This window comes from Lactuca sativa, chromosome 1 (assembly GCF_002870075.4).
Source record: "Lactuca sativa cultivar Salinas chromosome 1, Lsat_Salinas_v11, whole genome shotgun sequence".
In the NCBI taxonomy this organism is placed as follows: domain Eukaryota; kingdom Viridiplantae; phylum Streptophyta; class Magnoliopsida; order Asterales; family Asteraceae; genus Lactuca; species Lactuca sativa.
In genome coordinates, this window is record NC_056623.2 from 175,805,990 (window position 1) to 175,878,078 (window position 72,089).

Genomic DNA, 72,089 nt, shown 5'->3' on the forward strand with positions numbered 1-72,089 from the left:
TCCTGTACCACCCGGGCAAAGCTAATGTGGTGGCCGATGCGTTGAGCCGTAGGGCGGAAAGCGCCCCGATCCGGGATATTTGTATGAGGTTAACGGTGATGACCCCGATTTTGGATACCATTCGAGGAGCTCAGGCTGAGGCTGCGAAGCCAGAAAATCAGAAAAGGGAGCGAGCTGTAGGTCAGGTATCAAGATTCGTTACGGATGGTCGAAGGCTTATGACTTTTCAGGGTCGGATTTGGGTACCGTTTGTGGGCGGTACGCGTACTATTTTGATGGAGGAAGCGCATCGATCGAAATTCTCGATTCATCCCGGGGCTACAAAAATGTATTTGGATCTAAGGAAGGAGTATTGGTGGCCCTGTATGAAAAGGGATGTTGCATGGTTTGTTGAGAAATGCCTGACTTGTCGGCAGGTGAAGGCCGAGCACCAGCGTCCGCACGGTAAATTGCAGCCGCTAGAGATTCCCGAATGGAAGTGGGAACAGATTGCCATGGATTTTATCACCAAATTGCCGCGGACTGCGAGGGGAGTCGATGCGATTTGGGTGATCGTGGATAGATTGACGAAGAGCGCTCATTTTCTAGCCATCAGCGAGAGCTCTTCTGCGGAGAAGTTGGCGGAATTATACGTGAGGGAGGTGGCATCGCGGCATGGGGTTCTGATGTCGATTGTTTCAGATCGTGATGTGTGTTTTACTTCCAGATTTTGGAAGAAGTTTCATGAGGAGTTGGGTACGAGACTGCATTTCAGTACCGCATACCACCCGCAGACGGACGGACAGAGCGAGCGAACGATTCAGACGCTTGAGGATATGCTCCGAGCATGTGTTTTGGATTTCGGAGGGAGCTGGGACACCTATCTACCTTTAGCAGAGTTTTCGTATAACAACAGCCATCATTCGAGCATTGGTATGCCACCCTTTGAGCTGTTGTATGGGCGGAGATGTCGCACCCCCATCTGCTGGGGAGAGGTGGGGCAGCGGGTGATGGGTAGCATGGAGATCGTACTCCAGACGACCAAGCAGATTCAGCAGGTCAAGCAGAGGTTGTTGACCGCGCAGAGTCGCCAGAAGAGTTATGCGGATAGGCGGCGGTCCAAGCTCGAGTTTCAGGTTGGTGACCTTATGCTCCTCAAGGTCTCTCCTTGGAAAGGAGTGATACGATTCAGGAAGAGGGGCAAGTTGGTACCCCGGTACATTGGACCCTTCAGGGTAATTGCTAGGGTAGGCCGGGTAGCCTACCGGTTGGATCTACTTGCTGATTTAGGGCAGATCCATGATACCTTTCATGTCTCGCAGTTGAGGAAATGTATTGCCGACAAGTCGGCAGTGGTGCCATTGGATGATATTCAGGTGGATGCAGGTCTGAACTATGTGGAGAGACCGGTAGCGATCAGGGATCGGAAAGTTAAGGTTCTGAGGAAAAAGGAAGTACCCCTGGTACAAGTGCAGTGGCAACATCAGAAGGGGTCCGAGCTGACATGGGAGTCCGAGTCTGAGATGCGGGATCAGTATCCGGATTTGTTTACAGTATGAGACTTCAGTCTCAAATGGGTATTTAGAAACAAGATGGATAAGGAGGGAAATGTCATTCGCAACAAAGATCGGCTGGTTGTCAAAGGCTACTGTCAGGAAGAAGGCATCGATTATGAAGAGACCTTCGCTCTTGTTACAAGATTAGAGTATGTTCGTATCTTTCTTGCCTATGTCACACAAGAACTTTGAAGTCTATCAGATGGACGTCAAATGTGCCTTTCTCAACGGAGAACTTGAAGAAATTGTGTATGTTGAGCAACCGCCAAGCTTCGTGAACGAGAAGTATCCAGATCATTGTTATGTCCTTGACAAAGCGGTATATGGCCTAAAACAGGCTCCCAGAGTGTAACAGCCTGAAATCCAGGTATTCTTCTTTTGGCCCTGCATCTTGGTTAAGTTGATAATTTAGGGTTTTCATGGTAGGCGAGTATGCTGGGCGTACAAGGTGTACGATGCGCATACTCGCACACCTCATTTGGACGCGTTCTCCCTCAGGTACGCGGGGCGTACCCAAGGTTACGCTCTGCGTAACTCATTCAGATCCAAACCCTAATTTCCTTTGGAGGGGCTATAAAAGGAATGTGTGGCTGGACTTCTCAGCCACCATCCCTCAGAGTGAAACCCTAAAAAGAATGTACCTTCGTTCTTTGGCCATTGTGTGTGTATTCTAAGCTTGGTGGTGCCATTCCAAGGTTGCAAAGGAGAAGAAGAGCTTGTTGGAGAGGCAAGAATTGGTGCTCAAGTGTAGATCTGAGCTTTGCAAGGGTTAAAGCTTCATTTTCAGGTAAAACTTTCGGATCTTGTCACTTGGTTCATGTTATATGCTTAAGATGTCATTTTCTAGGGTTTAAGCCCCAAAGGTGGAGACTTTTTGTGCAAACGGCCTCCATGAGCTTAGATACTTCATATTTCTGATCTATTGGAGTTGTAGACTCATAAAAATGGCATCTTGGACGTGGGTACCATGCATGAGATCTAGGTCCTTGAGTTTGAATAAAAGGTTGTTATGTGATGTTGGAGCCTTTACAGCCATGCCAAGGCTTAAAGGTCTCGACTTTATGGGTTTAGACACACTAAAAAGGTCGGATCTAGAAGTTGTAGTAATGGCTTAACCGATTAAGACCAGATATGGAGGGTGGCTGATTCTGGTGGTTACGCTGGGCGTAACTTCCAATACGCGCAGCGTACTGGGTGGAGACCCCGATCCAAGGGGGGTTCGCAATGTACGCCCCGCGTACATCTAGCAGTACACCCAGCGTACTCTCAGGGTTGACTTTTGTTGACGTTTAGGGTTTTGGTCAACATAAGGACTTTAGGTCAAGGAAGGGTAAAATGGTCTTTTACCCCCTGAGGAATGATGATAAGGGTAAAGTTTTAGTGGTGGAAGTCTTTGTGTAATAAATGATATTTTTATGTTTAGGCGAGGCTGAGCCGTCGTTTGGATTCAGTGATAGCGAGGACACGAGATCTTAGACTTTCCACAAGGTGAGTTTTCTCACTATACTGTACCCGGAAGGGTTTGTCTGTGTGACCGGAAGGTCGGATATACTATGAGATATATGTGTTATGTGTGATAAGTTATTCGTTATATGTGCCATGTATGATATGCTTGATATGGGCCGGAAGGCATTATATTATGGGCCGGAAGGCGAATATGTTATGGGCCTAAAGGCGTTGCGATGTGGACCGTAAGGTTGACGTGGGTAGGACCGGAAGGTTTACCTAGTCGGGACGGAAGTCCCCTGAGACACATGGACCGGAAGGTCAGGGCCTGGAAAGGAGTATGTGCGTAGGTTGTATTTTAGGGAACTCACTAAGCAATTATGCTTACAGTTGTTGTGTTATGTGTTTCAGGTACTAGCGAGGACCGTGGAAAGGCGTCGGCGTGATTGTACACACTCACGGAGAAACTGTTTTTATGATCATGGGATGTATTATGTTATGATAATATTGTTCACGTTTGAATTTGGAATTAAACGATGGGTTTTGATGTTTACAAAAATGAAAAAAATTGGTTTTAAATTTTACGTTGTTACACAGAGCATGGTATGAAACTCTAACTCGATTCTTAAAAATGTCTAAATTCAAACAAGGTTCGGTTGACCCAACCTTCTTTCGCAAGAGAGAAGGTAACCGCCTCATGATAGTCCAAATTTATGTTGATGACATCATCTTTGGCTCCACGAATCCTAGCTTAACAACTAAATTCAGGAAGTTGATGGAAACTAAATTTGAGATGAGCTCAATGGGTCCAATTAACTTTTTCCTTGGATTAAACATTAGACAGGGACCCGAAGGCATTTTTATTAATCAAGAGGCATACACCAAGACACAATTGGCCAAGTTTGGGATGACAGGTGACTCCAAAGTGAAAGTGCCTATGGCCTTTGGGACAAAGCTTTCACCCTCATTGGAGAAACCAGCTGCTGGTATGACGCTCTATCGCCAAATGATTGGGTCTCTGATGTATCTCACAGCTAGTAGACCTGACATCATGTTTTCAGTCTGTTATTGTGCAAGGTTTCAAGCTAACCCATGCGAACCTCATCTGCAAGCAGTGAAAAACATCTTTCGCTATCTGAAGCGAACCTCCTATCTCGGTCTGTGGTATCCAGCCAACTCAAGATTCTTTGTTCAAGCATTTTCAGATGCTAACTTAGGTGGATGTGGATTCGATCGTAAAAGCACCACTGGAGGATGCCAATTTTTAGTTGGTAAATTGGTTAGCTGGCAATCGAAGAAACAAACTTGTGTCTCTCTCTCCACTGCAGAAGTTGAATACATTGTTGCAGCATCATGCACATCTCAATTCGTATGGATACAAAGTCAGCTCCGGGATTACGGGCTAAACATGAAGAAAATCCCACTATATTGTGACTCTGAAAGCGCAATTAGGATTTGTCACAACCCAGTGCAACACTCAAAGACTAAACATATAGCACTGAGTTACCACTTTACCAAGGATCACGTCGAAGATGGTAACGTAGAAATTCACTTCGTCAGGACAACCGATCAACTGGCAGATATATTCACTAAGGCTTTACCTGAAGCGAGCTTCAGTAAGATTCTACAAGGCCTAGGAATGATGGAAGCCGAATCTGTACCAAAATCGTCTTCGCTTCAATAAAGGTAAGAAGTGAAATAGAGCGAACCGAAATGAACCGAACGTTTGGTCTATTTCGGGTTCGGTCTATTTCGGGTGAAGTTTGACCATGAACCGAACGTTCGGTCTATTTTGGGTTCGGTCCTTCTGAACTCGTTCGCTTCTTTTTATTATCAAGGCATTTTGACTGTATCCCTTTGTACACTTTTTAAATACTTCTTTTATATTCATAAAATCCAAAAATATTTTTCTCTTTCGTTTAATTGGTCAATTCTCACAAAATACAAAAATATTTTTTATTTTTATTTTTTTTATCTAATTTTTTTTTTTTTTTGTATAAGTGTGACTCTCGATGGCGAAGCTAAGGCAGGTAAATGTTTTATTTTTTTCTTTTATTTATTTTATTTTTTTGTTAGGCGTCCCTAGCAGCATGCTGCTATATGTTGACTAAAGTCTCGAAAGATTTTGAGTGAAGCCTTAATAACATGATATATACAAATCATGTTTTCCCAATCCAGGCTGCAATATTCACTCTAATCATGAGCTACCTTACTCTACTTACATTGAGTTTAGAGTTTTCTGCTTGGTCATTCTTTTTCTTTAGAGTAGAGGTACATTCGCTTCTTTTACCATCTCCATCATTTTTCTTCATTGTACTTCGTTTCACCAATATAACCCTTGAGACTCTCAGTATTTACCACTGAGGTTTATGGTTATACAAAATCTGCGTTAATGATCTTAGTTTCATGCCACTATGAACTAAGTGAAACCCACAATCCAACACCAATAATGAATTGACGGTGAATTCTTATATTCAAGATCTTACTTGTTACCAAATGAAATCTCTTTTTATTTTTAAGTGATCTTTTATGAATTTGTCTAAAACCAAGGCTTTTCTTACCCTAAAGATCCAGTTTATTTTTTTTTTTTTTTTGAGATTTCTTTACTTTCTTTTGTCACTATAAATTATATCCCACCTACTTGTTCAACAGATCACATTGATCTCACAAGTACTTCATTCAGTTTCGGTCTTATATCAAGTATCGAAATTATGAATTGAAGCGAAAGCCACCCCTTATAACCTTCAAAAAGATGACTTTCAATACTTCTTAACAAGTTATTGATCGTTATTTAATGGGAAACCAAGCAAGCATTTTAGTGTCTCTCTTAACTTTGAAGGAAGTGATTCGTTCCCAGAATCAATTGTTTTATGTCTCTTTAAGACATACAAATTATCACGAAAAGTTTGCTTTATTTCTTTATCTTTTGCACTCTATGCACGAAAATTTTTAATTTTCCAAACTCTGGTTTTTTTAAGGCTGTTTAATAAAGCAGAACAGGAAATGGCGATTCAAATGAATTTTGGGGTGATGATTGGGATAATGTGAAAGCTGACTCAGTGGTTATCCAATCGGTTTGGCGATTTGAAAAAGAAAATTTTATGGGATGGTGTGCAAAAAGGAAACGTCCTTTCTCTTTCCTGCGTCATCATCGGTATGCCAATTGTTCATCCCTCAAGTCAGGCACTATTTTTGAAATAATCCAAGATCTCAGCCGGATTTTTCTCTCTCCTCCTTGTACGTATAAAAGGAATTGGAACGGGACTCTTTAACCTTTTATCACTTACCAAACTCTCTCAAACCACAAAGGCAATTCCTCTTACTGTTCATCATCTTCTCCAAGCTTCTACAATGGCAGACTCTTCATTCGTTCATGATATTTCTGTTCATCAACCACTTCTTACAATCAAACCTCAACAGAACCTAATCATTGATCTCACCCCTTTTGTCTATGAGCCCTACATGCTATATGTCGTTGAGTGTCTCAAATACTCACCTCACGTCGAAGCTCTGACCAAAGTTGAAGTCGTACCAATGTCCTGTCTTTCTCTTGTCTACTCTACTGCTTACTACGACAAGGTTAATGAAAGGATTCATTTTGAAATCCAAAATGAGAAGACCTCCATCTCCAAGCACCGCTTATGTGCCCTAATTGGTCTTTCTCAAGAACAATCTATGGTAAACCTTGAATCCATCACCACTGGTCAACTCTTTTCTATGTTTTATCAGATGGGGTATACTGAAATCCTCACCATAATAACCAAGTTCAAGAAGTCCTGCCTTCCGCCTCAATGGAATGGCCTTTTCACTTTGTTGTTCAAAGGACTCTCTAAGCGAAGCGCTGGCTCAGATGGTGTGAGCAAGTCTTTTATGACTGTGCTATACGGACTGTACCATGGGATCGATTTGGATTTTGGAACTATTATTTGGCAGCAACTGGTACAAAGCTTGGTCTCTTCATCCAGGCATTCAGAGATTTCTTGTGGGCGATTTTGGTCAATAATCACTAACTGGGCAATGGATCATCTTCATGTTCCCATCATGGCGGATTCTCTTCTCTCCTCCATCGCTACTTTTCACACAACCAAAATCATAGTCACAAATCCCACCAAGTACTCCTTTATTGGATCTGTTCCTGAACCCATGCTCGCTCGTGTCTCTGCAGCAAGTAATGTTCTACAACAATACCTCAAGATTCCATCTTCATGCCCAAGGGAGCTTACGCCAGCCATGGTTCGCTCCTTCAGAATCTGATAGTGAAAGCTCTGATGATGAGGCTTCGGGTCAATGTGATACTCCGCCTCGCTCCCATACACCAGAAATTTCAGTTCGCTCCCATCCTCCTTCACCTCCACCTGTAACCATCCCAGTATCCATCCCTCCAATATTTCCTATTTTAACCACTCAACCATCCACTACAATTTCCATCCCTACTCCTATATTCACATACACTACTACCACCACTACAACCACAGGAGCTCATTCTACCGCTCCCAATCCACCCGTTACAACCACTCCACCTGTAATAACTGAACCACCTGTCACAACCGAACCTCCAGCCACTACCAAACCCTTATCTCCTACACCATCCATAGAAACCACCCTTGTTCTAGGCGGTGAGGACTTGGAATTTGATTCCACGTATTTTAGTCCTTACCGTGTACAGAGTGATGATGATGATGATGAGCCTGTTACAAAGCATCATCTCAAAGCAGTAAACGAAAAACTTGATCAACTGCTCTCATCCTCTTCCTCTGGAGCTTACTCTGAAGTTGCTTTAAAGGCCTTGTTCTCCTCTGTTGTTCAAGAACACAGCGCCTCGCTCACTGCTGCAGCTAAGGCTATTGACACCTCCACTTCACAATGTCAAGAAGCCTCTCTTGCTGTTGAGGCTTCTACCAAGGAGTGCAAGGAAGCGGCCGCAAAAGTCGATAAACTAGTTTCTGAAGCTCACCTGTTTCTAGATTCTTTGCAGGCGACCACTAAGAAGAATGCTCAAACCGTCAATGCTTCGGTGGATAACCTTCAACGGTCCCTTCAGTCTGAAAGGTCCAACCTCGAAGCTGCACGCCAAGTGATTGAAGCTGCCAACGAGTCTCTACATGCTAATGACAATGATCGCCTGACTCAACTTGAAGCAAAATTAGCTGTAGAGAATCGCATCATGGATGAGCTTGACAGACGCACCTCACAGCTGAAAATGCAAAATTACAAGCTGCATACTGCTACTGCTGAGCTCAATGACCTGAAGTCAGAAAGGGAGGTCATTCAGAGTTCTGTTGTTGATGTTCACTCCATCCTCCTTCATCTCCTTGAAGCGCACGATCCAATCATCACCATTACGATCAGACAGCACTTGGCTGACAAGCTCAGGCCAGCATTGTACATCCTTAGTCATATTGAGGGTGTTCTGTTGACTGGTGTCCAGCCGAAACAAGGGGGAGAGAAGGCAACTCAACCTCCTCCTCGACCGAAACCATCTACTGAACCGAAGGGTAATGAAGCTTCGGTCAGTAACAAGGAGAAAAAGAAGAAGAAGATTGGGGAGGATGACACAGACAATGAAGATGATGTATATGCTGAGAATCCTGGAAAGTCTTTTCAAAAGGCAAAGCCCTCTGAGAAAGAGTTGGAAGAAAAGTACAAGAAACAACAGGCTGAGCTCGAGCAAAAGCGAAAGGAGACGGAGCTCCTAGAAAAGAAGAAGTCCATGTTTCCTGTCTGGACTATAGATTCGCTTTAAAGGTGTGCTATTGATGAGACCAGCATACTTTGGCTTGAGCCTGTGATGTCATTTGGGCTCGAAAACTCCAAGGACGCACAGTTTGACATGTCGATCACGCAAAAGGCATTCATCTTTCACTGCTTTAACTCAACTGCTGCAATTCCTTCCCCAGACCCGAAGGTAGATAGGGATCTATTGGAGTTCTACTTGGAGTTTGCTCAACCCTAGTATTTGACCTGGAGTTCGAAGAAGATTACTATTGTCAAGGTTTTGAAGCCCTACTCAGCGGGGAAGTTCATTAATGTTAAATTCAAAGTGACTCGAGGCACCGAAGGCTCAGTTCACAACTTCACCCTTGCTGATCTACCGAACCTTAATCCCCACGACTGGATACTACTCAACAATATTCTTCTGTCAAATCCACAGGAGTACCAGCCAATAGTTGACCATGTCAAGCGAATGCTTGTGTGCTACATTCACGAGTTAGCGAAGGTGGACCAAGAGATTGCTTCTACCATTCACAAGAGAACCACGATCAAGACTATGGGCAAAGCAGGCAATGTCAACACAATGGTCAAGGGGAATATAGATTCGAAATACCACACTGTCATGTTCGTCAGGGGCGAAGGTCAGAAATGTATGTTCGCTCTCGTTGACAAACACCTCTTCTCAACTTCTTGCCTAGAGCATATCTTGGAGATCATTCAGAGGTGTGATCAGAACAGTGCAGCTGACAAGAAGTTGTTCACTGATATGTTGAGGTGGTATATATAGTTTCGGCAGACACTTCTTGCAATAATTCCTCGGTTGTTCAAAGTAATAAAGACAGTGAAGCCAACACAGAAGAAATAATCTCTCGCCTCATTTGACGCAAAGGGGGAGATTGTTGGGATTATTATGTTGCGTCATGGGCTCGGTCCTTAGCCCAGTTTTGATTGTCGGTTTGGGTTTGTCCAACCATTCATGTTTTTGTTCTAGGGTTTAGTATATAAGCTGCATGCATGCAGTCTTAGGGGTTAACGCTTTAATTATTTTCCTTACTGAGTTTTGTAAACCCTAGCTCGCCTCTACAGTGGAAGTTCTTTGTCGAGCTCTGCTGAGGCGTGACTTTGTTGAATCATAAGCACATATTTGATTCCATTCTGTGTCCATACTCTTACTGTGTTTTTCTTGTTTGATTTTCATATTCTTACCTGTGAAAGATCTAATCGATCTAGAGTTTTATTCTCATCACATAGTAACATGCAGTTAGAGTTCCAAGATGTGTCTACAGATTTGAAATTTGCTTTGACTTCTAAGCAACATCTGCTTCAAGCTCAGCGATTTGAATGTCATGTTGTCCAATCAGAAGGTCTTTCTCTATGTTTTTCTGGTTGAGAACACATATTTCTTCTCTAAGCTTGGACACTAAAGGATCATCATCCCTTGAATGACCTTCCTCAATAGATATTCCTTTTGCACGAGAGGAAGGCACTAAACTTTGTTCCTGTGCCAAGTGCATTGCAAGACTCTCAGAGGCAGCATCATGTGAATGCCTTGGTGGAGACGATCCTTGAGCAGCTGATGGGCCACCAGTTTCATACACTGTACTTGGACCTTCTTGGGTTGGCATGGGCGATGCAGAAGCAGTTGTTGTTGTTGTTGTTTATTGTGTTGGAGGGGCTTGTTCCAGAATAAATACTCACGGCCTTGGATCATGTATTCTCCTTTTTAACGGAGGTTGGGAGATTTGAGTTGTCATAGGATCACTCACAGATGTAAGGTCCCTCAAACTGAGGATCCAAACCAGTGATCAAACAAATAGCAATCAAACACAATGAGAATGGATTAGAAGAAGAATTAAGCCAAGCATGCACACGTTTATATTATAAAAACGTCAAATACACCTTGGTTACACACACTCTAACCGTAAACTATAAGACACGTCACTCTGGTTCGTCAACCAACCTGACAGACTCTAACAAGCCCTATATATAGGAGATAGATGACCGTAAATGGATTTACGGCCGTAAACCCGTTTATGGCCATAAACACCAACCTAATCGTAAACACTGTAAACATCAACAAAACATGACCATAAACCCATTAAGGCCTATACATATGATTGCCTAGCCCAAACCACAAAAATAAGACCTTTCAACAAGTTGTACTTCTAATAGACTTCTATTACCAGTTCTTTACAAGATTCATATTGAACTAAGTATTTTAGGTCAGAGATATCAAATTCATGTTTATTCTTGATATCTAATTGTCTTTTTCATCTTTTAACTTTTATAGTAAAATATGCCTCCTCGGAGAAACCCAAGGCGTAACCCTGTTAATGAAGCTCTAACACCACCTCCGCCACCACCTCCTCAATTCGACGTTTCCATGTTTCAGGCGGCGTTCACGGCAGCTGTTGTAGTTGATATGTCTCATATAAACACTCCTGGTGCAAGTGGAGCAGGAGTTGGTGCACATCCCTCTAACCACGACGAGAATCATGGGCACTCACGAGAGTGTACCTACAAGGAATCATCAAACGCCAAATCCAGGACCTTCAACGGGACTGGAGGAGTAATGGCGTTAAACAATGGATTGATAAAACAGAGGCAGTCTTCGAGATCTGCTCCTACTCGGAGGGTAGCAAAGTCAAATTTGTTGTTTGTACCTTTGCTGACAGAGCCCTAACATGGTGGAACAGCCATGTTAAGTCACTAACCTTGGTAGTGGCTAACTCTGTAAGTTGGGAGAACTTAAAGACCATGTTGATGTGGGAGTACTGCCCGCGAGGGGAAATTCAGAAACTTGAGCAAGAGCTCTAGGGTCTTACTATGGTTGGTTCAGACATAACAACCTATACAAATCGATTATGTGACTTAGCAATCCTATGTCCAGAACTGGTTGCTCTGGAGAGCAAAAAGATAGAGAGGTATATTTGGGGGCTGTCACCCCAAATTCAGGCAAGTGTCATAGCTTCTAGACCTGTTACCTTTAACAGTGCCAAGGAACTAGCACAGTCGCTCATTGACCATGGAGCTCGTCAAAACTCTGTGGTTCCTACACCAGAACAACCCAAGGGAAATAACAACAACAACAGTAACAAGAAGAAGAAGAAGAAGAAGAAGAAAGCCTGGAATAAAAGAAAGGGAAATTCTTCTCAGGAACCCTCAAAGAAGCAACAATTAGTGGCGGTCCATGCTGCTATTGTACCTGTTGTTGTTCCTGTTAATCCTGCACCAGCTAAGCCTTATGCTGGTAATCTCCCCAAATGCAACAAGTGTAATTTTCACCTCAACGGATATTGTCGGGAAATGCGGTTTCTTAACTACAACAGAAAAGGGCATACTGCCCGATTCTGTAAATCACCACCCCAACCGATTAACCAAGTACCTGCCGCTGGAGTATTTCAAGCATGCTATGGATGCAGTGATGTGGGGCATTTCAAGAGAGATTGTCCGAAAGCTGGAAATGTCGGTGGATTTGGGAGAATTCTAGCATTGGGTCACGAAGAAGCGGTGGCAGACCCTGCGGTGGTCACGGGTACGTTTCTTCTCAACAATATTTATACATGCATTCTATTTGATTGTGGTGCTACAACATCAGAAGGGTTCCGAGTTGACATGCAAACTTGAGGCGGAGATACACGAACATTACCCAGATTTATCCGTGGCACCGAACTTTGAGGACAAAGTCTAATTTAAGTGGGGGAGAATTGAACCACCAAATCCTTGCAGGTAATTCTTTTCTATAGTTGTTATGTGTAAGTATGGAGTTTTGATCTACGCAAGGCATAGATGGACACTACGCATTGTATAGAAGGGAAAATGTGGGCGGACCTTTAATGAACTATGTGGAGCGTAGATAGGAGTACATAGGGCGTACTCGTCCAGAGTCCAAACCCTAAATTCAGGGTTTTGAGCCCTATTTAAGCACCTTAACCTTCATAAAACCCTTCCATGCTCAACCTCCATTCCCCCCAACGTCCTCCTTGAAACCCTAACCGTAGTTTGGTTCATGTTAACGTATGGTCCATTAGCATGGCTCATACGTCAATACTTGGTGCGCTAGCCTTGCCTGGCCCACTCCTGGTACTCGCCTGACAACCCTAAGAGGCCTTACCCAGCTTCTTGCTAGCTAGGCCTGAGTTGGGTTGGCCCATGGCCTGACCTAACTCTCCCTTGACCTAATTGTCCCCCATAAATAGAGCATAATCTCCCTCATAGGGAGGGATCTCCCCTTGGACCTTTCCTGGGACCTAAACCCTAGAGGCATCATCCTCCATGATACCCAAACACACACCCAACACACCAATATGGTTCTCTATAGCTAGGGAGAACCATCTCATCTCTACCAACTGATATAACTTGATCGTCGGAGCTTGCTCTTGGGGCACAGTCCCTGGGGCAACTCTAATGACTTTGCTATGATTGTAGCTTAGGTATCTCAACAGAGACCTATTGACGGTACCACATCTAGATCTCTGATCCGGATCCAAATCAAGACCCGTCGACCCGAGCACATATCACAACAGTGCATTGTGAGCTTATAGAGTGTTCTTTGAGTGCTTTTGAAAGAAGAAGAAGTTGGTAGAGTTGCTTGGAAGCTTGAATCAACCTTGGATCTGGAAGTTCTTCACCTTCATTCATCTCCAGAAGGTATCAAGTTTGTACCTTTATGTTTCCATTATTAGATCTAGTTTAGATGTTGATTTTATGCCATTTTGTCCCATTATTTTTGGTCCATTTGAGTATGAACGACTCTAGACCTTGAAGAGTGCATTTCCATAAATATTTAGGGGTATTAAGTCATAAAAAGGTTGTCTTGTCCGTTTCCAACCATCCATGCATAAGTTTGAGTTCCTTAGAAGTTGTGAGATTAGGGCTTGTTCTTGATCCTTGATAAACCATGCAAGTGCATAATATTTGGAACTCTATCACTTAGGACACTTATTTAAACCAGATATGAGAGTTAGACGTAAGGCCTTTATGTATTAAGCAGTTAATGGAGAGTTTGGATTCAGCATGTGTACACAGGGCATAATTAAGGTTACGCAGCACGTAACCTGGTTGAACACCGTATTTTGGAATGACACTTTATGTCATGTGTAAAGTTAGAGTACGCATGGCGTACTCGGTCTGGTGTTAACTTTTGACTTTTGACCGCTGACCATTATCTTTGAACAGGTTTGACTTTAGGTCATTTGGGATATTTTGGATAGTAGATTGAGACTGGGTCCCTGTTTATTGCATAGGTGATCTATAGAGACAATATTTGGAGAAGTGATCAGTCCAGCTATCGTTCAGACTGTGAGGTGATTTTTCCTCACTGTACTCGTGGGTCGAAGGCACTAAGGTCAGCCCACTAGGTTGTATGATATATCATGGTATATATGATGTTGCTATGTTGTAGTGTTCTATTAGACTGGTAGATCTGCACGATTATTTGTTTGCTGGTTATATGTTGATCTGTTGCATATGTCGACATAGTGTAGTTGGGTTGAGGCAATATTGCTTTGTGCAGAAGCCAACAAACCTGGGAGCAATCCAGACATAAGTTGTGGGTCGAGAAGGCAAACCAGACTTATGTTGTAGGCTTGGGAGCAATCCATACATGAGTTGTGGGTCGAGAGGGTAATCTAGAATTGTGTTCTGGGCTCAGGGGTAATCTATTTCGATGGTTGTGGACCCAGTATGCATGTTGTTATATGTTTGTGTGGTGGTACTTTGAGAGGGGGGGACTCACTAAGCTTTCACTAACAGTTTGATTTTATGGTTGAAGGTACATCGGAGGATAGTGGAAAGTCAAAGGTGTGATTGTACACATCATCCTGGAATTTTTATCTGACTTATAATTTTGGGATACTCTGGTTCATGAATTTGATTTTTTAGAAACTATGTTTTGTAATTTGTGGATTTTTGAATGGTTTTAAATATGAAAATTTTTGTCATTATTTTTGGGATGTTACAAGTTGGTATCAGAACCCTGGTTTGAGAGAATTGGATGAACACTAGTGTGCTTCTAGACTCAAACTAAGGATCTACAAAATGCTTTTCAAAATTTAACCATAAAAGGACTGGCAAGAAGGATGTGATGTGTGAAATCAGAGACAAGGAAAGCGATTCCCCAAGATACCCACACTTGTTTTGTGTATTGATAGAATTTCATGCTAGTATGTAGGCTAAGGATCTCCAGGAATTGCATGATAGAATTTCCTGTTGTATGATGCTTGATATCATAGGAGAGTTTCGTGTTATACTTGATGGAACTGACATTGTTAATGTGGTTGCTTGGTGTGTGCATCATAAATGTACATAACTAAGATTTTATTGCTTGAGAATGTTTGATTTAGCCTTATTTCATGTTGCTTGTCTGGTTGTGGTCTTAGGGTAGAATCAAGTATTCGAATGTCTATCGAATCCAGTGTTATGTATGATTAGCATACACGAGCGGCCGCAGGGTTAATGGAAGTTTCATGAGTGAGTATGGATTGTAGCAAGCCAGCGTGAGGAAGGGTTAGGCACTCTTGAGAGAATATGTATAGGATGTATGCATATCCTAGATGTTGGGCCTTATGGCCAGGTGGTCCATGACGACCTCTTGAGACAAATACGAGTAGGTGTGGAAGGTAGTATGGGTCCGTACTTCTGGAAGCACATGACCCGTATGCGTAGCAAGGAAATCATGAACCCTGAGGGTTTAGTAATTTTTTAATGTTATAATAGTATGAATTGTGGCTTTTTTGATGTATTCCGGTTTGTTTTCAGTATGTCGGTCACTAGAGGTTCTATATAAGGAGCTGGTGGCCCAGAGAGGCCCGGATTGACAGATGAGGAGATTTGTGAGATGATCAGCACTCGGGTGACCATGGCTGTTAGGGAGGAAATCTCAAAGGTTTTGGGGTCTACTAAGACCGCTATGATCGACATATTTGATAAGCGCTATGTTGTCCTCACCGAGGCTACTGTTGTCGTAGCCACAATAGTCATTGTTGTGGGACTCCAGGGGAGGGGGACATTTCAGTACTGGGACTTCAGCAACACGAAGCCACCGGGGTTTGATGGGGTCAAGGACCCGATTGTTGCTATGAGGTGGTTATCCGATGTAGAGGGTTGTTTCTTCACTTGTTCGTGTCCGAAGGACCAGAAGGTCAGGTGCACTCTGAACCTTCTTCATTTAAGGGAGAAGGATTGGTGGAAGTTGGTGACCGGTGCTTCATCTCCTGTGGAGAAATCCGCAGTGACATGGGAGCAGTTTTCAGAGATGCTTCGTACCGAGTATGTACCGCTAGTAGAGAGGGATAGGTTAGCTCAAGAGTATCTTTTGCTGAGGCACGCGACAAATTCAGTGACGAATATCACCAAGATGTTTACAGATAAAGCCCAATTCTGCCCTGAGTATGTTGCTTTGGAGTAGGTCCAAATGTCGCGTTACTAAAGCATGCTCAAGATGGAGATTCATGAGTTTTTATCAACCCAACGGTACTATTCTCTCTCTGAGCTGCAGTCTTTCACTCGGAGGGAAGAGATCGAGATTGAAACCCAGACAAGAGAGAAGAGGCAGACCCCAGCTCAGTCACAACCGACAACAAAGTGGTTCAAGCCCGTTGATTCACGATCTGGAGGTGAGAGGGGTCGCACTTGTGGCAAGTGCGGGAAGGCGCGTGAGGACGCTTGTCAAGAATAAGTGTATTAAATCGAGTTTTTCACACTTATTGTAACTTTCCTTGCAAATTATATGAAACAGTTGTGTACTTCATATTGTATTTTTATTATTCTTGGATAATTGTTGCATATTCTTTATTTTAATTTCATTTAAAGTTTATTGTCCGAGCCTAAGATCCTAACTTAACAATAGTTTTAGAACTAGAAATGTAGATGTAGGGTTTGGTGATTTGGGTTGGTGAATTGGTAGATAGGGGTTGTGGATATTTTCAAGTTCGATTCCTTTCTATAGGTCACCCTCGACATTCATCGTACAAGGAAATGATGGAATGGATTATTGATGTTTTACATATTCTACTACAGGTGCATATTCATATTCAATTTTCATCGGATTCAACAGGTTTATATTCATTCTTCGTTGGATTCTATAGTTTAAAGTACTTTAAGCTTGTTCATCCCAAAATTGAATCATATCTTGAAGACAAGTGTGAAATAAGTTTGTGATATTTCATTGTTTAGCTTTTTGGTTTTGGCTTGAAAAAGAAAACTAAATGCATAATCAATCATTTCTACATCTCGATTGTTGGTGATTTTAATGTTATCAACATATTTGAGTGTAGTTGTTATTAATATTGAGATATGTTGAGTTCTATTTCACTCACCGATATTGAACCGACAGAGTGCACACTTGGAATGATAAATATGAGCTTGGGATATGGAGGTCGGGGGCAGCACCCCTGGGTACGGGGTTCCAAGGGGCACTCCCCTAGCGGGGTCCATGGGGCAGAACCCCTGGCAGTGGTTCCAACCATGCATTTCCTGCCAAAAACAATTGGTGACATCGTTGTGATGTTAGAATCGGTTATGTCTTATAACCATATGTCCAACCACCTTTTTGGCGCCGAAACTGCATGTAACCACCATTAACTACATTTCTCTCTTGTATAAAAACATACATGTTCCAGAAAATGGGTTACATTCTATATAAATTTGTTCATCAGATTCTCTCTATCTCTCAAGAACACATCAAGCAAATGTTTTATGTGTTTCTCAATTCGAATTAGCCTTGTAATTCGGATTGGTTTTTGTTCTTGGATTATCTCACTTCTGAATTCGTTTACCCCAAGCAAAAGGAACGAATGACAGATTTCGGAAAGTGTTGGAAAAACACGATCCTAGAAATTATCCTAGTTTACATATTGTTATTCTAATTCCCTAAAACTAACATTCATTTCGCTATGTTCTTCCATTCTCTTAAAATTCAGTTGTGTTCTATCTGATACTAGCATTTTCTTGGACTCTAATTTGTGTTTCATTTTCTTGTAATTTGATTTTCATTCGTTGAGATTCTGCCGGAAACTCAAATATCGTAAACCAAACAGATGCACAACTTTTTACTGCACTGTGTGGTTGTTCTATGATAATGAAGTGGGGGAAGGGATAAGGAGGTGAAGTAAGATGAGTCTAATTCCCTAAAACTAACATTCATTTCGCTATGTTCTTCCATTCTCTTAAAATTCAGTTGTGTTCTATCTGATACTAGCATTTTCTTGGACTCTAATTTGTGTTTCATTTTCTTGTAATTTGATTTTCATTCGTTGAGATTCTGCCGGAAACTCAAATATCGTAAACCAAACAGATGCACAACTTTTTACTGCACTGTGTGGTTGTTCTATGATAATGAAGTGGGGGAAGGGATAAGGAGGTGAAGTAAGATGAGTCGCCGTCAGTTTTGGATGGAAGCTCCGGTGGATTGAAGGGGAGGGGAGAGGCGATGATGGAGATGGCCAGAGGTGAAGTCATGGCCCGAGATTAAAGAAACGTTAGAAATTAAAAACACACGTTACTTGATTAAAGTCGGGCAAGCATGATTGATTGAGAAGGATAAACATGAATTTGAAGATTGGTACAGTGATGTGATATCAGTGGTTCCGATTTTTATAAGTTTGGAAAATTTTCAGAAGTGGGAATTACATATTATCCCGTGTCTACTTACATCCAAAACAAAAGATAAAATTAAATTTCGACTTAATTACAAAATTACTATCGCAGCATCTTGACCAACTTATTTTAGTCTAATAATCCCATAATTAGTTCAAGATATACAAAGCAAGATTTGATCAATATTTCGACCATTACACATTTTGTTCCGTTTATATCAATTCCAAAAAAAAAAATGTATGATTACATAATTTACACCTTTTCGGGGTGAAATAAGAAAAAATAAGAGAGATTAACAAGAAGCAAGCAAAAGTAAGATTTGGCAAAAAATCCATAGCGAGTTGCGACGCTAAATTAAAACAAAGATCCAAGCACTAGTTTTAGTTTTACATGCGTGTCGTAGTCAACGACTGACACAATCGCCAAAAATACAACTAACACCCAGTCACCCACCCATCCTATTATAGTTTGATTGGCCAATAATTATTGAAAAAAAAAATAATGATAATGAAATAGTCAAAAACCCCTCAAATCCAACATACTCCCAGACAGTCCCAGGCTAATGTCGAGTAAAACGTTAGAAAAATGATCTAGTAGTAGAGTTTTACTTGGTGGCAGTAGTAGTAGCATTCTGCTTGTTTTTCTTAGGGTCCAAGGCACCTAACCCTGGACCTAACCCAACCGGGGTGGTGGTTTCCACCACCACGGCTCCGTTGGTGTTGGCATCATCTCCGGTGGTGGTGTTTTCCGGTGTCATACCAGAGTTGATGATGTTAAGGAGTTGGGTGAGCGGTGGCATAGCCGGGACAGGGACACCGTGCGGCCGGATTAATAGACCTCTGGCGGCGGCTTTCTTCCTGGCCTCCGCCACTGCACGGGCGGATCTTTCGTCCACGCCTCTACCACTACCACGAGGGAAGTTTTCACCAGGAACTGTGGTGGTGTTGGTGCTGCCGGAAGCTCCTCCAGCGGAGGCGGCCTGGAATGCTTGTATCAAATCAGGGTGAGCCTGTACAATTTACAATTTACAAACAAACAACATTGCTAATTAATTTACTACCCATTTTAAAACCATCTCATTCGTCAGACCAACCCAAACCAAATATACCTTTAACAGATCAATTGCTGCCTGAGCTGAAACCGCATTCACAGCTTGCCCTTTCTGCTTTTGTGCAGTCATCTGTCATCATATTATATAATCAGAAAATATATATATATATATATATATATATATATATATATATATATATATATATATATATATATATTGAATATTAAATAATTAAAATAAAAGCAGCGCGTCAAAATAGTACCTGCGCCTCGCGCACTTTAAAAGTTTTCATCCAGTTGTGGGAGTCGCGAGTCCTTGAGTCATCCTCTCCAAGTTGCTTCACAAGTATGTCATACGTCTTCTTCTCATGCTGCCAAACGAAACAGTAAGCTAAGCTAAGCTATAAGTGATATATAATAATATACACTTGTCTGTGACTTTTTTTAAACATGGATGGAAAATAGTAAAGCATGGATGTAAGCATGCCTGATGAGAGAGCTTGTAGGCTCCAACACAGTTGAAAGCAATTGCAAGTGCATGATAGCAGACAGCAGTCTGGATATGTTCCTCTCCCAAAAGCCTCTCGTTCTTTTTCAATGCTTCTTGTAGATAACGAAGAGCTGTGTTCATTTTCCCAATGTCTTGATACATCATTGCAACATTAATGTAAGTTGCTGCAACATCAGGGTGATCTGGCCCAGACGATAAGCTTAATAGAAGCAGGGCACGCGACATGTGGCGCAACGCCAGTTCTGATTGGTTCAGTCCGTGATAGAATAGGGCCATGTTCCCGTAGCTGCAAAACATTCCATTTCTTTATTTCTAATCCATCAAAGGATTTGGTATTTAAATAACGACAAATTATATACATTTTCAGATGGAAATGCTGCTACTTTATTTCAAACTATTTTTAGGTTCAAAAAGTACAAAATTATTTGATTATAAATGGGTACCTGTGAGCCGTGTCAGGGTGGTCAAGCCCAAGGCAGCGCTCATTTATAATAAGTTCCTTATGCTGCTGCATAATGGCTGCAGCCATGTCTCCGGCATGATAAAGAACCATTGCAAGGTAACTACAAAAATAAAATTTCCAATATAATTAAAGGTAAAATAATAATTTTAGAAAGTTCAAACATAATTATTCCAACTAGGAAAACATACCGGCAGCAATTAGCAACCTCACGATGCATTGGACCTGTCACCTGCATTTCATAATTTAATTTAAATATTAAAAAAAATCACTCATTTAACCCTTACCCACCATGAAATGAAATGAAAGATACCATAAAACATACATACCTGTTGAAGTATTGTAAATGCTTCTGTAAATAAAGTGTAGGCTTCGTTAAGCATTCCCTGAAATAAAAATAAAAAATAAAAAACAAGGCATATTAATGTGACATATATAACAATTTAAAAATATAAAAAATAATGTTACTAACCTCTGCCAACTGGACCTTTCCTGTTTCCACGAGCTCTTTTGCTTCTGAACATACGGGTATTGAGTGTTTGACCACAGGTTGAAGATTCAAAATATCTGATGTTTGGAAAGGTGTTCCTGCACTCAGATCGTACTTTTTAGCAGCTATGGTTACCCCCACCTGTTTGTTAATGCCAGATAATTTAGTAGGTAAGTCACATTATGATACAACAGAATTTAATAAAAAAAATAATATGATGCAGAAAGTATACCTTGAGGCAAATGTTGCGGATAACTGAAACCTTCTTCACACGTGACCTTGCATCCTCTGGCAATTCAAACTGCAAATAGAGAACATGAAATCTGTTTGGTTGGATGGAATGAAGTATGAAGATGAAAGTAAGTTGATTTTACCTGGTATTTAACTTTGGCAAATTCAAGAATATCAGCCCACAAGCTTTCAGAACTAAGACTCATGCAGGATGCTTGTTTTCTACTACTACTACTACTACTAGCAGCACCTCCAACTTTTGACCTTTTTGTGGATTTTCCTGAGGCTGCCTCCTGTTAAATCCATGAATCAACATCAGGACTTGAACTCATTTACCTTTATAAATCTCAATTTTTGTATTTTTCATAACTGAAAAGAAAACTAATGACCTTCTTCTGATTTTTGGACTGTGTATTATTAGCAACGGCTTTTCCAGAAACAGAAACCGCCTGACAGTCTCCAAATAGACAATTGAAGAAATGAGCAACTGCATGTCCGATATCATGATCTGCTGTATCTCTCAGCACGTCCTGTAAAGCATTTTTATAACATGAATTCGGCTTTTTACGGTTTTACCCATGGGTAATTAAATAAAGATCATTGAATTCACCTTGAGGATGTGTTTTGCACATCTAACAATGATCTCATTGGAACAAAGATCCCATAAATGAGGCAAGTGCTTCGTACCATCAGCTACCTGGAATAATGTAAAAAGAAGTAAGCACATAGGGACAATAAAAGCGATATAGATTTTATAATATATATATATATATATATATATATATATATATATATATATATATATATATATATATATATCACTTCTTACTTTGCCGATATAGCGAACGTTAATTCCATGCGCATGCAGTGCTTCAGTGAGTGTCTGGCCGTCCATTGGTGAAACTTCAAGTGTGCAAAGATCTTGTATAAATTTTGGAAGCACAGCCTCCTTGAGATATGAACTCACCTTCCGTACACTTTCTTCATCAGCAGCAATATCCTGTTACATGCATCATGAGTGCATTTGCGTCTTTTTAACTACAAGCTTTCTATGACATATTTTTAATGACAAGGCCATTTGTCTTTTACATAGAAAGAATTACCTCGGGACTCCCAGCCAGTTTGAATTCTGTAAATACATTAGGGTTAAACCTTATATCCTCCTCCACCGCCACGTCACCAGTCTTAGAGCCAGATTCTTCAATGACCGTTTTATCCTCTTCTGACTCATGCTGCACTCGACTCGGTTTTAAACAACAATCATAAACATATTTTTTAATCCATTAATAATAACAGTTGCAGTTAAAAAACGTATAGGTTCAAACACTTGAACACAATAAAGTTAGAAACATGAGTATATGTTATTTAATTAGTATAGAAAGTTTTCTGGATAAAAGGATGAAAGTATCTTCTGCTTTTCTGTATCTTATAATGATATAAAAAAAAATTGGAAAACCGGGAATAAAAAACTAACAAATTATGGAAAAAAAGTAAAGTATACGGGTTTAGACAAACTTACCGGTTTAACATCAGAGGTTTCGGCTGTCTCGGTTTGATCTTGTTGTTCAACAACAGTAGTATCAACTTTTGGAGATGCATGTTTTTCCTTTTCCTGTGGCTCACCCTTAGATTTTGAACTCTTTGCTGCTTCAGCCTTCTCACATACAACACATATTATATCAACAATCATATATGCAACAAAAAAGAAGAAAAAGGTTCTACATGATGTATATCTTTATTACCTGGCAAAAGGCAGTGATCAATTCGGGTCTCAGTATACAGAACTTGGAATTTGTTCCTGTATAATTTGCATCACGAGGAGTGACTCTCATCAGGTCCAGGAGATAGTGCCTGGACATGAAATGTCAAAAATCAATTCAGTCAGCACTGCATAACTAGAAATCAAAACCTCAGATAAAAGAAAGCAATCTATAACATGATGCAAAGGCCATCTGAATAGAGCAACAAACTAAAACTTCATTTGTACTTTGAAAAATATACCCGATCAATAGCATTGTAAGTACTGTTTGGAATTTTCACCAATTATTGATTTGTTTTATTAATGACATTGTTATTGTTATGTTTACAAAACACAATGAAAGTAATTATAACAAACGAATCGGTGAAATCCGGTTGAAAAAATCACCTATCATCACTTCCGACAATGCCCTTGCATTCAACTGGTGCAGCTATCTGGAACACATTTCCTGATCCATCAAGAACACTGTGTTCCTTCACCCGCAGGCGTTTTGAAGCTTCGAGTACCTAATGTTAGTTAGATATAGTTTAGCACAAACTACAGATAGAAAAGTACACAATACAAAAAGATAAGGAGGGAAAATATATATATATATATATATATATATATATCCTGACCTTGGAATGAAAATCTTGATTCCAGCAGATCTTCTTGCCATTGTCAACAGACCCATACAGAAGCGAATCTGATTTATCACCTTGTAAAATTCCAGGTAGAACACTCTGTCGACAAAAAGGATTAAGATCCAAGATAGAAAAAAAAAATATGCATTATGAAAAGGAGCTAGATGCAAGAAATGGCAACCTACTTCCATTTATATCTATTGGAACATTGTTGCTCCAATTTTTTACTTATAAGGGCATTGTACTTTGATAAATCTACCTCAAAATTATAGCATTGTATATTTTCTTATTAAGAAAATGTACTTAGAAAAAAAGATAGGATGTTATATGCACCTGTGCTACTACTCTATGACCTCTATAGTCAACAATGGCCATAGCAAGATTATACAATCCAGGAACATCAGCTTCTTGGTAAGCTTTTGTGCCTTTTAGATCATTGTTTGAAGACGCATATGTGGCTTGTTCACTCTCTGCCAGCTGTGCCTCAGATTGCACATCCACAACACCATTGAGGCTATGATTCTGATTCTCCCCATTAACAACAGATGATTTCACCAAGGTGGAATCTGATGATTGCTTCCTTGACAACTGCTCAAGATCCGCATCAACAGCAAAACTGAAGAATATGTTGTTGTGAACATACCTAATAGTAAAACCACACACAAATTTTAAACCATTCATACATAATGTGTTTCTTGTCTTCTGTCTAGTGGAATGGAATCAGACAGGGTTAGAGATAAAGATAAACATAAAAATATACTATTTACTTACATGTGAAAGCATTCTGGATCGGTTGGATTAATTGGTGGGATGCATCTGCTGATGACTCCAATAGCACCACTTATTGCAGCATCAACAAAATCAGAAGAAACCTTATACAGGGCTCTATCTCTCAAGATTCTACAATACATGAAGCCAAAAAAGTTACATATATATATTCTAAAACAGAAAGCAAACTATACTAGGTGAGTTTGCACCTTTCTTGAGGGCTTGCATGAGGAAACTCTCTACAAGATTGCAATTCCTCATTCCAGTCTCTTTGCATACCGATTAACTCGCTCCCAAAGGAAAGAGTAAGTGAATTCTCTGCTCTAGCTGCATCACGTCTATGATCTACATTACATGATGCAATGAAAAGGTAAGATAATTGATATCAATAGCATGAAAAAGTGAAACACCACTAAAAAAATTAAATTATCAGGAAAGGATAAAATATTATTACTATTACCAGGAACAGGGTGCAATCCAAGCCACGAATTTGGAGGCAACAACGACTGGATGTTTTCAAATGGATGAGCAGAAGCTTTGCGTTCCAACATTTCACGAAAAGCTTCAATAGATTTATAAAGAAAAAAACAAAAACATGAGATTGTTTCCAAATAGCAGCCTACTTTTAATAGAGTATTATTACAGCATTGTACTTTGAAAATCTACCCGATTATTATTGCATTGGGTAAATATTGTAATAGAAAGATTGGAAGTAGGATGCTATTTCTTGTAACTAGCCTAGCCCTTTTCAATATGAAAGAGTATAAAACATCCTTATTCACCTTTCTTGAATTTGGAGCTAATCTTCTGCAAGAGCCCGATAAGGGTAGTTGCTTCTGAAGCAGCTTTAGTGGGTTTTGGGTCGAGGGTATTTCCGGAACTTGAGTTGACATAAAATGTGGTTGTGGTTCCAGTTATACAATACTTGCTTCCTTCGAGTGTGACAACATCCAGATAAATTAAGTCTCCAACAAGCCTGAAAATATAATGAACATTAATTATTACACCTTAAAAGAAGATTGCTATTTGCTGATGGGAAACAAACCAAACCAAACCAAACCAAACCTTCTGTAGCTTGGAGGAGGGTTAAATGAGGAAAACACAATACTTTCAACGCATTTGATCTCTTTGGAAGGAGATGACAACAAATTTGAAAGCGAACCAGAGACATCCTCCATGAACCCCAAATTCTCAAGCTCTAAAACCTCCGTTTTTGCAGTAGGATCTATTTTAATTTGGAAATGATCAATCCATCAGTCAAAAAAAAAGTAATTCAACGAATATTTTATACAAAAAAACAAAACAAACCAAACCTCCTGAATTTGCAGTTGCATTCTCATGTTGCAATGCGAGTGATGTTGATAATGAGGAGTGGAGTGTTGAGAGAGAAAGCAACTCTCGGGTTCGGTGGACATGAGCCCTGATGGATCTATCGTCATAAAGGGCTGCAAACATTTCCATTTATTATTATTATTATTATCAATCCTTGCCAATAAACTATGTTTCCAATGACAAATCAAATCATGTCCCACATTCCATCATCATATTTCTAGAAAGTAAAACTGTTATTTAATTGGAATCGTTAATGTTTTTGAAAAAAGGACTTATGGGTTAGATTTATTGTAATGTTTCAATGAATGTTGCTAAAAAATGAAGTGAAGCTTAAAAAATGGAAGGATTCACATTCCATGATACCAAAGGCAAAGACTAGCTAGCTATACCTGCAATCATCTCTAAAGAACAATCCCCCGCAGTGATGTCAGCAACTTCAGAAATTTCATGATAATCTTCCAAATGATGACTCGATCCATCCTTAGTGTGCAGTAATAAGTCATAGCAAGTAAAGAAACATGTCTCTGGAGCATCAAGAAGAAACTGCCTCACATCCATAACAGAATCACTCGGACTCAACTGCAAATTTCATAAACATTTATTTATCATTCAAACCTAAAACTTATATAAAACAATCAAACTTAAAGATACCAGCATACCTGTAGCTCAAGCTTTTCACCAAATTGTGTTTTCACCGGAACAGGGAAAAGATGAATGTCTCCTGCAAATAGGATCCAAGACTCTGTAAACTTTATATTTTTAATCATGAAAACACTTGTTCTTAGTTATCTTACTGCTCTTTCTTTTTCTATATACAACTAGAATCTCTAACTCTGCATGCATCATAGGGTTAAATGTGCATTAAGCCAACAATGTTTCTCTTTTTCCCATTTTCTGCAACCACATTTCATTCTAGGAATATGCAACCAACTGGTTAAAATGCAACAATGTTTCAACTTTTTACAAATTAATGCAACAAAGGTTCACTCTTTTACCAACTTACGCAACCAACATAATTTATTATGGAACCAACACAATTTATTTTGGTCCTAAAATGAAATCATTGCATATTTTGTATAAACAGGTAAAATCACGGAAACCTACATGTCTACCGTGTTGTATGAAACATATCTTTAATTCCTCCATATAGTGATCCAAGACATATCATGATTATCCTTTGTGCATATAGTTATACCCAATACTATTATCTCCCCCTGTTCAATTATTAATGCAACCTAATGACCCTAAGGACATGTTTCTTTTTTCCCAATAAGTGATATATGGATAAAGTGATGTTGAGAAAAATGATGTTTAATTTTTTTGAGAAAATGGGTAATGGGATAAAAATAAACAAGAGCCAACTTGTAAAAAGTTAAAGACTTAAAAAGGAATCCTTGACTTTCTCGATTAAGTCATTCATTATGCATTGAGTAAAAAAAAGGAAAACTCATATATAAGGTCATTCGTGTCCCCATTAAGCCCATTGGGTCGAAAAAAAATGATGACGCAGATGAGGGGAGCTCAAATACCTCTAACATCAACATATTACCACAATTTCTATATGCTTTTGAATTTGCTACATCAAAGAAATACAAACAAGAATAAAAGCACGATTGCAAACAAACAAAAAAACTTTACCTTGCTTCGGCTGGTTCTCCAAATTTACATTGTCCGACTCATTGACCTCTGGCTGCGTGGTTTGTATCTCAGCTGAAGCCGGGACTCCATTAGCTTCCACCTTTGTTTCTTCCACAGGATTCAAGTTATCTTTAGAATGACCGTTGGATGAGACCGCTTGTTCAGTAGCATTCGTGGCGTTTTGTGCCCCTTTCTTGTTCCGCCCTCTGCTTGATTTCCCAGCCATATCTACTTCCCAGTCACCTAAATCCAGAAAACAAACGAGCACAATCTATATCAGTGTATCTGAATCAAGGTGTTAATCAAAATAAACACATACTATTTAAGGAATCAGAAAAGAAAACCCGTTTGAGAAAAGACTCGACCAATCTACGCATTCATAACTCGTTTAAACAATGAAGTGAAGTACGAAACTTGCTAAACTAACAAAAGAGATAGATATCTAATGAAAATAACCTCAAAATTGACATATACATGAAAAAAATATAGACATAAATTTGATTCAGCTATCAACAGTCACTATATTGAAGCAAAACCCTCGTGTAGAAATGTTGATACGCACGTTAAAATCAGAGTGAGAGATAAAGAAAAGAAAAAGCAACCTGTATTTGAATATCACCGATTGAAATCGGCGGATAAAATACAGGGAATTAAGAGAAAGTTGTGTACGAATAGCAGCGAATTGAGAAGGGAATGGAGGGATGGAGGCTGTGGCGGCCGAGGGCGAGCGTGTGGTTACTCTGTGAGAGAGAGAAAGAAGTAGGGAGAGGAGGGGTTTGCGAGTGTGTAGTTTTATTATGTCATGTATTTTTATTTCAAAGGTCAATTAATCTCTTTTCGCAATTGGCTCGGTTTGTGTAACCTTTCGTTAGGTCATTTGCGTGACATTTATTTTATTATATCATTTCATAAGGTTTTTCTAAAATGATGTAAAGATCAGTGAAATTTCATAACCCTTAAGTTTGTTGATGTTTTTACGTATTTATTTTAATATTACTTTTTTAATGTCTGAAATTTAAAAAGGTTTTTTTTTTAAGATGTCAGATTATGTGTCTTATAGGGGTAACCTTAGGTGACGTTGCATCTAACGTGACCATAAAACTCGTAACACCGTTAGAGACATTCCATTTTATAGTTATTACACCTTGAAAAGCCAATAAACGTCTTAGCACATCATATTTACGTACAAAGGCAGACATAAGACAGTATCTCAGGGGTAGCACACATGATTTTATGGGTGGCACGTCAGAAAATTTCCCAAAAAAATTACATTATGCTGCAAAATTTGAGGGGTTGCATCGGCCATCCCGAGAACCCCTATGCCTGCCCTAGTTTACGTACTTGATCGAGTTGGATATCTTAGGTATATGAAGTAATCATCACTTAAAAGATGGCTTAAAAGGAAACGAAGGGTTAGAGTTGTGATTTACTTTCTAATATCAGAGAAAAATTTTGGGTAACTGACGTTGAAACTAAAGAACAAGCTGTTGAAACCAAATAACAAGTTTTTCATAATGATTGTCTTACTCACCATGAAGTACAACCTAAAACTCACTCCAGTTTGAATAACAAAAATTTGAAGCCAAAAATTGATACCAAAACAACAATCAACAACAAATGTACTAAGTTCCTCATCACACAAATCATCAAACTTACCAATCCTCTAATAATCACCAAAAGTCTCCTCAATACCAACCCAACCTTCCATCCAATCCATATACAGTCTCCCAAAACAAACTGGCCCCACCTGCCGCCAAACTTAAACTCGTTTATCACGAGTATGGTCTTGGAAATCACTTTGCTTGTGATTGTCAATCCGACTGATAAGTCAAACCGAAGATCAAGGACTCGGCGTGTTATGCTCAGATGGATAAAGAGCACGCTGAAAGTGATAAAGCTTTGTACTATGTCTCGGAATGTAGATTGGTATTGTATAACGCCCATGATTTTCATACTATGCACGCCCCAACAATTTCTTATTTATAGACTTATAAAGTTTTTTGGTGTACACTAGCACACTCGAATACAAGGAGTTATCATCAGAATCGTACTTGCATCGAAGTACATGATCCTAGTCGTGCACTACAACAACCCAACCTGCAACACACCAACAAATAAAACATTATAAGCCAAAGGTTTAGTGAATAACAATACAATAACATAACAACATATATCATTATATATGTCAGTTTATTATCAACTACATGCTCCAATTATAAATTATGCTTTCAATTACTCCAACAGGTTATTCTTATTGTCTCGTGACACCATATGAGACTTACCAACACAATTTCATACCAACGGCGATTTCCTTATAACACCAATAAGGATAATTGATAATTTCACCACTACTACAATACACCACTCTGGAGATGCTATTGTTTTGGTCAAAAATTAACGAACTAATTTTGTAACCAAATTAGTAAGTATGGCGTGATGTTTGAAATAAGATAGTTGAAAATAAAGTGCTTAAGATCTTGAAATGTGTTGAAGATATTGGTTGTACCCAATATCCTAGGTAGAATATAACTAAGTTCAAAGAACTGTTTTATAAATACGTGTTGCTTCACAATGAAAATAAGTGTATTTGGGACAAAATAGTGTTAACGTGATTCAACAAGTGAATTTGTGTAATAAAGCTTAAGATAGTAAAAAATGTATCAAGATACCACTAAGTATCTTGATAATTTCGATAATGGAAATAGGTTAACAATCAAACAAATAATAAAATAAGTGGATGTCGACCAAACAACAATAAGTAAATTAAAATAAATGCAAGAACACAGAGAATGACGAGGAACGCCCTTAACTCTTTTAGATCTCCGACATAAAACCTCGGAAGGTGATGAAATCACATGCCTTAGAAAGTATATTAAATCGAAATAAAATTAGAAATGTGAGTTGATCTTAGAAATTATGTAAATGTGCTAAAGTGTCGAGAGAATCAAAGAGATAGTGACAGTTAGAGAGAGAGAGAGTGTGTGTGTGTGTGTGTGTGTGTGTGAATGTCGATAAGTTAGTCTTTATACATACAACAATAACAACTATAATTTTGATATTCTTGAGATCCTCCTTGATCTTTGCTTGACTCGGCTTTTACAAAGGTCTTCAATGTTCATGAGGTACTAACCATGTGTGGTTTGACTTGGTTTATTCCTCTCTTGTCAAGCTCTATGTTCTTGCATAAGATATCACAAGAAACACGATGGTAGTCCAATATATTAATTAAATCCAAAATCATGGGCTTGTATAGGATGTTAGTACACACTTAAGGTATATGTAACACCCACAAAATTCAGGCTAATCAATTGAGACATAATAAGCATTGAAAATGATTGTTTGATAGAATATTATTTAGGATAAATAATCTTAACCAAAGTTATAGTATATGTGACAAAGATTCTATACGTATAAAGAACGTTGAAATCCGACTTCGTATGAAAAGGTTATGCTTATTCGAAGTTTCGCAATTAAACATGCACAGCTCTGTGTATCGAAGTTTCAGTGCAGCGATATAGGCACAGAAACCGAAATTCTAATCGGATGATTGTTAGACGAAACAATATACACGAGGGTCAAAGATATCGTTAATAGGAGTCTGTCGATATAAAGATAGCCGAGAATGGATACTGTATGAAAGAATTATGAATTCTGCATGGACTTTAACAATCTAAATCGGTATAAATATGAATTGTTGTTTGAGTAGGAATTAGCGGTTGAGACCTTAATGAAAGTTGTAGAGCTCGTCATGAAACGCCCTAAAAATACAGTCCAAAATTTTCATTTTAAATCATTGATAAAACCATAGTGAAACGCCCCTTCCTCAGGCCCCGCCAGGCATCGGACGGTTTCAGCATCAGGCCTCTCATGGCATTGAGCCCCGCTCGGTATACAGATCTGTTTCTACCAGGCCCCGCCCGCTATTCACATACAAAAAATAACATAATCATACTAACACATAAAGAATCATACATTGTACTATATATTCTCGTCTTAAGGCCTCACCTATCATGGGCCCCACCCATACCCTGCGTTTTCTAAAGTTCCATGATTGGGTGGCGAGAAGGGTTTCATGAAAATGATCATAACTAGCTTAAATGACTTGAAGAATCTTCATAATCGGCTTATTAATTGCTGTCATAATGGATCTTTAATATTTCAAGACAAAACTTAAAAAACGGTCCCTGTGGTTTTCGAAAATCTGAAGTTTAGTCCCTAATCTTTAAAAACCTCACAGATGGTCCCTGTGGTTTCAAAACTTTTAACAAGTGATCCTTTTCGTTAACTCCGTTAGTTTTGGTTGTTAAATGAAGGGTATTTATGTCATTTCATGCCATAGGGACCATTTATGAAGATTTGCCTTATTTAATATATATATATATATATATATATATATTTAAATAAGGCAAATCTTCATAAATGGTCCCACTATATATATATATATATATATATATATATATAATTATTTAATATTAAAGGGTCCCACCCCTCTCTCTCTCTCCCTCTCTCCCCACCGTTCCTACTTCCTACTATCATCACCATTCTTCCACCCCTTTCTTTAAATCGTTGCCGAATTCCATTCTTTTATTTGATCTGAAACAGATTTCCATGGGGCCTTTTTATTATGAATACAAATTCGATAGGTGATGAACATTATGGTCGCTCTTTTCTCCTTTCCTAAGTATAATGGTTATAATTCCCAGATCAACACTATAGACTGGTTTAGTGTCAAGTGTAACAGTGGTGTGGAATGAATTTGGATATAACAAAGGCAAATTTGGTGGAACAGGGTAATGTTTTGGTTCTGTCATTTTATCGAACACTTTATGTACGTAGCTCGTCTGATAATTTATAATTAATGAATGCAAAATGAATCATCCATACTTTAGTATATGAAATCCAGTATATAACAAGATAACAGGGGAATGTGCAGGGATGAAGGTATGAAATTGAGGAGATTAACAAACAACCTTTTTTAATAATAGAAATGCATAAATGCTTCTATTTTGTAAATAATTGGGTTAGGCTTAAGCTCTTCATAGTTGAAATCTCTGTCGCACTGTAACCCCATCACGACCCGCTTTAACTCACCCACCTTCTTCTTCGCCGCTTCATCCTCCTCCTCCTCCAACTCTGACATCCACAACAACTCTGAAAGCTTGTCAGACTTCTAACTCTTACAGTTGTTATAGCTCTTAATCACATCAGATCTGCATTCAGATCTCTTACTCTCCTCCTTCGGCTTCTCCATCACCAGAGACATAACAGTTTCGCGGTGGCGATACTTGCCTCCACCGCATCTCATTGTAGCAATGATTCTACGACGACATGATGACCAAAACTTCAAATTCCCACCACCAACTCTAGCGGTGGTGGGGTGATGGTCTAGAACAGTTGATCCCAGATTGTTTTGATGAAGCTTTCCCATTTAATTTGATACCCTTTACTCTAAACCCATGAAATCAATCGTACATAAGCTATGAACACCCTTTTTATAAACACGACCTTTTTATGTGGATCAATACGTAAAATCTTCACACACACACACATAGAGAGAGAGAGAGAGAGAGTGATGAGAGAAATAGAGAAGTAGCAGAGGAGTAAATGTTGAGAGAGAGACCCTTTGACATTATATATTTATATTTTATTTATATTATTTTTTTTAAATAGAGAAAACCTCATAAATGGTCCCTGGGTATTAAAATGACGAAAATACCCCTCACTTAACGGTAGAAAGTTGACGGAGTTAGGCGGAATGACTAAACATTAAAAGTTTTGAAACCACAGGGACCATCTGTGAAGTTTTTTAAACTTAGGGACTAAACTTGATATTTTTGAAAACCACAGGGACCATTTTTGAAGTTTTGCCATATTTCAATAATGTGTCATTAATTAGTTTAATAATGAGACTTTAATAGTTATTTAATTGCTTTAGACTTTTGATATTTTCGAGAGTTATGTTATTAGCACTATAAATAAAGTTCATAGTTGTACTTGAAAATAAGTTATCTTTTGAAGAAAAATCAGAATTTTGTTCATCCCTTTCTTGAATTATTGCTTATAATTCATATTTGTATCATTGTTTGGGACGTGATCTCATTCGTGATTTTTTAATTCAATTCAATAGGTCTTAGATTGTTTTCACCGATTTTCAAGTTATAGGTCTAACTTGATCATCATACTATCCTTTGTTACTTATTCGTGTTATTCCCTTGCAAAACCGTTCCAAATATAACAAAAAAAAAAACAACCCCATTTGCATTGTTTCTTCTCTATTTGTTATCATTTCGTTGCAATCAGAAACACTCCATAACAAAACCTCCCATACACGTATCATAAGTGGTATCAGAGCCTAGTTTCGATTGGGTGTCGTTGAGCAAGACAAAATCCTAGTTCAACATGTCTCCAACGAATGAGAATCTTGAATTTGTGGGACTAGAAGCATATCTCTCTAGTTTTTCTGAATCTGCCTCACTCTTTTGGGACATGGTGGATAAGGATAACAATGGTAGTTTTTGTGACACCGATTCCTTTTACGACATGGAACCTGTCTATGACACTGAAGATGAAGGCGAGTTCGTTGAAGAAGAAGTTTATGTTGAAAATAAAATTTCTTTTTCAAAATTCTTAATTGAGGAAAGTGGTCATGATAATATCTACGAAGAGTTTTCAAGTTTTTATATTCTTTACAACCATGATCTACTTTCAATGGCTACTCAAGAAATCAGAATCAAGGAAACTAACGAGTCTACCAAAAACATATGTGATCAAGACTATTTCCCCGTTTGGTATGTTTTTGTTCGTTTTAAACTTTGGAAATCATTTGCACTTTGGAAACCGTGGGCAAGAGGAATTAAAGATGAAGACTTAAGAATAAAGACGAAGACTCGAGGACAAGTCTTTTTTTAAGAGGGAGAGAATGATGCCTGCTTTAATAAGGATGACACAACCCTTACGTTTTCTAAAGTTCCATGATTGGGTAGCAAGAAGGGCTTCATGAAAATGATCATAACTAGCTTAAATGAGTTGAAGAATCTTCATAATCGGCTTATTAATTGCTGCCATAATGGATCTTTAATATTTCAATAATGGGTCATTAGTTAGTTTAATAATGAGACTTTAATAGTTATTTAATTGCTTTAGACTTTTGATATTTCTGAGAGTTATGTTATTAGCACTATAAATACTTGAAAATTAGTTATCTTTTGAAGAAAAATCAGAACTTTGTTCATCCCTTTCTTGAATTATTGCTTATAATTCATATTTGTATCATTGTTTGGGACGTGATCTCATTCGTGATTTTTGAATTCAATTCAATAGGTCTTGGATTGTTTTCACCGATTTTCAGGTTATAGGTCTAACTTGATCATCATACTATCCTTTGTTACTTGTTCGTGTTATTCCCTTGCAAAATCGTTCCAAATATAACCAAAAACAACCCCATTTGCATTGTTTCTTCTCTATTTGTTATCATTTCATTGCAATCAGAAACGCTCCAAAACAAAACCTCCTATACACGTATCACCCGTCCACACTCAGCTAGTGATAAGATATAGGACCCGCCCACACTCACCTCTCTACCATGCACATACAAGTATCACAAAGACAACATGTATAAATATACATGCATTCCTTCATCGAGTACCACCCGACATCTAATCGTAGTTTGGAAACATACATATAAACATTCCTCGGGCCCCGCCCGGCATCAGACCGAAGTCTGGAATCATATAAACATTCCTTGGGCTTGCCCCGACATCAGATCGAAATCCAGAAACATATAAATAGACACATGCAAGAATCATGAAGACATCAAGCGTACAAACATTCCTCGGGCTTGCCCCGACATCAGACCAAAGTCCGGAAACCTACTACATACATAAACGGGCCAACATTGGAACCTTCTACCTATTCTTACAGGAGGAAACTCAACTCACAAGTTGACTGCAGAATCCCACGAATAAACCTCTCGCTTAGGGATGAGTTTTAGAATCGGAAAATCGGACAGGAACCATTAGAACCGGAATATGTAAAACTGGACCGGGTCCCAGGTTTAAAGAATGGCTCTATACGGGTTCCGGATAATCCAGGTTTCAGGTCCTTTAGTTCCGGGTAAACCAGGTTTAAGAACCGGAATCGTGTTAGGAACCATAACCGTTTTAGGGGCCGGAACCGGTTTATATGAAAAGTTTAAAACATGCATATCTCATTCGTTTGAAGTCAGATTGGCATGAGGTTTTTTTCAGAGTGTATTTTATAATTTGGACATGATTTTAGACTATAATTTTGTCATTTTTGGATTTATATTCATTGAATTAGAGTCTCTCAAAGTCGGGATATCAAAGTTGGAAGTTTTATGTTTTTCAGCTTTTTTGTATTTTGTGATTGTTTTAAAACATGAATATCTCGTTCGTTTCAAGTCGGATTGACATGAGGTTTTTTACAAAGTGTATTTTATAGTTTTTACATGATTTTATACTATAATTTTGTCATTTTTGGGTTTATATTCATTAACTTATAGTCTCTCAAAGTCAGGATATCAAAGTTGGAAATTTTATGTTTTCTAACTTTCTTTGTATTATGTGATAGTGTTAAAACGTGCATATCTAATTTGTTTGAAGTTGGAATAGCATGAGTTTTTTTCCAAATTGTAGTACAAAGTTTGTACATGATTTTAGACTATAATTTTGTCATTTTTGGTTTCATATTCCTTGATTTGTAGTCTCCCAAAGTCGGGATATCAAAGCTGTGGTTTTTTTTTCCAGCTTTATTTTTGTATTCTGTGAAATTTTAAAACATGCATATCTAATTCGTTTGAAGTCGAATTATCATGAGGTTTTTTGCAACATGTAGTTTAGAGTTTGTACATGCTTTTAGACTATAATTTTGTCATTTTTGGTTTAATATTCAATAACTTACAGTCCCCGAAGTTAGGATATCAAAGTTGAAAATTTTCAAAGTTCAACCACTAAGTAATTACCAAAAAATTCTGGTTTTCTGGTTCTAGACCCACTTTACCCCGTTCCATACGACCCACTTTGATATTTCCGGGTTTTCCGGTTCTAGGCCCACTTTACCGGAACCGGTTCCTATATACCGGTTCGGTTTCCGGTCCAACAAAATCTCGTTAACCGGTTCCCGAGTTTTCCGGGTCCAGGTTTGGACCCACTCTCATCCCTACTCTTGTTGCTAACTGGCAGATCCCCGAACTGTTGATCTCTCGACTCCCCGAGCTACTGATCATCATACAAATTAAATAAGTATGGGATTCTTATAATTTAACCATAAGTCCTTACTGGGGTAGAAGACCATTCCACCCCTCACATACTATTGTCTAAATATGGACTGTACTCAACCTTTTTAACCCTTTCCCTACTTCACAATCCTCCATGGTTAACCTTGGTCAAAGACAAAGTCAACGTCCAGTCAAAGTCAAAGTCAACACTTCGAGTTGACTCAACTCATCGAGTCATCCGTCCTGACTCGCTGAGTTCCCTCGTTACTCGTAGTTGTGATAAAATGAATCAACTCGTCGAGTTCTACCATGTACAAAATCGGGACAAATCGACTCAACTCGTCGAGTCCCTCTCTGGACTCGTCGAGTTCCTCGGTCTGTGTAGGGCATCTTAATGGATTAAGCCCCTACTCTTTAGATCTAAGCTTCTTGTTTTTCTCATATACACTGAAAACGTCCTTTTGAGGATAAATTTTCCAACTTTACCCGTTAATACCCTCATTTGACGGTTTGGCTCAAACCCTAACTCTCTAGAACTTAGATCTTGGCCCACAAGCCAGCCATACTCCAAACTAAAGCTTACAAGCAGAGATCTAGACCCTAAACACTTCATGGACATGTAAAGCTTCCACCTTTCTCTCCATGCATAGCCTTTTGGAGCTTAAAAAGCCAAAATGTCACCCTATAGCTTTCATGGGGCTTCAATGGCCATAAAGTTTGCACCTTTATGCCATGAAAGCCCTTCATGGTTCCATATTTGATGGTGTATTAACTTGAGATGTCCATATCCTAAAGGTCAAGCTTCTTGGACCAAAAACTCAATAAGATGATAATAAAGAGATCTAAGAAGCTACTAAGCAAGTTTGAGACTTGCTTACCAGAAAATGATGAGGATGGAACGAAGTTGCTGGATCTATAATCTCCTTCTTGAATCCTCAAGCCTCTCCTACTTCCACGAACTTCAACACACAAGATTTCTCTCAAGAATGGCTCACAACACTCAAACTAACATTAGGGTTTCTAGACTCGGGGTTTGGACATATGGAGTGTAACAACCAAAATTTCAAAACAATTAAAACTTTTCAAAAACAACCCATTTTAATAACGTTGTTACAAAAAGGTTTTCAATATTTTATTTAACAGAGTATTTCCCATATCCATTTCCTAAAACACCAACGCGAGGGACGGTACGATCACGCCTTTGCCTTGCCACAGGCTCCTGAGAACCTGAAAACATAAAACCACAACTGTAAGCCCGAAAGCTTAGTGAGATACCCCCAAAAATACCAACCACAAATACGCCCTTCCAGGCCACGACCTTCCGGTCCCAAAACATGTTGCCTTCCGGCCCATAGCATATTGCCTTCCGGCCCATAACACATTGCCTTCCGGCCCATAACATATTGCCTTCCGGCCCATAACATATCGCCTTCCGGCCCATAACATAAAATGCCCACATAACATAACAGATCATAGAACAGCCATACATATCAGGTCAAACCCCAGACCAAGCAACTATGCACATAACATATAATCATACAACAGATCACAGTCAGCAGATCAATCAACAGATCACATAACATATCATTACCCTAACCAAGATACCAACCTAGCCGATCACTAGCATAACATCACCCTACGACTCAGCCAACATACTAATTACGCACATACGCCTTTCCAGGCCATGACCTTCCGGTCCATATCACAATATATAATGCCTTTCGGCCCATATCATAATGCCTTCCGGCCCATATCGTAATGCCTTCCGGCCCATATCAAGCAATACCATAACAAACAACTATCCGGATTTCCATCCGATAAAGGGTCAGCCTTGGTGCCGTAGACCCTATCGATATAGTGAGGATAACTCACCTCGAAACTGCCGACTGAACAGATAACCCAAGCTGCTCCGATCACTGATACTATCTCCACCTCTGGACAGCCACCAATGCACTGAACTCAAACAGTAATCAACAATTACCAAAATACCCCTGGAAACCACTGGTCAACCCTTGGTCAAAGACAAGGTCAAAGTCAACCCCTGACTGACCCTACTCGCCGAGTCAACCCGATGACTCGCCGAGTTCCCATACTCAGAACTTCACTTAATCCGCGACCTAACTCGCCGAGTCACCCCGAGACTCGCCGAGTCCCACAACTTCTGAGTCCTCTCGCTCACAACTCACTGAATCATCCCTTGACTCACCGATTCTCGACTCAACCAGAGAATATCGGAACTCTTCGACAAGACTCGCCGAGTCCAAGAACAGACTCGCCGAGTCTATGGCTATCTTCAACCTACTCATCGAGTTGTTCATACAACTCGCCGAGTTCCAGGCCATCTTCAAACAACTCGTCGAGTACACCCATGTGACTCGCCGAGTACCACCGGTCTGAATCCATACAGAAGCACTCCAAGCCATGCAATTGATCCAAAACATAGATCTATCTTCCTACAACCCCTTCATCACGTAAAGTGGCAAACTTTATGTGAATCCAAAGAGATCTAGGCTTTTTGCACTTTGGATTAGGGTTTGGGACATGTAAGCTTCACTAAACACTCCAACACAGGGACTTTCATGCTCTCTGATTCTTCTTCATTCCATATCTGAGGTAGCAACCTCAGATCTAACCTCTAGACTTCCAATTACATCCATAGGCAAGTTCCCACAAACCCCAAAATGAAGAAACAACATAATAATAGCCCAAGAACGAGATATTACCTCCAAGGGACGACCCAACTGCAAAGTAATTCGAATCCAAGCAAAGCCCCTTGCTCCAAGCCTTCAATCTCCCAAAATCCCTTCAATAATCATCTCCTTCAAGCTCCCAAATGAGATATGATCACTCACACATGAAGGCTAAGGTTTTCTGGACTTGGAGATGAATAAAGAGGCTGAGAGTGGGCTGTTATGTTCTTTATATAGGGCTCAACCCCGGGAATTAGGGTTTTCTCCACTCAGCGCCTACTCGCCGAGTCCTCCTTACCGACTCGCCGAGTCGACTACTTAACACGCGACCCAGTCGCGACTCTACTCGCCGAGTCCATCCCTGGACTCGCCGAGTCACTCTTTCACAACTTACTCTTTTAGCCCTTCAACTCTACTCTTGATGTTTCGGGATGTTACATGGAGGCTGGAAAACCTAGAATTTAGGATGTATAAATAGGGTGTAAAATCCCAAATTTAGGGTTTCCCAAACCCAGTCCAACTCGTCGAGTAGATCCCCTCCAACTCGTCGAGTTGGTCTTCCAAAAACACGCGTGACAACGTTTCTACTCGTCGAGTTCTAGCCCTTGAACTCGACGAGTTGCCTTCTTGTTTGGAGATTTTCCTTCCCCATTTGGTCTTCTGGTTTCCGGACGTTACACGTTGAGAGGATCCCGGGGATATAAAGAACGTAAAAAACAGAGCTCGTATGAATAAGTTATGAATTTTCAAAAATCGGGAAATTTGCATGCGCATAGTGCGTGACACGCATGGTGACGTGGCACCACAATAGAGAACCACGTGGCAATGTAGGGCGGCCGAACTCTTAGAGATACATGGAGATGTGGCAACATGAAAAGCTGGCACATGGCCCACGGAGGTTGCGATACACATCATTGTTCTAGAAGGATGATGTAGACGAAGGGGCGGACCACATGTGGCATGCGACCAAAGGAGCCACCAAGGCGCATAGACGAGGCGTACCTATGGTTGTGCATAGCACGCTTTTCAAAGTTGCTATAAATAGGCATCAATTTGTATACGTTCCTCATATCTCACCCCTACAACATTTCTCTCTCGAGTTCTTCTCTGCCTTAGGCTTATTCTCCCTTAGCTTTTGGTATTCCCTCAAAGCCCTGAGGTCCCTGAGTACTCGGAAAATAGTAGTTATCGAGTAGAAGCTCTGCCAACGCAATTTATAGACTTTTTTCAAGAAAATCTTTGTAAGTTAATATACACTCTATTTCATTAAGTGTAACTTATATTTGTATTCATAAGTCATTATTTTGAACATATAAATAAGATTTATCAGTAATTCCAAGTCATTATATCGATTGATCTACTTACTGGGATGATGTATAGGCTGCATTTAGTAAGGTGTTTAAAGTGAAATTTTGAAACAGTATAACCTGTATACCAAACAGACCCCACCTCCAATATGATCCTACTGTTGGATTAAGGTGTGTAAGTTCATAACTAAATTGGTATAAACTTTCAAATAGAAGCAAAATCTTTTTTAGGTTGCTCTCATAACTAGAACTTGATTATAATAACATTTATAAAGAGAATGATTTATTAGATTATTATATGATTAATAAAATAATTGGAAATAAATAGTTGGTTAGTTAATTTATTATATGGATCAATTGTTTAACAACTGATTTGTTAATTTATGTGATTAATAAATTAATGAGAAATCAATTAGAATTAATTAATCATTAATCAAAATTAATCTGAAATTAATTTGAGATTAATTGGAATTAATTAAAGGTACAAGGGGTGAATTGTAATTGTTCAATTGTTGAACAAAAGAGGCAATTCTATAATCATCATATGGATGATGGATTGGGGAGCCCTTCTAGGGTTTCAAGAAGCCTCCTGGATGTTGATAAGGAAAAGATTTGAATTTGAATTAAATCCATTATTTAATTATTCAAACCTTTCTTTGTCCCTAAGTTATCTAACTATAAATAGGACCCCTTGGGCATCAATTTTCGTGGATACTCTTTCTTAGAAGCTTATAAACAAAAATTCTACCTCTCATCCTCTCTCATTAAGTATCTTCTAGTTCTAGGGCTTGAGTGTGTGGCATTAGAGGCATCATCATTTTTGTCACACCCCAAAACCGGAACGGCGGAAACGTTCTGGGGTGGATGACGTCATGTCAAGTATCACAACACATGCATTATAGTAATCAAAGCACAACAAAACATTGCATTAATAGTAATAGTTTTACATGATTCACATTACATAGAACATCAAAGTAATACAAGTAATAGAATAAATACAGTTTGGTACTAAGCTATCTTCATCAACGGCTCCGAGGATGCACCTGTCTAATGCTAACCTGAGAATACAAGTTATTTGAAAAGCGAGTATCAACATTTTTACAAATGCTGGTGAGTTCATAAGCATTTAGTGACAATTTATACAAATAACTTTATATAAGTAGTAGTTTTCAAATGTACAATGAAATAGAGTCCTTTCCAGAAAATCCTATATTTTCTTTAATAAAAGCAGTCTTCTACCAAGACTGGGCGGTGTGATGTGGTAAAAAGTAGTTTTCCCTTAAACACTTTCATTTTCAAAATACAAGATTTGCTTTTTAAGAAAGTCGGAGAATATCAGAGAAAATAACATATGCCTCAGCAGTGAGGACTGCTGACTAAGGCAAAAGGAATCATAGACTCCAGGAGAGTATCGAGTAACGACACGCCTGGCTCAGTCTAACAGAAAGAGACACAGACCCCAGACGGTACCAAATGAAAGGTACAACTGGTAAGGTCTAAAACAGTGAACACAGACCCCAGATAGTATCAACTAAATGATACGTCTAGCAAGGTCTAAAACAGTGTGACTCCGAGAGTGGGTTCCAGCATACAGTGTAAATTGCTGGTGAAAAACCATTACCTTAAGGCCATGAATTATAAGGTAACCTGGGATACTCGTAACCATACTAACCGACACTAGAGTACCTGACGCCCTACAAGCGTCTAGAGAATATGACATTTTTCACCCCTTGGCTTGGTAGGCCGTGGACTGTAGCTAGCAGTCAGGGTGCGGGGGTGTCGATCCCGTATAGATCTATACACACAATGTCCGCTCTCCCTACAGGAGACTCTGGTTACCAACTAGATGACGGAGAAGGTCGTGTCCCGAAGATGCATCCCAAATAGTGGGTAGTGTGTTTCCAATACAGTTTTGAACTAGAGGTAGAGACTCATAACTGAACTGAATTGAGTAAACCTATATGTCTATGCTTGTGTACATAATATATAACTAATGAATCAAACGACCTTCGGATGGACATCCGATCCCACCAGACCACATCTCAATGAAGAAAAGGAAATAGGGCGGACAAGCCTTCCCAAGTCCTTCAATCATTATTTATATGCATCTATACAAGCACAGACATACATCTAACTACGCTTAAGTGTGTAACAAGTGGAATCATATCGTGAAGTATAACTGAATCGTGTGGAATAACCGAATCGTGAAGTATAAGCGTACAGTGTGGAATAACCGAATCGTGATGTATAAGCGTACAGTGTGGAATAACCGAATCGTGATGTATAAGCGTACAATGTGGAATAACCGAATCGTGATGTATAAACGTACATTGTGGAATAACGAAGTAAAAGTGACAACAAGTGAAGTAAGAGCATCTAACAGGCATAAGCGACTATAAGTATAAGCGAAATAGAGACGATAACAGGTATAAATGCATCACGAAGTGAAAGCGTTATCAAGTAGGAACTTTAACTAAGAATGAGTATCAAAACATGGAAGAAAACCTTTATTCATGAGAAAATCGCGATAGGTTATTCTTTTGTAAAATAAGTTGGAAAACCTTTAGAAATTCTTTGGGAACTTTTCATAAACCAGTTTAGAATGAACTTTGATAAAACAGTATAAGTAAGAGTTTTGAACAAGTGAAAAACCTTTTGGAAAACCATTTATAGTATCCTACTTGGTAAAACAGTTTACAGTGTGGTAAATCCTTGTGCATGCGGGTTATCAATGACATGTAATTGATATGATAACTGGCATGTTTAACTTGTATTCCCCCATATAAAACATGTAAAAACATTTAAAAGGTTCATTCAGGGGTATGAACTCACCTGGTGTAAGTGGATCCGACAAAGGCGCCGGTTGAGTGCTCGGTGTCAAGTAAGGACTTGGAAACACTTAGAGACCTATTTAACATATGATAACATATGTTCACATACAATTAGTATATTTAATACTAATTAAACAAGTATACACACTCTAAGGAGCGGAAAACACTTTGGTTAAGTGTTTGGGGTGTCCCGGGTAACACTTAAGGGCTAGAATGGCTTAGGAATGGAGTTTACTCTCCAAGAGTAAACTCTATACTTAGTGTTTACGGCCCTGGGACAACTCCCATGAGTTTACGGCCGTAAACTCATGGTGAGGGTGTTCTAGGATGCTAAAATGTCTCATATCAATTGTGGGATTTTCCTAGGTCCAAATATAAAAGGTGTGAATGGATTTATGGCATCATTTGGACCATTTGAGGAGTTTACGGCCCTAAGAAAGGGAGCTTATGACCGTAAGCTCCTATACACTCTTTCTTTTGGTGTTTTAAGGGCTCAAGTGGTAGAGGGTAAATTCCTAAGCATTTTTCCAAGTCAAATGGGGAGTTTAGGGCTCCGATTAACCCCTTTGTAGGAGTTTACGGCCCATGTACCCTTCCATGAGGGGTTTACGGCCGTGAACTCCTTATGGAGTTGTTTTAATTGTGTTCAAGGTCCCTAGCTTGTTGGTGGTTGATTCTAGAATTTGATCCAAGGCCATTGGTGTGTTTAAGGGCGTTTTTAACACACAAAAATGAGTTTACTCCCCATGAAGAGGAGTTTACGGCCCAAGCATGTTCTTGGGCAGTAAACTCATGTTTACTCCCCAAAATGCTAGTTCAAGGTGTTCTAAGTCCGATTCCATAAGCCTACAAGTCATATCTAAGCCTTAGGGACAATTTAGAGGGGGTTTGGGGCTTAAAAACCCCATTAAATGGTGTTCACGGCCCAAGAGTGTTATTGGGCCGTAAACTCATGATTTTGTCCCTATTTTATGTTTTAAACTCGAATTTGTACGCTAGATAAGTTATACAATGAGTTAGGATAGTTTACCTACTCGTTTGGGGCTCGAAACGGACGATTTTTGGCTCGGGAAAAAGTTGTAGAGAGAGAGAGAGAGTTTAGGGAGTGTAAAAAGTCTCCAGTGGACTCCACTCACTCTTATATAGGGGTTGGAGTTGGGGCTCAGTGGGATTCTACCCGATACTGCCGTTAAACGGGGCTTTTGGTCGCACCCGATTTAGTAGTCGTAATAATAAAAACTAACTTTTTTCCAATTAAATGGAAATGCAACTTAAGTGTTTTTATTTACTTTATTACGACTATAACGACACAAAAAATATAAATAAATAAAACGTTTATTTATTTTGCAACCTCTAATTAACGGAACTTTTATAAAATGAAATATTCTGTTAATGGTAACGGGGTAATGTAACGGAATAACTTTGGGTTGTCACATCATCCCCCCGTTAGAGGGAATTTCGTCCCGAAATTCAGGTCTAGGCAAGGAAGTAGGTATGAATGATAGAGGCAAGAGGGTACTTCCTATTCGGTTTGTTCTCGCACTCCCAAGTGAACTCTGGCCTGTGTTTGTCGTTCAAACAAACCTTCACCTATGGGATGTGGATTTCCGTCTCGTGTAGTTAGTGGGTTCCGACTGGTGTATCTACTAGGTTAGGGTTCTCAATGGTTTCTATCAAGATGTGTGGGATACGAAGAGTGACGTCGGGCAACATTGATCAAGTCTAAGAAGTGGATCGATCGGGGGTGAAACTTGTGGAATATCCGGAAGTAGTAGTGGTCTGACGAGGGTTGGACCAAATCTCTACGAGGATTCTCAGATGGTCCTAAGCTCTCGGAAGGGTAGAGCTTTTCAGTACTTAGAACATAGTGTACTTCTATAGCAAGATCATCACTAGCGTGATCGCCATTCCGAAGTTCCTGACGTTCTCTCCCGTACTGGTAGTGTAGTTCTTCAGGTTGGTTCTTAGGAAGCTCGGGTTGTCTTTGGTTTTGCGTTTCCTGTCAATTGGCTTTTAGAGGCTTTCTAGGTAATCGGATGGGTTGCGTGCCTACGGTTATCTGTCTGCTGTAGAGTGTCTATCTCAAGCTCGTGCAAAATGAACCTGCACTGATGATTCTTAAGATACGGAAACCCTCAGGGTCAGGGAGATATGGTTTCACTAGACGAGTGTTGGACTATATTGGGAGGTGGTTCTACTATTTCTGTGTGAGATAGTATTCGTGGAACACCTGATAGTCCAATAAATCTCCAAGACCTTGGTTTATTCTAGTGCGGAAAGCGCATGCTCCTGCATAACCCCTCGACTAACACCAAGGCTGGTGTCAAGTCTATAATCTCTTTGGGATCTGGGTCATGAGGCTTAACGCAACTACTTTCGCACTTTGATCAAGTATTCTTAGCTGCGGAGGTTATCCTGTGGTTCTCGGTATTCTAGTGTTCACTTCTGAGAATGAAGTCTATCGTCTACAGGGCGACGACGATTTCCTCCATGCGAGAGGGTGGAGGATCCTAGGCACTACTTGTCTGTAACGGGGTGGACGAAGTGCCTGAGTAGTGCGAGCATCTATTGCAACTACTCCTCCGAAGGTTCTGAGTTTTTCTTGGTCTAGGTCGAGTCTAGTGAGTATAGGATTTCATTACTCGGAACTTTAATCTCCTCATCCATTCTTCTCAGAGTTTAACTCATCGCAACTTTTAGATTTCTAGGACATCCGCTGCGATGCTCAAATCGGGGATTTGAGCGTGAATGGATGGTCGCAGTCAATGGTCTTGACTCTAGCTCTCGTTCTATGGGATAGGATGAAGGGTCTTTCTGGGGAATTTATGGAGTATGCTTCGGATAGTTATTGTCCTCCGGGGTTCCTGTAGTGTCTTTCGCTTCGGTTTCCATCTAACTAAGAGGGGTCGGTCAACAGCGTGCGGTACCCTTCTCCGGGTACTTCAAAAAGTTTGAAATAAAAGTGACGACTGACGGATCGCATTAGGTTTGGTTATTTGCATTATGTTTAGGTTCGGAAGAACCTTTATTTGCCGACATGGCTACGGAGAAAGTTCTTTTTACATAGCACTAGGGATGAACACATGGTTGAACGAAGTCAAACCATGATCGATAGAGTCGTCGAAGTTGGCACACTTCGACATGATATAAAATGAGGGTCAATAGAGTCATGCGCCAAACAGGCACACAAGTTCTTGGCGTCTCGGGTTTCGTCCTGTGTATCACTGCTGCGGATACTTGGACCGATAGAGTAGACGCGGAACTATAAAGAGTCCTAAGTGTTCTGAATAGAGTACCTTTTTCATGAATGGATTCTCACGAGGCATTTCTATAATCGCCTAACATATACTAGTCATGTATAATTAAGGTGGGGAGGACTGCTGACTGAGCGACTCCACCCTAAATCCACAACCAAACGAGGAACAGGAAATGAGGCGGCATTCACTCACTCTAGGTCTATCCATCTTAACTATACATGGCCGTAACGTATATGTTTAGCCATTATAGTTTTACCTGATGATTTTTTTTTTAAATTTTATAACAATGCTACGACTTTCGCCTTAATGAGGAAGTATTTACATTTAGAATTAGCCTTTTTATGTTCTCGGTTAGTTATCTGAGATCGAGAGACGTACCAAAATCTACCAGGTTCCTTGATGCTTCTCCCTAAGCATTAGAGTTAGACTCCTCTTGTGTCTTTGTCTTTCCCTTCGGTTGGGCAGTCCTTCTTGAAGTGTCCCACTTCACCACATAGGTGGCAAACTGTACGGGTCGCCACATTGGTGGTTGATGTAATGAACTCAACCGGGGTTCTGCAGACGCGAGCAGTATGCCCCAACATGTGGCACCTAGCGCAATAGAGCTCCCGGCAAACACCATGATGATGGTAGCTGCACTTGCTGCAATGGGGAAGGTTTCCTAAGTATGGTCTCCTAGGTGTAGGGATGGAAGGGTTGGTAGGGAATTTGACCATCTCAGCTCGTTGCCCTTCGGAAGGTCCTTGAGCCGAGGTACTTCCCTCCTCGATCTTGATCTTTCTCTTCAGTGGTTTTGAGTGAGGTTCTAGGGCGGCGGGGTATGCAGAGGTTGATTGCTACTGTCCACTACTAGGATCGGAATTCTCGATAGGGCCCTTGCTAACATTGGCATTGTTAGCATTCAGGTGAGCCATGACAGCTGCTATGGCTGCCGAGACTGCAGCTTGGAACGTAGCTTCGTCGAATAAGAGAGTAGGTTTCTTGCTTGCGGACTGGTTGCGCTTCTTCGGTGGCATGGTTTTTGCTACAAGGAAAGGAATACAAGATGATGAGAGACGATGGCTAGCCCTGGACATATCTATCCTGACTGTATTAGGCATAAACTTTCCCATGCCTCGGATGTTGGTTGTCTGAGTGTCGACCTACATCCCTATGATGTAGTCCTGGTGTACAAGGTAGGAGTGTGAGTATCGGAAAAGGCCATAAGATGCGAGTCGTTCCTACTAAGTTACCTTTATACTGGGAAAGGTTTCACTCTCTGGCCTGGAGAGATTTGAGAACAGTTCGGAACTAACCTCGCGGAAAGAGAGGCTCATGAAGGCTTATGGCTAAATACTCTCAATAGAGGTGTGGGGATCCGCTCTAATCGTGTAACTGGCAACGGGAAACGACGATTTACCTAACATATAGCGTGAGTAGTGTAACCACTAACTCACTAAATTTGTATTCTTTTAAGGGTGTATTAGCGTGACGAACACGAGGAAAAGACACTTATCGGGTTCCATGTACTGGCTCCCTCTGTCTACCTCGTAGCTTTGACTGAAATCGGCGGTGGTTTCCTTCGGGTAGTTACCTAGGGTTCTTCTCTTGTGAAGACATATTGAATATCTACTCCGCCTCACTTCCGAATCTGACTCCGGGTGTCATCACTTCATGACGGATGGCTGGAATCTCGGAAGCTTAGGCGAATCTCTCACCACTGTCACTAAAAGATATAGGCACTTGGTGATTTCAATAGTCCAGACCCGATTCATTTATTTCCGAACTGGAAATCTTCTCAATGGGCCTCTTCTAGGTCTGCATCAACTCTTTTGTCACGCATTGAAGTGGGTAGGGTTGTCTACAGGGTTCGTGCGAGAATGGAAATGTCTAAAGAATCCTAAGAGATTATTAACATTTTACTGGATGATCCATATCGAGTCCTTCTACGATTACACAAGGTATACAAATCATATATAGCTTAGATCCGATAGGCCTTCGAATATGTGATACTACTCTAGAACCACATCCCAACGAGGAAAAGGAAATAGGGCGAAACCACACATTCTTAGCCTATGGGATCCTTATTATATATAACCTTGGAAGTATACTCTCTGTAATTGTAGGTATATCAATAAGGATCTTTTTAGTTCTTCACACAAGGTTGGTTATGGATCCAAAAATACCCCTATGGTATTTTAATTTCTTGTTTGTTTTCTTATCTTCTGAATATGATTCCGGGATTAGTGTGAGTCTTTTAGTATTCCAAAATACTCCTATAGTATTTTAACTTTATGTTTGGCTCTAGCATTCCTAGTTGGTAAGTTTCAGACCTGTTGCAACACCACTATCACTCCCAAGCACACGTTCATCGCATCTCGAATAAATGTAGTTGATCAGGTTACATTTATTCCAGTTTACGATTACATAACTGCCCAGGTTTGACGGTAATGCTCAACATCTGAAGACTTTTATTATTTTTCTTCTTGTGATACTTTTGTTCAAGTGTTTAGATTCTGGATGTTCTTATACTTTGGTAAAATATGGTTATATTTTGAAGTATAATTCTTGGTCAGAGTGTTTTATCCCTTTGTGTTTATAGGTTGTATATCTTTTATGAATTGATATACTTAGCTCACTATAAACAATGCTCTGATACCAAAAATGAGTTTACTCCCCATGAAGAGGAGTTTACGGCCCAAGCATGTTCTTGGGTAGTAAACTCATGTTTACTCCCCAAAATGCTAGTTCAAGGTGTTCTAAGTCCGATTCCATAAGCCTACAAGTCATATCTAAGCCTTAGGGACAATTTAGAGGGATTTTGGGGCTTAAAAACCCCATTAAATGGTGTTCACGGCCCAAGAGTGTTCTTGGGTCGTAAACTCATGATTTTGTCCCTATTTTATGTTTTAAACTCGAATTTGTATGCTAGATAATTTATACAACGAGTTAGGATAGTTTACCTACTCGTTTGGGGCTCGAAACGGACGATTTTTGGCTCGGGAAAAAGTTGTAAAGAGAGAGAGAGAGAGAGAGAGAGAGTTTAGGGAGTGTAAAAAGTCTCCAATGGACTCCACTCACCCTTATATAGGGGTTGAAGTTGGGGCTCAGTGGGATTCTACCCGATACTGCCGTTAAACGGGGCTTTTTGTCGCACCCGATTTAGTGGTCGTAATAATAAAAACTAACTTTTTTCCAATTAAATGGAATGCAACTTAAGTGTTTTTATTTAATTTATTACGACTATAACGACACAAAAAATATAAATAAATAAAACGTTTATTTATTTTGCAACCTCTAATTAATGGAACTTTTATAAAATGGAATATTCCGTTAATGGTAACGGGGTAATGTAACGGAATAACTTTGGGTTGTCACAATTTTGGTGCTAGCTTTCCAAGCTCTTCAAACGAATGATTCAAGTAACTTGTTTGCTACAATAAGTTTGAGGTATGTATATGTGACAACCCAAAGTTTATTCCGTTATATTACCCCGTTTCCGTTAACAGAATATTCTATTTTATAAAAGTTCCGTTAATATGAGGTCGTCAAATAAATAAATGTTTTATTTATTTATTTAAATAAAAAAAAACGTAATTTACATTTCCATTTAATTGGAAAAAGTTATTTTATTATGACCATTTAACCCGGGTAAAAAAGTTTAAAACCTCGATAAGCTTTAGCATCGGTTACTCGTATACCGAGTGCAACACCCAAGGCATATATATAGGGAGTTGAACACCCCTTAGAACTCTTTTACCACCCTAAACCCATTTCCTTTCTCTACCCTCTCTCTCAAACTCGTTTTCTACTCAAAACCGCAAGTTTCCGCCTCTAAAACGTAAGATCTCTTACCATAACTTGTTCTAGACATCAATTCTTGTTACAATAGCTCAAAAATCACCCAAAATGACCATCAAAAAGTAGTTCACGGCCTAAGAACCTCCTTAGGCCGTAAACACCTAAAATGGTGCCAAAGGTCCCAATTTTCCTTCATTTGAGCTTAGAAACTAGTTGTGGAGTTAACCTAGAAGTGTTTGAACCTCAAAACAACAATTTTTAGGGTACAAAAGAGGGTTTACGGCCCAAGCACATGCTTAGGCCGTAAACACCCTCTAAACTTGTAAAATCAAGTCCAAAAACACTTCCAAACCACCCTTTGACTTAAGATATGGCTTAGGGACTTGCTATTTCGGGTTTGGAGCAATTAAACACAAACATTTGAGGGGTGAAATAGAGTTCAGGGCCCAAGCATGTGCTTAGGCCGTAAACTCCCCTAAATCATGCAAAATGGGAGTTTAAGCCCCCTAAAGATCCCTATACCCTTACTAGAATTTGTTAGAATTAAACCAAAGGCCTAGGAATCAAGGAATGGGGGTGTATGAGAGTTTACTACCATAAACCATAGGGTTTACGGCCGTAAACTCCCAAGGAGTGGCCTTTGGGCCGTAAACTCCAAGGGAGTATACTCTTGGACCCTTAAACACCCCTATAGCCTTGTATAATTCCTTAGAACCATTTCTAGAACCGCATGAGACTTGAAATCATTAAAAAACACTCCTCCCATGAGTTTACGGCCGTAAACTCATGGGGGATGTGGCCTCCCAACCGTGAACTCACTTAAAGTGAGTTTTAGGAGAGTAAACTCCAAGGTGAGGTCTTGCACTCTTTCCTTTCAACCCATTAGTCTCCTAACATTCAACCGCAAGACCTTTACTCACATTAGGATGCGTATACGTGATTAGGTAGTATTATAATTACTAATTGTATGTAAACATATATTATCATATGTTAATAGGTCACTAAGTGTGTTCAAGCCTTTACCTGACACTGAGCACCCAACCGGCACCTTCGTCGGATCCACTTACATCAGGTGAGTTCATACCCCTGAATTAACCTTTTAAATGTTTTTACATGCTTTTATGGGGGGAATACAAGTTAAACATGCCAGTTATCATATCAATCACATGTGATTGATAACCCGCATGCACAAGGATTAATTACACTGTCAACTGTTTTACCAAGTATGATACTGTAAATGGTTTTCTAAAATGTCCTTACTTGTTCACAGCTTTTCTCAAATTGTCTCTCGCGCTGTATGTGTTACTTCAAATCCAGTTACAGCAGCATTTTAAATAAAGGCTTTCTTTACTTATATTGTTTTCATCGAAGCTATAATCAAAACTTGTTTATGAAAGATTTTCTAAGGATTTCTAAAGGCTTACAAACTTATTTTACAAAAGAATACCAAGTCGTGATTTTCTTAAGTATAAAGGTTTTTCCTAAAGTTTTTCATCAAAGTTTTCTCCCATGTTTTTTTATACTCCTACATGGTTAAGATACTACTGCTTCACTTCTATTTAGTTTAAACTCCTACTTGATAACGCTTTCACTTCGTGATACGCTTATACTTGTTAACGTTTCTACTTCACTTATACTTGTTAACGTTTCTACTTCACTTATACTTGTTAACGTTTCTACTTCACTTATACTTGTTAACGCTCCTACTTCACGATACGCTCCTACTTCACGATACGCTCCTACTTCACGATACGTTTCTACTTCACGATACGCTCCTACTTCACGATACGCTTCTACTTCACGATACGCTCCTACTCGTGAACACTTCTACTTCGTTAAACACTTCAACTTCGTTAAATGTTCCTATTGATTAAATGTATGCATGTGCTTGTATATATATATAAATAATGTTTAAAGGACTTAGGAAGGCTTGTTCGCCCTATTTCCTTTTCTTCGTTGAGATGTGGTCTGGTGGGATCGGATATCCGTCCGAAGGTCGTTTGATCATTAGTTATATATTATGTATACAAGCATAGACATATTGGTTTACATCGGTCAGTTCAGTTGTGAGTCTCTATCATTAGTCCAGTACTTTACATCAGATCTCACTATACGAGATGCATCTTCAGGACACGGCCTTCTCCGTTGTCTAGTTGGTAACCAGAGTCTCTTGTAGGGAGAGCGGGCATTGTGTGTATAGATCTATACGGGAGTGACACCCCCACACCCTGTCTGCTAGCTACAGTCCACGGCCTACCAAGCCAAGGGGTGACAAATGTCACATTCTTTCCGACGCTTGTAGGGCGTCAAGTTTCTCTAGTGTCTATCAGTATGGTTACGAGTATCTCGGGGTTACCTTATAATTCATGGCTTTAAGGTAACGGGAATTTAACACTGTATTCACTGTTTTTAGACCTTGCTAGATGTATCATTTAGTTGATACTGTCTGGGGTCTGTTCTCACTATTTTTTTACCTTGCTAGACGTACCATTCAGTTGATACTGTCTGGGGTCTGTTTTCACTGTTTTTAGACCTTGCTAGACGTATCTTTCATTTGATACCGTCTGGGGTCTGTGTATCCCTTTTGTTAGACTGAGCCAGGCGTGTCGTTCATTTGACACTCTCCTGGAGTCTATGATTTCTTTGCCTTAGTCAGCAGTATCTCCTGCTGAGGCATATGATATTTTCCCTTAGTCCTTTTACTAGTAATATTCTCCTACTTTCCATAAAATCAAACACCGTATTTTGGTAATGATAGTGTTTAAGGAAAAATTACTTTTTACAACATAACTCTGTCGAGTCTTGGTAAAAGACTACTTTTATTTAAGAAAAATATAGGATTTTCTGGAAAGGACTCTAATACACCCTTGATTCTAACTACTACTACTTATATAAAGTTATTTGGATAAAATGACACTAAATACTTATGAACTCACCAGCATTTGTAAAAAATGCTGATACTCGCTTTCAAATAACTTGTATTCTCAGGTCAGCAATAGACAAGTACATTCCAGGAGCTTTTGATGAAGACAGTTTAGTACCAAGCTGCATCTATATTACCACTTGTATTACTTTGATGTTTCTATGTAATGTAAATCCTGTAAAACTATTACTATTAATGCAATGATTGTTGTACTTTGATTACTATACTACATATGTTGTGATACTTGACATGACGTCATCCACCCCATAACGTTTCCGCCGTTCCGGTTTTGGGGTGTGACAATATATGTAGTTTCTGATTTTTGAAATTACTAGGATGCATATTAGGTTTTGTTATTCATAGTATGTTGCCTTAATGTGAAGACATAGATAATTTTTGGTTGCATGTGCCCTTCTTAATTGTTAAGTGTTTTCCACATTGAGCATTTTGTTGTAACCTAATAAACCTATCAGTGGTATCAGAGCCACTTGATGTGTCTAGCATTGAAAGCACATTAGTTGAATCATTTTTTTTCTGTCAGACTGAGATCATGACGTGGCAGAGGATTTGTCATGAAGTGAACACAGTTCAAATCTAGATTTTCTGCCTAATCTGATTTATGCGGTTTTATTTGGTAATTATCTGTTTTGTTTTCTGTCAAAATCTGATTTTGCTTGCCTAAGATGGTTAAAATAAGAACCATAAATATTATAATGATTAATTATAAGATTAATTAATATGTCTTAATGGATATAAATAATTAATTTAATTATAGAGTAATTAAAAGATAATTATAAATCCATAATAGGTTTAAATGATTAATTGATTAATTGATTGATATAATTAATTTTAAATATTTAAATGATTAATTAAATAATCAGTTAATTCAGATAATTAATTTTAAACATTGTATTTTCGAAATGTTTTAAAATACACACACACACACACACATATATATGTATATATACATATGTATATTATAATATTAATTATTATATGTATAAGATAAAGACAGTCGAACCAATAGTAGGCCTCATTCACGAAATCATGTTATAAAGATGGTATAATGAAACGACTTATAAAATGACCGTTTAATGGGTGTCATTTTCACCCACTGCTCTCCTCTGTGGTGGAGGGTCGTTAGCCAAACGGTTCCAATAAGACATCATCTCATTAAAAGTATAATGTTATAAAGTAACAAAACCTTTTAGAATCCCACTATAGTTACTTTAGGAAAAATCTAAAATTGTATGCTAATCCATGAAAATGCACATCATTTATTTACGAGTAGTTAGTAGAGCGTGTGTGGTTAACCGACACACTAATTTGGGACTATAAAGATGAAATGATGAAACAAATTGTGTTTAAAATTATTGATGGAGCGTGTGTGGTTAACTGGCACATCAATGGGAGATTATATATCGATTTGGGGTGTTTGAGTGGGTTTGCATGGTTATTCACATCCCGTTTGTGATCCTCGGCATCCCCAATCACAAAAGTGAGAGCATAATCGAGATTAAACATGTCATTAATAAGATTCAATGAACCTTAAAAGATTTAAGAGTTTCATAAGATTGAAATTGGTAAAAGCCTTGCTTACCTAAAATAGATTCGAATTTGATTACTGCATCCATCTTCAAATTTCGAATCGAAAATATGTATCTTATCCTTAATTTAATTTATGGGTTAATAATTAAGGATTTTTATCAACTAACTTGAATTCTCTCTTCCCCCAAATTTTTAGATGTCAAATCAAGACAATAATGGTCGTCTTCATTCTTATGGAAATGGTTTTCCTCAATTTTCTAGAGATGGTATTCCGCTTTCAAGTCAAGGTGAAAATGTCTTCCCTTACTTAGGAAATGGTGGAATTGGACATCGTCTATCTTCAACTATTCCACCACCTCCTCCTGTGACTCTCCCGACGTCAAGTTGAAAGATATGAAATTACTCAAACCCTATTGGCATGTAAACATGAAGATAAACATTTTGTGTGTGCGTATGTTCTAAAAATGAAGTCGTACATTGACAAATTGGAAAGGATGGGTGTCGTATTCCCAAGGGAGCAAGCCATTGATTTAGTTCTTCTTTTGCTTCATAAGTTATATGGTCATTTTGTTGAGAACTTTCATATGAGGAATCTCGATGTGACCCTAATTGATTTATCTAGATGTTAATGGTTGTTAAAGCATAAATGCTTAAGAACACAACTGAAGCTTAAATGTTTATAGGGTCTAATCCCAAGGTTTCCATGGACATTGACAGTGGTAACATTAGTAATCAAGAAAATATTTCTCTTTCCAATCAAAGGGGACCAGCCAAGGTCAAACCATTTGATCGTATGGTTAAGAGAAAGGCTTGTTCCGAGTTCATTCCAAATGTTGACCCTAATGAGTCCATTTGTTTCGATTGCTAATTGAAGGGACATTGGAAGTGAAACTGCCCAAGATATCTAAAAGATCTTAAAGATGGTAAAGTCAAGTCGTGTGACTCTACTTCAGGTACATATATTATCTAACTCCATAAGTTCCTATTCCTAGATTCTTAATATATAATGTGGTGATCACATTTTGATGGTGTTGCAGGATCTAAAAGAAAAAATGAAGCTTAAGAAAAATGAGCTAAATCTGATCGTGAGAGATGAATTTTTGTTACTTGGTTCGATGGTCAGAATTTGGAGCTACTACTAAAGAGTTAGGATATTTTAATTGACTACTATTACTCTTCGGAGAAGTTTAGAAATATAGTTTTTCATTTCATGCAAGGAAAAGTTCCAATTTTCATTTTATTTCAATAACAAATGAAGTTTTGGTTTACTTAGTTGCCATATTGTAACATCCATAAAATTCATAAAAAATTAAAACATTTTCAAACATCCAAAATGTCACACCCACGAACTAAGGATGGCGAAAACATCCGGGGGTGGAGGACTTCATGTATAGTATCACAACAACGAGTATAATAGTGCTCAAAGTAAATACAACCATCATAAATATAATTGAAAAAGTTACACCATAGAATGTGTTTACATGTTTCAGAATCAATTACATTATGATGACAAAATGAACTGTTTGACGATTTAACGTCCCATCCTCAAAATGCTGTTGATTTCCTGTTTCACTGATTTCCTGAGAATACAATTAGTTTTGAAAAGTGTCAACAATTAAGTTGGTGAGTTCATAAGAGTTTTATTTGAGAAATAAGCCATTTTCCTTGTAAAAGCGACAAAGTATGATTCCGGAAAATTCAATATTTTCTTTATTAAGTGTGAAAAGAAAGCTCCTATGTTATGCAATAATGTACCCTAGAAATACCCGTAGATTCCTTCTATAAACACCCAGTGTATATAAGTTATATAAAATTTAAGTTAAATAAACCGTCGAATATAATGGGTCTGCCCTAGGTCCACAACCAAACAAGGAACAGGAAGTAAGGTGGGCCCACCAATTCTAAGTCGATTGCGACTAAATTCATATATAAATCTAACATGTACACTTAGCAATTATAGCTGGAGTCTAATAATTCTAGATGAAATGTAGTTTTAATAGAAATGTGTTTCCAAAGAAAATCCAATATTTTCCTTATAAAAGTCATGTAGTCCTAAATCCCAAGACCGAGAATATGTGTTTGTTTTGTACTTATAACGTGTTTGTAGTTTTAAATAGATAAACCCCTTTTTAAAGTAGAATTTTCCCCGTAAACTTGAAAGATTGTTAACTCCCTATGTGAGTCGTGATAACCATACTATAACGAGAATTAACCTGCAACAACGTTTTTCAGACGTCAAGATCCTATGACTTATGTCACCCGTAGACCTGCAGGTCCTGCTGTAGCTAGCAGCGAGGTGTGGGGTGTCAATCCCAATATAGATCTATACACAATTATCATGCTCTACCTACAAGAGACTCTGGTTATAACTTACATTCATTTGAACTCGTACTCTAAGAGTACGATGGAATAAGTGTCTCACAAATTATGTTAACTAGTTTACATATACTTTGAATATAAAACCTCTTCCGTAGTGGAAGTGAAATCACCCTTTATGTAATAAATTAGTGATATGAAATCCATAAACTATTTCTATTATAGTTTATCATGTAGTATATGAAAAACCCATTTGATTTGAGAGTAAAACCTTTTTCATGTAGTACGCCTCTATTGTAAAATCCATAAACTATACCTATTGTAGTTTATTATATGTGTTCGAAATGAATGAAAAACCTTATCATGAATGACTAAATTCTGTTTATGATGATAAACTAACCAGAAATACATTCAACATGTAGAAACTTATTGGTATGCACTTTGCTCAATACTACAAAGTGTTGTTAATATTGTAAGCTATGTTACTAATTTTTAACCTTTCTGCACTGTTTTAAAAACATCATAGTAAAATGATACGAAGTCGAAAACTAAATCCGTAAAATCTGAGAGTTTAGAAAATTTGTCTAGTTTATTCATAATTTTTATTATGATTTTTAGAAGTCTCTAACTTGTGTGAAAATGTTCATATTCACAGACTGGTCCGAATTCGTTTCTGAAATGATAAGAGGTTTTGTAAAACTCACCATAAATTGTAGAAAAATCGTATGGAGATGTGCAAGTAGTCATTTTAAAGGTATGAACCTGAAATATTTGCATATTAAACATTTTTGAAAGATATTAAGTTTAAGATGGTCAAAACAGTTTGTTAATGGAACTAAACTTTCCTGTTGAAAGCTGATGTTTGAGTTTAGTTAAGTATTTAATATTTTAACTTGTATTCCCCCATAAAACTTGAAGAAAGCATGAAAATGTGGGGATATGAACTCACCTTGATTTATTCCCTGAGATGAAGGTGGAAGAAGAGAGGTTTCCAAGTCAAGAACACTTGGGAGACACTTGAAAATTTGAAAATCTAGCAACAAATATGACGACATTTATGTGAGAAATCCATGACTTGAGTGAATAAGTATGGGATAATAAGGCGAAGGATGAAATTTACTTACCAATAGAGGGTGAAAAGCTTAGAACTCCTAGAGAATCTCGAAATATTGGAGATAAAATGAGAGAGAAAAGTGTATTTGCTTTTAGGTGAAGTGTTTGTGATCTAGAGTAGTATAGGTTCTTTGTGTGTGGGTTTAAGGAGACTTGTGGGGGAAGGATAAGAGTACAATTAGTGGACAAGGCTGATGTGAATAGTGATTGAGGGTGTCATGGAGTGGGTATGGGAGGTAGCTTGTGCCTTTGCTTTTAAGAAAAGTGTGGGTTTTAATACAAGAATCCTTAGAATATGCATACTTTATGATCTTGGAAGGTTAAAAATAATAAAATATGGATTTATACGAAAAATCTCGTGTGAAAATCATCGAAAACGGGCTTAAAACGAAGTCAGGGTCGAAAATCGGGTGAAAAGGTGCTTCCTGCGAAGTTGCTCGCATTAGGCCGAAGGTTCGGTCAGCAGTCAGAACTGAAGGCGAAGCTGGTCGCAGGGAACCGAAAGCAAAATGGAGCGAAGGGAGGTTTCGGTCCGAAGGGACCTTTGGTCCTCCAAGGTTCGGTTCGGTCTTAGCAGTTTCGGTTCAAATAGGGTTCGGTTCTTCATGGCTTCGGTCCATAAGGTGTAGTTTTGGTTCTAGAGGAAGGCTTCGGTTCTAATAGGGACTTCAGTCCTATAAGGTTATTTTTCAAGGAATCTTCCTATTTCGAGTGGTTTTTCACCGAGTTAAGTGTCGGGATGACCCGAATGATTATAAAAAAGTTAAAAGAAATTTTGAGAGAGATTTGAGATAGAGAGAGATAGAGAGAGATAGAGCGAGAGAGATTGAGAGAGACTTTGTTTGTGACCTTTTTGGATGTTTAGCTTCACAACGTAAGGTTTGTAAACCCTGTTAAGCCTCGTTATGAATGTTATATGCCCCAAGGGGTACGAAATATTGTTTTACCATGTAGTTTCATCACTTACCCTGATTAGGGTTTATGAATTCTGAACATACGAACTTTCCGAGTGATAACTTCTTATTAAAATAGCGAGTTGTATAGTAGTAATGTAATGTAAACCCTAATATATAATGGTTAGTTGAGTTGACCGGTTTGACTTGTTGAATTTATTTGAATTTGACTTGACTAGAAATTGACGGTTGTTACATCATCCCCCCGTTAGAAGGAATTTTGTCCCGAAATACATAATGTTTTCAAAATAGTTTCATATCAGAGTATCCCAGAAACCAAATCATAAAAATGTGAGGTGATGCAAGATGATGCCTTTGCCTTCTCGCGATCATCCGAAGTACCTGAAACAAAATCCAAAACTGTAAGCCCGAAGCTTAGTGGGTTCCCCCAAAATACCAACGGTATACAAGCCATAACCATATCATAACAAACAACATGCATATAGAGGCTACAATATGACTAGAACTCCCTCACCGGGCCCTCAGTTTGTCTGGCTCACTCTCAAAAATTTCAGCATGTCTGGTCCACCCTCCCGGGCCTTCAGATATACCCCATTGGGCCTACAGTCTATCCGGGCCGCCCTGGGTATGTTGGCCTACAACACAAAGTATGTCTGCCTCAACCCACCCCCAAACACGCAATAAACACATAGATAACCATGCTAGCATATACAAACAGTCAAACCGATCTAACAAAACAATAATCATAGCTTCATCCTATATACAAGAATACCGACCTAACCGGTCACTAACATAGCATCATCCTATATACCAGGATACCGACCTAACATGTCAGTATGTCACTAAGCATATCATCATGCAATAACCAGGATATCAATCCAAAAAGAAGGGCCGACATTGGTGCCTTTTGATATGTTTAGATTCACACTGTGAATTTTTGCAGAATCATAAAGTGTATTTATACAAAATTAATGATTTATAGTGTAGATTCACAATGTGAATATAAACAGATAAAAAAAAGGTAAAAAAAAAAACAAATTATCAAATTTGATATCAATGGAAAGAAGATAAAAAGTTATGAATTTCTATATTTTTAGATTTTTTTTTGATAAATAATAAGATCTAAAACTTGAAAAAATGGTTCCTTGGTTCTATAGTTTAAAATGGTTCCTTGTTGAACTTTTTCCTATATATATATATATATATATATATATATATATATATATATATATATATATATATATATATATATATATATATGACTAGTTTTGTTCTCTTTATTATTATTTCCTATAAATAATAATTCCTGTTATGTTGGTAAAATATTATTTTCCAAAATAATGTTTTTACATTTAAATACAATTGTTGATATATTTATTAATAATCAAATTATACTAACAAATAATCAATTGATGGTAACTTGCTATAAGGTGTGACCCTATACAATTATATATTATTAGCAATATCATTCTATAATGACACTTGGGCATACGAGATCTTTCAATAGCATGCATTATGCCAACCAACATAGGCAAATATTACCAAAAGTTATAGCATGCAAATATCACACAAAATCAATACAAATCTCTCTTTCTATCATGGACCTATCACACCCTTCACATCAAAATAACAAGTAAAAAGTGTAGCATGAAGGAAACATCATTCACATCAACATTTCATTTACAATTAGGGTACATGAAACCTATACAACTTAGGTTCATTCCAATCCCTCTAAGATATGGAGTTCCTATCAAGTACTATAAATAACCACAAAGATTCACTCACCTTTGTCAAAAATCACCTTTTCCACACTTCAAATGTTGTAGTACTTAAGGTATCAAGCTTCCCATAATACAATACGAATAAGTAGATTACTAGAAGTCAACAAGATCAAAAATAACAATTCCTATACCCCAAACATGTAAACTAATTACCAGACCGAATTCTCATATTTTGACATGAAACAACAACCTGTTCAAGGCGGCTTCAGCACTACCAAAACCTATAGAAATAACAATTTAATTTCATATCCCAGTATTTTAGATTTTTATCTTTTTAAGTAGTTCTCATACAAGTCCATATGATTTTTCTATGAATTTTGCATAACTACATATCGGTGTAGCTAATTTCCAACCAATCAGTGAAAATGATGATTTTCATCTTGGTTGGACACAACATCAGGTCTTGGGAAAAATCATGGACAACATAGGCTCAAAATTTAAACTTTGAGACTTTTCGAATCCTAAATCCGACTCCCGGTGTATTATTTTAGATTTTTTTTACAAATAGTGGCAGAATACGCATTTTCCTTCCATTCCTAGCTTTGGGTTTTAAGGGTTAATTGAAAATTTAACCCATTAATCCATAATAAAAAACGACTATAAAGCACTACTAGAAAACAACCCTTTAATGACGCGCAAACAATGACACTCGCTGATAGAGGACGCGCATTTGTGAGTGCCCTAAAAAATAATGTCAGTTTTGCAAAATTTGAAGGATAGAGGACACGCATTTTTGCGTGCCCGAAAATTAGTGTCAGAAAAGGAAAAAAAATGCGGAGGACGCCTTTCATAAAATGTGTGTCGTCTAAATGTGTCGCTTTATAACATTTGATAACATTTTAATGAAACATGTGTTTTTAAGGCGGGATTTCACCCGCCCATTGAATCCCAAAAATTAAACCCCCCGCCTCTTCCAATTAGCAAGAAAAAGCCCTAGCCTTCGTCTTCATAGCAGCATCACACCTCCACCTAACCTTCGATCTCGCACTGCCAAGTGTCTCCGACCATCTTCTCCAACCATTCACAAATAGCCTCACTATTCCGAGACTTTAAATCAAGTGTTCATTTGACCATAAAGTCAAAATTGAATCGAATGTTCATTCGACACAAAATCATTGATACGGCCGACAACGCCTCCGCCTCCCCCTTCTTTCAAGTTGTTTACAAGTACGATCCATCAGCCATGAGACAACAAATCAACAAGAAATGTGCGTATAGTTTTAGTTTGTGTTTCTATTAGGTGATTTTTTATATTCCTCATCTCACCTTTTATTTTCAAGAAAATTGTATTCATGAAAATTGTAATTATAGATCGTTGGAAGCATAGGAGTTGTGGCTGTAGGTCCGGATTTAGGAAAGAAAGGCCACTGGTTCAAAAGAATGTTCATTCCTTTTAATCCATCGTTATATGACTTCTGTTGGAATTCGTTTCTTGTAGGAAATGTCTGTTGATTTTTTTGTTTATAATTTTAGTTTAAAGAAGTTCTACAAATTTTAGATTAACTGTCTTCAAAGAAAACGATTGAAGAATTCCATACGGCTTTTCTATTTACAGAAACTGTTTTTCATACAAACTTTTCGTTTCTTCAGCCGATATCAAGCTCTTAATCTCATGGCTACAGTAACAATGGCAAGTTGTGCAACTGCTCTGTTATATTATACTTTAAACAAAAAACTACAATCCGGCACAACACCCGATGATGAAGAAGAAAGTGATAGCCTTGTACAGAGTCATGGTCCTTCAGGAGTTGAACGAGTATCCAATAGACTAATCCAGGCTCCTGCAACATGGATGGAAACCATTTCAACTTTGTCAGAAACTCTTCGATTTACATATTCATAAACTTTAGGTAAATGGCCAATTGGAGATATAGCTTTGGGCATCAACTATTTGTTAAAAAGTCAGGTTAGCATGTAACATGATGTCAATTTCACCATGATTTGAGGCTTCATTCGATTAATTGAATCTTATAACCTTGATCTACATGTTAGTAGTGTATATGGAGGTGAAGAAAGCTTGCAACTTACAGGTCCTGAAATAGTTTCTGAGCTTAAATATCCATTGGATTTGTTGACTCTTTGTTGGCATTTCTCCAAAAAAAATATTTCCCATGTTTCTAGAGGAGACATGCTTTTCACCTGAAGATGTTCTTATTCAGGAACCCAAAGCTGGAGTAAGTATTCTCTCTCTCTCTCTCTCTATATATATATATATATATATATATATATATATATATATATATAAAGCTGGATTAAGGACCGTTTCTTTTCTTGGCGAGGCTGATTTGCTAATTGACTAAATGACCATTTTACCCTTACATCTTATGTCAAAAATTGGTTGATTTATATTAGATTTTGAAGCCGGCTAAAACAATACTAATAAACCACAAGACAAAAGCATTCCTTCTATTAATTTGTGGGGCCCACAACATCAAGGACACTCTAACAGCTGCAACAGGGGCAGTTGTGTCATTTCATCATACAGTTGTGCATGACGGAGGAGTTACTAATTTTGTATTATTAGGTTATGCTCATTGTGGAATGGTTGCACCTGCTGGATGGATTGCAATGCTTGCAACTCCTCTTCTTCTTAAAGCATTCCAAGATTACCTTGATTATAAGCTTCAAGTATCACTTTTTTACTTTTTATCTTTTCTTTTTTTATATTCCAACTTTTAACATATATATTTAAAAAAAAGATTTTCCATTGGATTCAGATTGTTGGACATTCTTTGGGTGGTGGAACTGCTGCACTTTTAACTTATGTCTTAAGGGAACATAAAGAAGTCTCTGCAACTACTTGTGTCACATTTGCTCCAGGTAAATCTATCAAGCTATAGCTTTCTACTTTATTTATTTATTCTCATTTTACTTTTGAAAAATCTAAATTGCTATAATTAAACATTGTTGATATGATAACAGCCTTCATCCATCAAAAATATCATTTGAAGAGAATTTTGTTTCTTCGCAAACGGAAACGTAAAATCCCGGTTCCTGGTGAAATTGCAAAGCGTAACAAGCCCGAAATTTCAAATCCTTCAGAAGTGAATCTTGTTTCTGATGATATTCAACTGTTGATATTTGATGAAGATAATCATGAGAGGACCAAGAGTACATCCCCACCATATCGACCTACCTCTTTCCATCACCATACAGAACGATTATGGAAACTACTCGGGTAGAACATCGATGGGAGGACCAAGAGTATGACGAATTGAAGGAGAGTTTGATTGATAGAAGAAATAATCTCAAACAAATGCCAATTTTCACGACCATCAATGATGATTTCAACAGCAACAACGGTGGTTCAGTTGGTGTCTTGAATGGAGATCAAGAAAAAGAAGAAGTCAAAGATTTAAGTCAACAAAATGGCATAAAGGTTGATGAAGATGATATAGAGAAAGAGAAACAACAGACATCCGAGTATCTTGTTTATTATTACGCAGATAAAGGTAAAAATGTGAAGATTTGATAGCACAATAGTTATTAGAAGTTCTTTTTTTAATTCAAGATACAGAAAATGCACTATATAAATTCACTTTTGACTGTAATCTTATATATCCTTGAATTTGTTTGTTTCATGAAACCAAAGGTATACACCCCTCAATTCACGACAAAGGTCTGAAAGTTGCCATCTTTACAAATAAAAGTTTCCATAGTAAATTGGGAAGTTTCATTAGCAATTTAGCATAGTTGTTGTGTTAATGGACGTGTATAAAGATTTTAGAATAAGATATTAATTAGTTTCCTATGAATTGTGTTTTACAAGATAATAACCTATAATTTATAATTTAGATATTTATAAAATTAAAGTTGAATTATTTTCAGGTTGGAACAAGAAATAATGGAATGATTAATGGAGGGCGATAGAGTCATTCCGACATTGAAGCCGAAACATTTGTTCTCTGGGAAACGGTCAAACGGGAAGACTACTAGACGTTAAAGAGGTAAATTATATTTTTATTTAATTTTTATGTGTTACTTTTTTTGTGTTTAGGTTGCAGAAAGTACTGCTTACTAAAAAAGAGGAGGTACGACAAGATAAAGGTTGGCTAGTTTCTCTGTGCTTAGTATGTAAAATATTATTGTGTAAGTACTTCTACTTCCATTGATTTGTTAAGTATAGCATCCTATTACAAAATAAATCTTTGATCAATGTTCACAAAGGGGTTCAAAGATCTTATCATCATGGTTTGTATTCATTACAGATAGAGGATTTACCTCCAAAAAATGTTTTTATAATTGTTGTGAAGCTTTCTCCTAGGCAAAGGGTACTCTACAAAAAATTCCTTGATGTTCATGGACTCACAGAAGAGAAGGCTTCTCAAGAAAAAACCAGGAAGAGTTTTTTTGCCAGTTATCAGGCATTGGCTCAGGTATTCTTTTTAAGTTAATGGACTTAAAAGCAACATGACTTAATCTATTAAGTTATTGGATAAATAATGTACATTTATTGTCTGTATGTTTTACTCTGTGGATTTTTGTTTTTGTTCAATAATTGTAATATGGTTTCCACTTGCTAGATATGGAATCATCCTGGAATATTGCAACTAATAAAGATAGAAACTTTAGGAACATGAAAATGTTGTTGAAAATTTCCTTGAAGACAGTTTTAGTGATGAGAACTTGGACTATACCATGACCAATGGAGGTAAAGTTTCATTTTCTTTTCCGTGTGCTAGAGTATCCGTTTGGAGGATGTATATCAAATCCATATGGAAAATTCTTATCTATTTGATGTAATCCATGTTACCTTTTAAATGTAGCACCATATTATTGAAACATCAAATCAGGGCATTCGACTTTACCATCTTCTTTTATGTTATATTAATTTGATTTTTTTATTTGTTTTATGAAAAGCTTTAAGAGCTACAGCTTTAGTTGTTAAACGTGAGGATGATCGAAGGCCCTTAAACAATGTTGCAATGCGAAAACAAAGAAGAGAAGTCAGTGACAAATAGGTATATATTACATTGTTCCAAGACTATCTACTAAAGCAAGGTTGGTGTAAGAGTTGATGACGAGAACATTGTTCAAAGACCTTCAGTGAGTTATGATGATGTCCCTTAATAACAATCTAGTATTAGGTTATATAGTTAGGGATGATTATTTGTATTTGACATGTTAGCGCAATGAATTATCTTTCTTATTTATTATATTTTATTTTGTATGACATTAACTTTTGTGCAATGGATTGTATTTTTTGTATATGGTATTTTATTTTCTATTATGAGACATGAAATGTAAATTAAATTTGAAAATTAGTAAATCTATAAATATTTTTAAAAAAAAAAAATAAAATTACGATACGCAAAAATGTGTGTCATTTTCATTTATGACATGGCCTTTCTTGACAGCGGGCTTTAATGATACACATTGCGTGTCATAAATGCGCGTCGTCTCTCGTTATGACAGGGCCTTCCTTGACGCGCATTTGCGCGTCGTCTGAGCGTTTTACGACGCGCAATGAGCGTCGTAAAAGGCTGTTTTTCTAGTAGTGAAGATGAAAATTAAGTTCTTAATAGTAGAAACATTTCAAGGAGTCAAAATGACAATTTAAATCTCAAACCATGACCCAAAGTACATTGCTTTTAAAGAAAAAACAAGGTATAATGCTAAAAGAGAAAATAGTATTAAGCGCTTGAGTTACGTCCACCATTAAGCCACACATAAAGACATTTAAGGCTTGTATTGAAGACCTTTTGGATGGTTCAAAACATGATGTTTTTACAAAAAATAAAAAATCACTAGATTTGAGATAGAAATCAACACAAGTTTTAGTTACAACAAAGAATGTAATGATTCCAAAACTTTGAGCAATTCATAGACTTGATTAATAACACTTTTTTTAGTGTTCTTAACAAGATTTTGGCAGAAATAAATAATAAAAATACACCAAATAAAACTTGAGTTTAAACCATATGGAACTTCAAATATTGTAAGGAGAAAGAAGGTATGATCAATAACACCAAAAATGAAGAATTTTGACACCATAACTCTAACCAATTGCCAATCAATTGAGACATAAACCTTGAGGAAGAAGGAATTACATAAAATTTACCACTAGATTTACCAAATTTGATCATAAAAGTAATCCAAAAAAAATGTCAACCCACTCCTTGCCTTAAGATCGTCGATCCTGGCCTCTCCCTTCAAGTTAGGTGTTTATTTTCTTCCCTTTACTATCGATCAATAATTGATGCATCCATCACTAGACTTCTAGTTGCAATTGATTGATCTAATTTCTCTTTGATGTTCAATGAAAGCACAATAGCCCATAAAAACGAATGATTGGAATACACAAGGATCGTACGTAAATGTTGCATACACAAAAAAACCAAACGTATTCCCTTAATTGGTTGATTGTAACTCATGGGGTTTTAATGCCATTTTCCAATTAAGGTTGTGTTTGATATACATCTGACTGAGTCAAGTCAGACATTTTTTGCTGACTCGGTCAGCTAAAGCTGTTTGATAAAACAATTTCGGACGTCTGGCTCGGAATGAAAAATCTGACTGAGTAAGAAGATTGGAATTGCCTGACTGAGAAAGAAAGAAGCGTGTTCCAATTGTGCCCATGCCCTACCGCTGCTCTTTCAGCGCCTCAACAGCCCCACCGATCGATGCCTTCTTCCTATTCTCATTAGGTATGCGTTTTTCTCTACAAGTTCCGATTTTTTTGAAAATGTATGGATTCCGATTTCTATCGATTTCGTTTTTATAAATGTCTGGGTTGGATTGATATTGTATCCGTTCTTGACGTTAGTATTTACATCGATTTCTATTTCACTGTGTATATCAAGAATCGAGTAAAATAATCTGGATTATGATCATTCTTGTCCTCGTTCTTTGTTCTCGATTGTATTACGCATCAGTTGTTATCAAGTCAAATCGATTTAATTCATGATTCTCGATCTTTCTCTTGTTGGTATTCAATTGAATTGAGCAATTAGTTCAGTGATTCAATTTGTTTTGTTGTAATTTATTGAATCAAGAAATTCGTTTTGTGGCCGAATCATTAATCGAAAAGTTGTTAATCAATAATTCATCTTAACTTGTTTTGATTTCATCCATTCACGTTTAATCTTGCATTAATTTATATTTTATATTTTGTTTCCTAATGCTGTGTTATGTGAGTATTACAAGCTGTGTAACAAAATTATTCTCTATTCTTTACGTTTTTTAAGTCCATGCTTCAAAGTTCAAATTTGTTTGTTATTGAAAGATTACTAATGGCGATTGGCAAGTCATACATGATACTTATATATTGAAATATGAATAGTTATAAGTATCTTGGTAGATGGGTTATTATCTAGACTAAAGATTGGGTTGTTGATGGATAGATTAGTTTTTTGTGTTTTGTTGACTAAAATTTTGTTTATGATAAGTTGGGTAATTATGTATCAGGTGTATCTTAGAGAAGATGGGGAAGATGTTCCTATAACTGGTGCATTTACTATCTGCTCTCCATGGGGCCTTTTGTTTGTATGTATCACATTTTAACAACAAATGTTTATTTATGTAACCGGTGGCAGATTGAGTCTAGATTCATGTCATAGGACTTTTCAAAAAAATTTATGATAGGGCTATATGCACAACTGTATGTACTACTCATTTCCACACTTAAACAGTACATACACTATACAATGTTTTTGCATTTTTATTGTTTAATGTGATGAAACATGTTAATTGTAATTTATGATTGTAGATTGTTAGTTTTTCCTCATCTTCATACATTCTTTATAACATGCAGGCTCCTACCACAAAAAGTGTAGTTTTGACTTTTGACCTTGTATTCAAATGTTAAGCAACTATTATACGTGACTTGATTTCATCCATTCACGTTTCCCCTGTTCTTGATTCTTCAATTTCATCCATCACTTGCTTAAATTGATTAATGAATGTGAATCTTGTCAAAAATGAATTGTTTGAATTGTTGAAAAACAATGTATAGAGCAGCAGGGGTAAAATTGTCATTTTTCATCAGTAAGCACATTCAGTCAGATGTACAATCAAACAACAAGGTTTCTTACTCGGCCATGATTTCTTACCCAGACAGACATTTCTCAGTCAGCACTTTCTCAGTCAGCAACTATCAAACGGGACCTAAGTCTCTAGGCTTTCATGATTAAACTCCCAACACCCCTAATCCTAATAAAATCACATATTAAGTTTATTTTATTGACAAATTAACCCCTTTTTCTTTTTATACCTTTTAATGAAATTATATTTATCTTAATTTTCCCAAAAATCATCTACTGAATTATATACCCGTTAAATGTCAATTACTTCTTTTAGATATTAATTAATATATTTTTTTACTTAAATTCATACACTTTGAATCAAAATAACCTTTCAACCACTGTTAACATAATGATTTTCGGGTCGTTACAATTCTCTCATCTTTAAAATGATTTCGTCCTCGGAATCAGATACAAATACGGACAACTTATGGTAATAAATCTTCATGTTTTTTTGACCACCTAGGTCACTTATGACCCGTGTACATCCTTTCAATGGAATCTAATGAGCTTAACTTGTTTCATACCCTGTTGTTTGGTCTCTCTCTAACCAAGATAACTACCAACTCTCCTATCTAGTGCATCAATTCCTCAATTGGTAACTTGTCTAGCAACAATACACTCATATCTTAGCTTGCCTTATCTGTGAAAACAAAGAATTCTCATCCAAGGAGAGTCTTTCAATATCTCCCTTCAACGGTCTAAAGCCGAAATTCCTTGACCACCTCCACACAAAGATAGCCATCGACTTCCTTAAGCCCTCCACTGCATGAGCCAAAGGAAACCTCACACCTCCTCACTAGACAATTAATCACCATAAAGCACAAATGATTGAAACGAACCATACAGTTCTCTCATCACCAAGAATACACAAATCCATACAAAACACGGAACTTGCACACACTTTCAGTGCAGAGAATATCGGTTTGACTGGCAGACAGCCAAAACATAGCAATGACAACTTTCGACTTGATCCTGATCGGAGTCCAAGTTAAAGGGAAAACTTGTGTCCAATCATCATATTAGAATACTCATCGTAAATTTCCCAAACATGAAAAGATGATTCCTTACCTCCATTACAATGTCTAACACAAAAATTCAGAAAACTTTGAACTAACAAAACACAAGCACAGAAAGCAAAAAATAAAAGCGATCTACTATCGCTAGCATGAAGAAAAACAATACATATAAAACTAGCACTTAGCTACAAAAGTTATGAGAATACCTCATCATCGCTTTTGGCCTCCTCAAGGGTCATCTGAAATGCTCGTGCTTGCACCTTTGGTGCACCAATCTTTTTAGCACTGCCACTTGGATACACTTTAGGATTTGTGCATTGCCCACTCATATGCCCTGCTTGACAACAGTTGAAGCAAATTAGCTTGACGCTCTTACATTTTTACTGCTTGTGGACCAATTTTCCGCAACACCTGCAACTCAAACTACTAGCAGTGACCGACCCCTTGTGTGATGAATGACACCTCATACAGAAGCTCGACCTGTCATCCTTTTTGTCTTGGTGATCCTTCTTATTCTTAGAGGATTCAGATAAACCATCCCACTTTATCTTATCACCTCCTCTACTAGAGGTACCATCATGCACTTCAATATCCTTCTTGATCTTCCGAGCCTGATCCATAGCTTCAATAAGAGTAGCCATCGATCTAACCATTTCCCAATACTTATATGGGAATCCACCAAAATAGAATCGCGCGATACTCAGAGGAAAATTGCAACTTTTTAGTAAGAGTTGTGTGATATTGGGCTATAGACATGTTTCCCTTTTCTAAGGCGAGAAACTCTAACTCGATCTCTTGCGTACGGCCTTCACTACAAAACTGATCCTCCGTGTTCTTGCAGAATATTTCCTAAGTCCTAGCATCCCGAGCACCACCACTAAGTTTCCTGGCAATCGTATCCCATCACCATAACGCTTCATCCTCGAACATCCTCACAACATAGCTAACATTCTGGCGCTCAGTAATGTCATCCAACTGGAAGGTTTTTTCCAACTTCATAATCCAGTTTAAGCATTCTAAAGTGTTCTCACCCCCATGATACTTTGGTGGCTTGAAATCCATGAATTCCTTAAAGGTGTTGCCTTGTGGCCTGCACCCCCAAACATTTCCCTCCTAATCGGCTCCCTCGAAACTCACTCCTTGAGAACCGAGTGACTCTCGACAATCTCCTCGTCAACTCCCCCGTAGCATCACCTTCTGTAGGTAGTAGTCTCACGGCTCGCGTGGACTGTTGCAACCGAGAATTCTGTGCATCCCTAGCCTTCATCTCCCTTCACATCTTATTAACTGTTCCTCTAGATCAACAATGATGGTATCACTCCTTAGATTGCACTCGTTACGAGTTTGATGGCGACCAATACATGGGGTCTGGAACATAAATGGTGGCGCGTTTTGGGTGCGGTTGTTCTGATCCTCTCTAACACCCCCAACATAGGCATTCTCCTCAGCGAGCGACATATTCCTAAACAACAAAGAGTTTTAGGTATACATAACAATTTTATGATGGGAAAGTTTAGAAAGTTACAAGTAAGTGTCCTATATCTCTTAGCACACATCCTCCCCCTTAAGATCCTAAAGCACGTAATTGAGCCAATCTATACTGGGAGTCTAAACACAGGCCTTTGTATTAAGTTCACTCACAACATGGCTCTAATACCAACTCGTAACAACATGATTTTTCACCCTATGTTTTTTTATTTTTAAAATGTTTAGTTAACAAAATACTTTAGCGGAAGTCTTATTTTGAATTACTTGAAAACATCACCAATGTTACTTTTATTATCAAAAAGAACATTTATCAAAATTAAAGTTCACATACCAGTCAAAACAAGTTCTAAAAAACAAGTGTTATGAAAAGTCAACAACATGTCCAAATGGTATCAATACTAGTACATATACTTGGAATATAACTACCCAAAAGCCCCTAAATCCTCACCAAAGAAACAAGCGTCAACAAATGCTAAGTGAGTCAACCATAAGTACAATGTTATGAAAGCACACATAACATATCATCACATACATCACATACAACACATATATCACACGCATCACATACTTCACATGAATCACTCATATCACATACATCAATAGAGTATCATTAAGGTATACCATTATTATTTATCTTTTAATATTAGATAAATATTTGTTATTCCTAACCTAGCCATAGGTCTATCACTAACTCGCAAGGTATACACCCCATAC

The 72,089-nt window shown here is 38.1% G+C and overlaps 1 protein-coding gene across 1 annotated transcript; it reads right to left on the minus strand.

Moving 5' to 3' along the window:
* Window positions 1–18,608: 18,608 nt before the first annotated feature.
* On the minus strand, window positions 18,609–27,950 carry LOC111893428 (clustered mitochondria protein). Its single transcript, XM_023889486.3, has 29 exons — window positions 27,755–27,950; window positions 27,153–27,395; window positions 26,174–26,235; window positions 25,904–26,093; window positions 25,496–25,627; window positions 25,248–25,407; window positions 24,965–25,158; window positions 24,643–24,744; window positions 24,392–24,527; window positions 24,186–24,314; window positions 23,748–24,057; window positions 23,409–23,513; window positions 23,179–23,297; window positions 22,775–22,883; window positions 22,552–22,686; window positions 22,136–22,264; window positions 21,862–22,032; window positions 21,643–21,729; window positions 21,422–21,562; window positions 21,176–21,325; window positions 21,034–21,102; window positions 20,784–20,942; window positions 20,641–20,697; window positions 20,503–20,543; window positions 20,295–20,414; window positions 19,828–20,137; window positions 19,604–19,711; window positions 19,399–19,470; window positions 18,609–19,299 (listed from the first exon to the last, which is right to left on the minus strand). The coding sequence occupies exons 2-29, from the start codon at window positions 27,376–27,378 to the stop codon at window positions 18,895–18,897; spliced, it is 4,128 nt and encodes a 1,375-aa protein (XP_023745254.1). The 5' UTR covers window positions 27,379–27,395; window positions 27,755–27,950; the 3' UTR covers window positions 18,609–18,894.
* Between the last annotated feature and the right edge of the window lie 44,139 nt (window positions 27,951–72,089).

What these genes read in the sequence shown, in the direction of transcription:
- LOC111893428 (XM_023889486.3), bottom strand. Translation starts at nt 27,378, where the DNA reads ATGGCTGGGAAATCAAGCAGAGGGCGGAACAAGAAAGGGGCACAAAAC. An exon ending in ATTGTCGGAAGTGATGATAG is followed by an intron (nt 22,884 to 23,178) that starts GTGATTTTTTCA and finishes TTTCATGTCCAG; the next exon opens with GCACTATCTCCTGGACCTGA. An exon ending in TTAAAGTGCGCGAGGCGCAG is followed by an intron (nt 19,471 to 19,603) that starts GTACTATTTTGA and finishes ATATGATGACAG; the next exon opens with ATGACTGCACAAAAGCAGAA.